Source organism: Lytechinus variegatus, chromosome 17 (genome assembly GCF_018143015.1).
Source record: "Lytechinus variegatus isolate NC3 chromosome 17, Lvar_3.0, whole genome shotgun sequence".
Taxonomy (NCBI): domain Eukaryota; kingdom Metazoa; phylum Echinodermata; class Echinoidea; order Temnopleuroida; family Toxopneustidae; genus Lytechinus; species Lytechinus variegatus.
The window spans coordinates 16823954-16888655 of record NC_054756.1 but is presented as its reverse complement, the minus strand read 5'-3'; the positions used below and the strand labels follow the sequence as shown (position 1 = coordinate 16888655).

Sequence of the window (64702 nt, the reverse complement as noted above, 5' to 3'; positions counted from 1 at the left end):
CACATATTTACAGTTTATTTTCACCATGGTTTTTAAATTAATATAAAAATAACTTCTGTTTAACTGTTTCCTCCGTAAGCTTTTTTCGTCTGTAACATATATGAAAATGTCAAAGATAAATGAAATAAAGCACAATATGATTAATAAAGAGAATAATGTCGTCCGCGTTACTTATTCCAGTCGAATGAACTTGTGACATCTCACATCTGGAGCCCGTTGCAGAAAGAGTTGCGTTTAAACGCAAACCAAAAAATCAATCGCAAGTCCAAAATGCGCGCTGTCGATTGGTTGAAAATCAAGTTGCGCATGATTTTTAGAGTTGCGATTGATTGCAACTCTTTCTGCAACGGGCCCCCGGGCACGTTTTTTCGAAATGTTTCCGTTTCAAATAATTGTCATTAGTCCTATCAAACATTTAACATCTTAACAATAAGCAATCAGTATATCTTATCTTGTTAACGAAGAAAAAAATGGATTTGTTCAATGAAGGCATAACACTTCCAGGAATCGGTGCCCGGATATCTTTAAATATTATATGTTATATTGACAATAATTGTTTCCTACTTTCACTTTTCTAGTCAGAAAGAGAAGTTACGAATAGTGAAATAGAGATGTAGAGAGAGCAAGAAAAAAGAAAAAATTAAGGGGGAAATGTGAATGGGAAATGGACAGGGAGAGAGAGTGTGTGTAAGCACGGTCAAGTGGTGAGGATAGAGAGGGGTTACCCAGGACAAATTTCCGATTGAATACCCATAATATCCAAATTGAATACCAATGGAATACCCATTGAATGTCCATTGAATACCAATTGAATACCCCTTGAATATCCAAATTGAATACCAACTGAATACCCATTGAATATCCAAATTGAATACCAATTGAATACCCATTGAATATCCAAATTGAATACCAATTGAATACCCATTGAATATCCAAATTGATACCATTTGAATACCACTTGAGTATCCAAATTGAATACCGGTCCCTTGAATATCGAAATTGAATACCAATTGAATACCTATTGAATATCCAAATTGAATACCAATGGAATACCCATTGAATATCCAAATTGATTACCAATGGTGATACCCTTGAATATCAAAATTGAATACCAGTTGAATACCATTGGTATCCAAATTGAAAACCAATGGAATACCCATTGAATACACATTGAATTTCCAAATTGAATACCAATTGAATACCCATTGAATATCCAAGTTGAATACCACGTGAATACCCGTAGAATATCCAAGTTGAAAACCACTTGAATACCCATTGAATATCCAAATTGAATACCAATTGGCATTGTGTTTCAATTTGGAGTTCATGGAAAGTGAAGGGATGGGTACCCATTGAATATACACAAGATATGATTACAAAGAAGGGGTGGAAGGAAATATATATATTAGAGAACAACAATGGGGACGAAGAGTATCATGCTCAACATGCTTATCAGGAATATTTAGATTCCTGAGAGGAAAATATTGATAGAGAGGTGACATGTCTGGAAAAAGAATGCGATCTATGCAGGAACAGATCTGTACAGCAAAACATTGCTTGTAAATTTTACACAACGCTTTCACAATCATATAATACAAATCAAACTTTGTTGTTTGGTATTTTAAACACTTGTTAAAACTGTAAGGTTCATAAAGTAAACAAAACGTTGAATCAAAATTTCAAACAGCGTTTTCTTTATAGGACAGAAAGACCCAGAGGAGACGGATAAACATGCTTAGGATTAGAAAAATGATCAGATATCAAGAAATAGAAGGAAGAGAGGGTGCACATAAGAAGGGAAGACAATTATGAATGAACGAACGGGCGACGACTGCCCTCTTATAAAAGGAGAATGATAACCTGTGGAGCTTGTGTTAAAGCAGAAAATGTAGAATAGTATCAACGAAATATTCAGAAAAAGTGAACAAACAGGAAGAAAATAATGAGTATTTGAATGAAGAGAACACCAGGACAATAATGTCATGGCGATCCTCATATTGCCCATGACTGTTGGCTAAGCGAACAAGACCTGTGATGCCATTTATGTACAGCAATCCCGATTGCAAATCTGAAAACATAACCTACCCCGAAACTTCGCACTTTTTGCTCATTCTAATAGGCAAACAGAGCATCCATGATGATGCCTTGAAACCTGTATATGGCCTCTCATTGTATAAAAACAACATCATTCTGATCTTGCGACAGACTAAATTAAGATAACAGAAAACAATAAATGAAATACGCATTTAAGTAATGGGAAAAGATGACATCGCATTTCTTGGTTGCCTTGCCAAATGGAGGATCTATACATTATAGATGCAGCAGTGATCTCAATTATACAAATACTCGGAACTTTCGTATCCTTCATTCAATCTTATGTAAAACCTCATTTGGGCGATTCCATACGTGCCGAACGGGACATTTTGTCAACAATTTCTAGTCTCTTAGCTGATTGCTTGAACAAGGAAAAATTATTTTTGGTCAATAATAAAGTAATAGTGGGTAGTCATGTGAAAAAGTGATTACTAACAAAAATATTTGATTATGGCTGAATTAAGGGCGAAAATGTTGTGTGTCGTACGGGAAATTTTGTCAACAATTTCTAGTCTCTTAGCTGATTGCTTGAACAAGGAAAAATTATTTTTGGTCAATAATAAAGTAATTGTGGGTAGTCATGTGAAAAGTGATTACCAACAAAAAATATTTGATTATGGCTGAATTAAGGGCGAAAATGTTGTGTGTCGTACGGGAAATTTTGTCAACAATTTCTAGTCTCTTAGCTGATTGCTTGAACAAGGAAAAATTATTTTTGGTCAATAATAAAGTAATTGTGGGTAGTCATGTGAAAAGTGATTACCAACAAAAAAATATTTGATTATGGCTGAATTAAGGGCGAAAATGTTGTGTGTCGTACGGGACTCAGAAATGTCCCGTACAACCGGAACATTTTCACCTCTAATCCACCCATGTACAGCATATTTTTGTTGGTTGTCAATTTTTCATATGTCTACCCAGTAGTACTCTATCTGTCTATTATTACCACAAAACAAATTGAAGTTCTTTGTTTGTTTGGACAATAGGGTTGAAAAATGTTGCAAAAATAGCTGATTTTCTAGCATCGAATCGACCATTTGTCTACTTCCTTGGTTTTTCTCTTTTGTTTCAAGTGTTTAATTCTCCTCTAAAGTACTGAGGGAAAATGGGGGTAAAACGGTCACTGAAAAATGAAAGTAGAAATAAAAAGAAAATAACTAATAAACAGTTTGGGCTGTGTCACCATTGTACCACCCAAAAATTATCCTGGCATTACCACTGGAAATAAAGAGAAAAAGACTTAATTCAGATTATTTTGATACAGATTTTTTTTAAAGTAAATTTAGTCTTTCTCCCTGATAATGTAACTTTAAGAGAGATTTCAACCTGGTGCCAAGTAACCTTCCCATCTCCCCAAGAATAGAAGAGCAATAATTTATATCAATCCAAAAGACAAACAAGCAATATCGTCATGATCGTTTTCAACAAAATTAATGTTTTAATCCATAAAATGCATTGTACAATGTTCTATATTTCCTTTCTCATTTTGGTTATACATTTATCATCTATCTCTATTTTATTACATCTTTTGACTCTATGTAATGTATTTTAATTTTGTTAGGATTATTTCCTCCCGCCAAAGATATTCGTTAATACCGCGTTCGTTTGTACTTGGGTACTAGATGTGTTTTTATGTTGAATTATGAAATAAATGAATTAAATAAAATGTGTGTGTGGGTGGATGTGTGATTAATTTGCCCCTAGTTGATCACGGGCGTCAATACATGCATTACGTTCTAATACGATATATATATATATATATATATATATATATATATATATATATATATATATATATATATATATATATATATATATATGTATATTGCTACTTTCAAAAAAAATATTACTGATACCACCATCGTCCTAACAAAAAGTTAGGCTTATCAAAAAAATAAGTCCACTCCAATTCAAAAGTTGATTTTGAATAAAAAGGAAAAAAATCCAACAAGCATAGCACTGAAAATTTAATCAAAATCGGACGTAAATAAGTTATGATATTTTAAAGTTTTGCTTAATCTTACGAAACAGTTGTATGCATATCCTGGTCAGTATGCAAATGAGCAGACTGATGACGTCATTAACTCACTATATTTGTATTTTATTATAAGAAATATAAAAATTAAAAGTTTCTCCTCATTGGCATGTGAAACAAATTGTATTCCTCCCTGAACGTGTGGATTGTGGAATGACCATTGTTTTAACAGTGTATGATTAAGTCAAGTTGGTACTTGTTGTCAAATCTGTAAAAAATGAAACATTGTATAATTCAAACAATAAAAACAAAAGAATTAGGAAGTGAGGGACATCATCGACTCTCTTATTGGCATATCAATGATTCGTGCATACAACTGTTTTGTGAAAAAGAAGGGAAACTTAGAAATGTCATAAATGTCTTCTTTTACATCCAATTTGATGATATTTTCGGCGCTATGCTTGTTTAATTTTTCTCTCTCATTCCCATTCAACAATTTTCTGGGGTGGACCTGACCTTTAATACAGCTTTGCCAAATGCGTTTTCTTTAGTCAATAGACTGGTTACAAGTGAATACACAAAAAGCATTCGACATATGATATCTCCTAGGGACATGGCGACATGAGCTGTCTTTCCGTCTCCATTCACAAACAGACGTCATAGGCTTTTTAGGTCAAGCGCATGCGATATGTAACAAACAAAAAATCGAAGCCCACGCGTTATTCACTTGTCTATTCTAAAGCAGAAGTGTGTGTTCATAACGGATCGGTTTTTTTATTGGTAATGGCTGATCAAGGGATGGCAACGACAGCCAAGCCCGGTCGCATAGGATTGTGGTGTGTGCCCAGATCGACCTCAACGTTACTGGCGAAATGTCTAAGTGCCATCGAGGGGATCGAAGTCCACTTGGATGTGTACTCGTATGCCTCGACGTTCAGGGGGTTGTATAAGACATCAACGGGAAAGGAGTTACCTTCTGATCTGATTGGCAACGAGTCGGTGTACGAGGAGGCCAATGACGTATGGGAGAAAAACGTTGGCAATAGAGACCTGATCCCGAGAAAGACTTCGTAAGTGCCTTGTAGGAATCTATCCATATAACTGATTTTTTGTTTATGTGTCAATCAAAATACAATATTTTGTATATGTATAGCCTATAGCTAGGCCCTATTATTAATTTAATAGAAAATTATTTTTAAAGCATACAGCAAACATGAACAGACAAAATTGGTAATTAATTAAACCTATGCTCTGGTGTAGGGCAACCTGTCAATGTCAAGTATAATATAAGTAGAGGGAGGTAAGTGTTTTTATACATAAATATGTATGTATGTGTATGCATGTGTATATATATATATATATATATATATATATATATATATATATATATATATATATATATATATATATATATATATATATATACACATACACATGCACCCATACATACACCTATAAACACATACATACATACATACATATTTATGTATACAAACACTCACCTTCCTCTTACATTATACTTGACATATGAAGAGCTCACTTGCAAAAGGGGTTAAGGTCCATTTTTCATCAATATAGTTTTTTGTCTCAATGTATAGATAATTAGTAGCTCTATAAGATGATACCAAAGAAAAAAAATGAAATTCTGATTAAAAAATGATCTAAAATGGCAAAGAAAATCACTTTTTTTTCAAGTTGCAAAAGGGGTTAGGTCCACACAATTTTTTGGAAAAGAACATTTTGAAAAATATGAAGACAGATAAATTTCTTTATACCCAATGTTATGTTCTCATGGTTAGGGTAAAAAATTAATTTCACATAAGAATATTTCAATAGGGGAGAATAAAAAAAAATTTTTCTTGGAGTGGACCTAACCCCTTTAGCAAACAAACTCTTCTGAAGAGCTCATTTGTCAAAGGGGTTAGATCCATTGTTCATAAATTTTATTGCTTTCTGTCTCAAAACCTCTAAATTTTAAGTCGCTCTGATGAAAACGAAGAAAATTTGAAATTCAAATAAAAACGTGAATAAAAGTGGCAAAGAAAAATCACAATTTTAATAACAATAGATTGGAGTCCTTTCAGTTTACTTGCAAAAGGGGTTAGGTCCACAATGATAATTTTCAATATAATATATGGGGAAAAATAAAGACAGGTAGAATTCTTGTATACCTAATTTTATGTTCACAAGATAGGGTAGTAGATCATGACAATTTAGTTTCTCATAAGAATATTGCAATAAGTGAGAATAAAAAACATGTTTTTTCTCGGAAGGATCCAAAATGGACCTAACCCCTTTTGCAACTAAACTCTTCATATATGGGAAAAAGACGGACAGAGAGGGAAAGGGGAATCGGGAGAGAATCAAAGGGAGAAAAAGAGGAAAGGGAATGGTCGTTTAATTATTGTGTCTTTTCAGCGTTGCCGCACCCAAGTGCACATGAATAGCATGATTGTCCAAGTGAAATAATTTGAATAATCCTGATTATTATTTTTTAATTCATTTTTCATTTACTAATCGTTTCGAGTAAAAAGCTATCTAGCGCCCATTCCACCGGATTGTGTAGACATAATAATGTACGTTATCTCTCTTAGAATAGACTTTCTTTAAACCGTAATAGGGTACTGTACTCCCCGCTCTACTCATGACATTGGCAAAAGATTGTTACACAACTTTATGGCGCAGTCACATTCCCTCCTTCGGCGGCCGTACGACGAGTCGAAAACAGCCAGCTACATACAGGTGGTTTGAACAAAAGGGTCTGTTGTTTTACTCACCGTTTGGCTGCCGTAGGGGAAATGTGACTGCAGCATACCTGCTAGAATTTATCCAAGTATTTTCAGAGCGTCAGGAAAGTCACGTTGAGAATTTCTTGTTGATGTTGGTTAATGTTTGTATTTTATTTGTTATTCATCATTAATTCACCCCTCACACACTTAATATTTACAGATATCAAACTATCAAAGAGGACCTAGAAAAAGCCAGTGCCAAGTATGTTCTCATCAAAGAAATGGGAGTTCTCCCCATTGACCCCAAATTCTACCCAGAAGGCTACAAATTCGCTTTTCTGATCCGGGATCCATCCCGAGTCTACGTTTCGGCTCGTAAATCGATGGGGGCGAAGTATGTCGAAACGGGAATGGTCCCGTCCGAGGCCGATTACGATCTCATCCGAGATGACCAGCTTGATAGTCAACCAATGAAATGGTTCGAAAGGGAGCATGCGCTGTGGAAGCATGTCAAAGCAAACATCGACCCGGATCCGATTATAATCGACACGTCGGATATCATGTCAAGACCGGGACCGACTATCAAAGCATTCTGCGATGCCGTTGGCCTTCCATACAGCGATGGTCTTCTGCAGATGAAGCCACTAACTGAAATGCCCAGTAACTTTGTGACTGCAGCAGAAAATCTATTCACTGATATGTCCGCATTTTATGAGAGAGCCTTCAAGAGTACACAGATTATTCCGCCGAAGGATGTTGGTCCTATACCGCGTGACCAACTTTCCGATGACGTCGGTCGTTGTGTGGACTACTCCATGCCTTTTTACCGTGAAATGTTTGAAAGTAGACTCCACATTCCATAATGACACTGTAAAGGCTCATAATTTGACGTATGATATTGTTATCGATCATTGAATCATTAAGCTTCTTTAGAACGACAACCTGTAACTGTCTTATCATTAATATGCGGCAATGAATGAGCCGAAAAGGGAAAGCAAGGCAAAGATGAAAATGCAAACTAGTAACTATATTATATTCGGAAAATGTTGATCAAGCATGAAGCATTTGATTAATTAACAGAGAAACGAAAAGTAGGTAGAGACGTTAATTCTTTATTTTTAAAACGGTTGGACACTAATCCATGAGTGTGTTTGTTTATTTGATGCAATAAAGGGGAAGTTCACTCTCCTGACCGACAAAATTATTGTACAAATAGCAAAACAAATTGAAAAAAATACTGGTTAAAAATTGAGGAAAATCAATCAAAGATTAAGAAAGTTATCGGAATTTGGAATTTCACGTTCCAATGGCAAGATCTTGGATCCGAGATCTTGCCATCTGGTCATCTCTCCCACAAGATGTAAACATGACGAGATCCAAGATCTTGCCATCTTATCATTTTCCCTAAGAGATGTAGATATAACGAGATCGTTATATGAACATCACGGGCCCGTTTCATAAAGGACTTGTAACTGTTATAAATTTTGACATTATGGCAACTACCATGGAAAGCTTGATTCTGATTGGCTGATGAGCCATGCTGCCATGGTAGTTGCCATTATGGCAAACTTAAAACAGTTGCAAGTCCTTCATGAAACGGGCCCCTGGATGGCACTTTTAGGCTTCCATGAAAGCTAACGGAGCTCCGTAACACAAAGGTTTACAATCAATCGCTAATTACCAATGACCAATCAAGATCATCGTTGCATGCGCAATCAATCAATGCTGTTCTTTCATATTTGGAATTCATCGCAAACCTTTGTATTATTACGGTCTTACGGAGCACATGGGACCGTAACACAAAGCTTAGCAATTATCGTAGAACTTTTCCCTACGATTAATTCCATTGTCTACAATGTACAATCAATCGTAAAAATCAAGCGTACGATTAATCGCTAGTGTGTTACAGGACCCGGATGTTCATTTCTCCTTTCGTCTACCGCAAGCGATCAGGTATTAAAACTTACTATCTGAACCAAAAATCCGATCTATTTATTCATCACTTTTTAATTATGGAATATTTCAAACACCATTACCATCATAGCAATTTTTCGTTCATACTTGGGCGAGAAATCGACGTTTTTGTTGAATGTATGAAAAGACGATTATTTGCCTGAAAATGCAGAAATAAAATGAAAGAAATAAAACTTCGAGTTAAATTTTCGATCTTTTATTTAGATCATCGATCTGCACTGTAAAAAATATTGGGTAAAGTTTTTACCACCACGTGGGTGTCCAACCAATTTTGGGCAGTATTTTACCCAATGCGGGAAGCATATTGTCCAGTAAGGTTTAAAAAAATTGGCAGCAATTACTTAAGAATGGTCAAAATTTTCATTACACTGGATAAATAAAATGCCCACTGAATGAAAAGAAATGCCCAATGTTGGTAGGACACATAATTGCCCCCATGGAGCACTTTTACCTAAGCAGAAACTAAATATGTAAAGAAAACAGGTTGTATAAACCTGTAAACGGGGTTTCAAAAGAAAATGATCACACTTTTACAAAGATATCTAGTGCTGAAACTTATTTCGTCATAATGGAGGCAGATCATTGACACATACATGAAAAAATTTAAAGAAATATGATTTCATGTAAAAACAAGAAAAAGCAGTGGGGATGTGACATCACAGCCCACCTAATGAAAATTCATGACAACGTGCCTATGACTGTTTTCACAAAATATTGCGAAAATTTAAAATACATTAACTTTGTTATCCGATTAAGATGAAATTTTCAGCATTTTTCTCTGTGAATTTTACGTTACTCTTTGAGATATGAATATCCTTTAGCCCAGAGCATCCTGATTTTTGGTGTACAATACTTTCCTGCATCAAACAATAGAGGGCGCGCTAATCCAAATAGTAATTTCTTGCAAGCCTAAAAATTGGAAACAGTGTTTCCACTCTTCCCGAAATTCGGGAAATTTCAGGAAATTTTGACTTTTTCCAGGATAGGTTCGGGGAGTGAAAATATTCCAGGAAATTTCGGGAAATCCAAAAATTACAAGTAAACAATTCAATGTAGAAACTATCAATATTCATGATATTCAGGTTACATTTTAATGTTTTTTTCACAGCCATACGTACATGTAGCTCAAAATTTTCGTGATACGATTGGCTCATTACCATTTATTTCGTATTATTTTATTTGTTTACTTTATCTCAATGATCCCTGAAACGAGAGTGGATTCAGATTAACATGTGATTTTTCTGCGCAAATCGTTTCTGATAGGCCTCAATATTTATTGTAATCTGCCATGCGTGAATGATTTGCTAAGCTGTTGGTCTCAAATTAAAGACGAGATTCCATCCTTACCACAAGTATCGAAATCATAGTAAAAACATGGTTAATAATTTAAGTTGTGAAATCTATGAAAAACGGGTTTCCTTTTCAGTGGAGACACTTTGATATTATATATCTCTTATATAGGCAGAGATTGCAGAGCCCACTCTTTCTTAGGTTAATTGGACTTCTTTTCTAGAAAAGAAAGGATAAAAAAGAAGTTAATACTAGCATATTTTTCCTTAAAACTGGGGATTTTGGAAAGTGTCAATTTATTTTTTTTACTCACATGGTATATAATCATATGAAGACCTATTTTAGACCATTTCAGAACGGATTTAGATTTTTTTATTATGCCCCCTCCCATTTCCCTGCCCTTTTGACTTCAAATAAGTTTGGATTTCAATTTCATGATCAAATACCTAAATGTGCCCTCATTTCTAGCCTGGCTTGTTAAAAGCTCTTTATTGAAGGAAATATTTTCATGTGTGGGTTCGTCTAATATAGTCGAAATTTGACATTTGGTTTCATCTCAAAATCTTGACTTTAAAAAGAACACAAATATTGTTTGATATTTATTCAAATAATTACTTTCATATTTTATTTGCACATATGCAACAAAAAACAATATAATCTGTGAATTCTTCAAACACCTGGGGCCCGTAACACAAAGCTTAGCAATGATCATAGAAACATATTTCTACAATTGATTCCACTGACTACAATACACAATCAATCGTAAAAATCAAGCATATGATACGATTAATCGCTAACCTTTGTGTTACGGGTCATTGAACATCTTTTTTCACAAACTTTCATAAATCTCGAACAAATTTCCATTAAACCTGAACACAATCCTTCTTTATATGGAGTTACATGACAAAGAGAGAGAAACACCGTTTTCAAAGTGTATTTTGATACAAAATACAAACGTTAGGAAATTTGGGATCTTACAGCCTACATGTATTTCCCTGCAATATCCAATATACTATAGAATCAATCTTCCAATTGGATCCGCTGTTGTATTGAGAGACCAAACATTACAATTTACATCATTGTTACAGTGCAAGAATGCCCTTAACACCGCACTTTCGCGCATCTTACATGTGCAAAAACGGCCATAGCATCATGCACAAATTGGGGCGTTTCTGCACCGCTGAGGTGAGCAAAAATGTTTGGCTCAGGGCATTCTTACACTGACACAACAACGTGTGACTGGATGTTTATTTTTTTTATAAAAAGCCTTGTCAACAGACGAGTTTGGACATTACATTTGCAGTAAAAGGTCACTTGAGACAATCCACCCCTCCTACAATGTACATTGTGGCATATTCATGAATATGAAGATGTTAGCAAAATTTGATGGTTTGTTCTCAAAAGCTTATATTCAAAATTAACTTTTTATACATTTTAGCTTAAAGTGCAGATTCAAATATATATGTTTCAGTATTGATATACTCAAAACTGGAAAGGGTAGTATTTAAGAGCATGTACTCAAAATAAAAAAAGACCTTTATTGACATGTACTCAAAAGGGAAAAGGGTGGGTGTTTTCCAAGCTCTTAGTTTGCAAATATCTGTTTTTGACATTTTTAAAGTAAACATACTTTTCAAATTGCAAAAAATAGGGGTATTTGGCAAAAAGTGTATCTGGAATGAAAAAAAGGGGTGTTGCTCAGGCCAAATTGTAATATTTACGTGCAAAACAGGACAGTATATAATAAACCAACAAGCTTTGAGGAACAAATTCTGACCGGCGCGTTCGAGAGATTGCATGATCTGTGACATTACAGAATAGTAAATTTTCCTTATTGGGTGTTTTGTTTCATCAGCATTGCTAGAATATCTTTGGTCACGTGTTGCTATTTGAACAAATACAGGATTTAACCCATGTAGGATATAATGGTAAATATTGCTGAAAATGTATAAGAAACACATCTAACAGTAATACATGTACATGTAGGGATACATTCCTGGGTAACAGAACAAACTCTTTCAATACCCTAGACCAAATTATGTATGAATCCTTGTTAGATCATAATTTGTCCTTGCATTTTGCATTGGTTAATATCACCATTTACAATTTGTGCCATTATAAGCAATAGACCAAAATTCTCCAGAACTTCTAAGTGTAATATCACATTTCCTTGCACAAGGATATCTATATTTTATGTGGAAAGTATGACAAGTATCAGTTCCAGATCGATTTTCAATTTATGCTTTAAACTGGATCTGAATTTTAATCAACCAATTCATTCAGTGACCATCATTAATCACTGATATAACAGATACATGTATAGCGCCTGGGTCAAAAAGGACTTAAAAAATATCATTACTTTGCAATTATGATAACTACCATTTAGTAACAGGGCTCAACAGCCAATCAGAATCAAGGACCATGGTATTTACCATCATAGTAACATCACCATGAATGTAAATCTCTATAAAACCAACTCATAACGTTGATAAAGTATATAACAGATACATGTATAGCGCCTGGGTCAAAAAGGACTTAAAAAATATCATTACTTTGCAATTATGATAACTACCATTTAGTAACAGGGCTCAACAGCCAATCAGAATCAAGGACCATGGTATTTACCATCATAGTAACATCACCATGAATGTAAATCTCTATAAAACCAACTCATAACGTTGATAAAGTCTCGTAATTAGATATTCAGCAATTCAGTATAATGTTAGTACAGAGTGAACACTCAACATTTTTAAACAGATCAATTCAACATTAGACTGACTCTTCACCTGCATAAACCAATTCTCATTTGAGTTGAAGAAGATGTGTACATTCCCATAAAAACAAAATCACTTCTGTACTAGCTCTTTCCAGTCCTCAATAAATTCTGGTATTAGCTACATTAGTTGTTCAGATATGACCAATTTCCCTGACAATCTCTCTCAGTACATCGGTCACGGTTTAAGCTCAATTACGCACTCTGATAACTATCCTGAGGAAACAAATGCCAAAAGTTTCACGATCTCTGCTGCGTTTCAATCTTTCCAACCTCACAGTTTGCTCATACGAGTGTCGCAGTCTGCTAAACATGACTTCATCTCCTAGCTTTTTGTCAAACCACCATTATCTAGCAACCTCTGCAGTCCATTTTCTTTATTTTATTGGCTGATGCAATCGCAAAGTATTCTCATCCCGAGTCTTGTTTGGCTTTTTTCTTGGCCTTCTTAGTCCTTTCGTATCGTATTGTATCACTTTCAAGTGAGGTAAGCTCTGCAAGTCTTTGGGTAAAGTCAGGGGTGGCCCCCGCTACAGGATCATGAAACTGGTACTGGCTCTCTGTTAAAATGAAATAAAATAATAATAGAAATTCAACACTGATTCCCTCTTGGTGGAACTAGGGTTTGGGGCAAGTGGAGCAGCTGCAGGAATGCACTGTGTCTACCTTCCATTTTTGAATATGAAATCCTTATTGACGGAGTGCATTAGGTAGCTGATAAATCAACTTTCAATTTTTCAAAAAAAGAATAACATTTCAAAAAAGATTCTATTTCAAAAAAGAATCTATTACCACAATATTTTGTTGGATGACATTCAGATGTAATTCACAATAAGCCTTTATCAAAGCTTTAGGAAGGCTTTAAGGGTATGCATGCATTGAAAAGAGATCACCAATAAATTATTCTGAAATATAACTAAGTAGACCTTCTACAAATCACTGCAACTTACAGCAGCTACAGGAAGCTTCTAAAATAGAATAAAAGCATTTTATTATGCAATGAGCAAGGTGCATTGCTATGTCCATGCATAAATCATATTTGTATTAAGGAGAACTTGAAGAACCCTACTTGGAAATTCCCATGTAAAACAGCTTACAAACTGAATTGGTCAGTAAGTTGGATAATCGCCCTTGTCAAACTATTTTCTTTTCAGACCAGGGGCCCGCGGCCGCTTCATAAACAGTTCCAACTATGGTAACTTTGCCATTATTGCAATTCCCAGAGTGACATGGCTCAGCAGCCAGTCACTATCAACGTTTCCATAGAAAAATGGTAAAGTTACAATGGTTACAAGTCTGTTTAAAACAGTTAAAGGGGAATCCAGCCTTGGACATAAAATGTTGTGTCGTGAAGGGGAAAAATAAATTAAACGGAATGGTGAAAGTTTGAAAAAAATTGGACAAGAAATAAGAAAGTTATAGCTGCTTTTAAATTCAGATCACTAATACTATGTAGATTTCAAATTGGCAACTCAGTAAGTAAATTATGACAAGGGGCAAGGACAACTTTCTCATAGGTCATGTACTTTATTATCAGGGATTTGTGGTTTTCTCTTAAGTACCCATTCCCTTGGGGCAGTAATCTAAATATAACCCAGGTAGTATATTGTTTTACGTCCTCATGAAAGAAAAATATAATTTGAAATAAAACTTTTGGGAAAAATGACATTTTAGCCAAAATATGTATTGGAGTACATGGAGGAATAGTCCTTGCATTACATCACTATGACATCCCATATGCGGCCAATTTGAAGTCTCCATGGGTATAAGGATTACCAATATTTACAACTTTTAAAAATTCATAACTTTCTTGATGTTTGTCCAATATTGTTCAAACTTTCACCTATCAACTTGTCTGATTTTTCTTTTCCTTATAAAAACATTTTTTTATTTGGGTTGGATTCCCCTTTAAGACTATGTTCGCATCGATTCTGCAGATTTATATTATCAAAGGACTAACTCTGTTTTGGAGACTTTGAATCAGACTTGTTTGAGGCAAGGTTCGAACCTCGGTCAACAGAACAGAGTAAACTCGTAATTGCGCATTGTCTTACCACTCACGCCACACCAGTGGAGCTGACCAAACATTGGATTTTACGCAATGCGGTTGTCCATGAATATTCATGAGGCAGAATCTGACTAATACTGAGTCTGCAAAATCAACATTCATTTAGTCTTAACCGTTTGAAACAGGCCCTTGATTGAGGAAAGCATCTGTCTCTCCCTCGCCTTCCAGTCAGATCTCTCTGGTCCCAAGAGATATGGACCACAGACTGATTCACCTTTTAATACTTACGTTTGTATCTATCACTCTGCCCTGCCAAGAAAGATGCCCTCGTTCTCGTCTTCATGTTGCTCATTCTTCCCTGACCTCCCATGGTGCTTCCATTGAGCCCTCCGCTACTTTCCCTGTTCCCGAAACCAATGCTCTGACCCCGTAGCGCCCCTGGAACCCCGGAGGTGGACATCGATGCGGGGGGCCCCGAGTTTGTGATGGATAACGAAGCCATGGGATCAACGGGAGGTGGGGCGTGGCCGTGGCGGTAGGCAGTGAGATGAACGTTGGGTTGGTCTCTCATGAAGGAGTTCTTCGACGTGGGGCGGAACCCATTCCTCCTGAGGTTGTTCAGATCGAATTGTGGTCCACTTTCACTAACCACTGCAAGAGTAAAGGAGGCGTATTATCAGCAAATCATATGAAGAAAATAGCCTTTTTAAAAGAAAATTTGAGTACAAGTAGGTGACCAAAGAAAAGGGATACATGTATACTAGTCTAAATCTAAACAACCAACACACTGAAAATCAAAATCAAAAGTAGAGTTTCCAAAATTTGAATTCTTGGATTTTTGTTTGTACATGTATCGTTTCACTGTACATGGCACATAAAAATATATCAATCGGATGAGCTCATGTCATATCCGCAACTTTATCTTTTCCATTTACACATTTTCTTTTCATCCTTGTGCATTAACAACAAAAATATTTATCAATTGTAACAAATAATGCAATGCTAATTTATGTAGAAAGAGAGGGATCCAAAGTCCCATGTTAACCCAGCAAGTAAATGTAATTAACAATTGATTTTCAATAGTAACTGGTGCATATTGGTCAATGTCATCAATCGTACAAACATATGACTTATGATCATCGGTTAAGATTTTTGTTACCGGCCACTAGTTGTTCTTTGTTGTGTCATTATATCTTCCTATAAAATGAAAAAATTTTATGCATCATCATCAGCTCCACCAATGAAACATGCAATTCGCATAAATGCATGAAAGGTGTACTGGTAATTAATGCATTAATTAAACAATCTTCAACAGATTCATGTCCTGAATTAGTCTGCAGACTGTGCAGACCCAACTCAAATCATGAATCAAGAGGTGGATCTTGAGACAAGTCTAGCAAATGCTACCTGTCACACCGCAATGCAGAACTCCATTCAGCCACCGTAGTCTTAAAGCTTCAGACCACTTTGTGTTTCAACAATCTGAGGAACTTTGTGGAAGAGCACTCATAGATTCATTACCATTCTAATTAGTTACCAAATGTACTAGTAAACAAAGAGTCTTCAAGAAGGTATCAAATTCATTAGTAAACCAGGAATAGCAAAACACCCTTGAAGAATAGAAAGGAAATATTGATATTATGTCTCCATCCAAGGAAAGCAATCACACTGATAGCATTAGCCATGGGACTATACATTAAAAATTGATTATTATATTGAGTAGGAACACACAACCGAAGGAAATCAACAACCACAAACAGCATTGGAAAAGTCACTTTACAACATCATTGGGATTTTGAAGATCAAAGAAGATTATTTTCCTATAAATGATGCATGTAAATTGTTGGTTTTTATTTTTTTTTACTATGAACTTTAAACCTGCTATAAAGGTGACAGATCACAAGAGAAAAAAAAGTACAAAGGACAGCAACAAATTGTAAAACAATTTTTAAAAACCCTACAAAGTGCTAGTCTAAGAAGTTAAAACTACAGATTAGATTACAATAACATTTATGTATATTATCATGAGCGAAATTTAATTGGTTGAAAATGGATTAAAAACAAAAAGAAAACTTGTATGACACCTTTAATATCTGTTGTCACTGAAAGATCATAGTTTGCCATTAATATTAACTTCTCAACACATCAGCAAAACATACAGTAGGTCGATTGGTACATGTATCACTGGTCAACATTTGTCAGATTTAACTTTATTAAAGGGGAAGTTCACCCTATAAAAGTTTGTTGTAAAATTAGCAGAAGAAAGTGGTGAAAGATTGAGGAAAATCGATGAAAGGTTAAGAAATTTATTAGAATTTTAAGTTTTGGATTGACGTCAAACAAGCATTTGCCCCATGTTATACGTATGTACATGGATATAAAATGTATAAATTTCAAATTAAGTGATGTCTCATATTTGTTTTCGTTTAAGGAACGGGTGCAAAATGATATGTTTATTGATAAATTACAATAAAAAATATTTTCATTTTTTGAGAAAATCACATTTCATTATTTTTTTCACCATACGATAATCATAAGTAGCCATGAGCACTGCTCGCATACGGCGTTAAAGAGCATGAAATTAAAACTAATAATTTCTTTTATTCTTTAAAGGATTTTTCTCAAAGTAACCTTCGGCAGTATTTTCAATAATTTTTGAGATATTTTTAAAAATAAACTTTTTGTCAGGGTGAACTTCCCCTTTAAACACCCTTCATAGTCAATTTCTGTACCCCATGACACTGCCACTATTAAACACTACAAACTGCATCTTAATATTATAGCAATGTTCAAACTCTAACATCTAATTTTAAGGGGAAAATAAGGTTGAACTCTTTTTAGACTTAATACCTTCATTGTTAAATTTTTCTGGGTAATAAGACAGAAGGCTTTCTCTTCTATACCTCAGGGCTACTGGGATAAGATCAATTTCCATGAATGCAAAAGGAGGTAAAAATTGATAAAATAAGTGGTAAATGTTATTTTGCATTAAAGTTCATCTATGAAAACTCAACATTGATTTCAAAAACAAATATCCCTTTTTCAAATAAATGCAACTTTAGAGAAGCATCTGGCTTCTAAATAGCAGTTAGCATTCCACACAAAGGAAAAACAAATTGCTGGAGTATTGCTGCACTCATTTTAATGTACCGGTAGCTACCCTTTGGATGAAAAGTTTATTGGAATCACAGAATATAAAGGTACATGTAATGTATGTAACTAGGCATTAAGAAAAATGTAAGAGGAAGATACTTTTTTTTAGTTTGCAAAGCTAACTTTCACATTGCAACATTTGCAAACATTCATGGCTCAAAGTTACCCCCCCCCACCAAACTTGAAATCAAGGACTCACCTCTTGAATCTAACCTAGGAGGCGGGGGCTGCTCGGTGTTGATCCTCTTCTCTCGTTCCCTCTCAAGCTTCCTCTCAAAATGCTTGAGATCCTCGCTGGACATCTGACGGCCGAGGTCCGAGCTCTGACCGCTAGAGCTGACCACCGGTGAGTTGCCTTGCACTCCATCTTGGTTGGAGAAATTTGTGGAGTTACTAGAGCTGGTGGAAAAATAATACATATAAATTTTTTTGTAAACAAAATGAAATCTTTGAGGAATGAATAATCGCGCACTGAATCAAGGAGGGTGGTCAGGGGTCTGTTTCATATTAGTGTTGCAAGTGTTATGGTAACTTTGCAATCATGCCAACTGTCATGGCAACGGCACTCAGCAGCCAATCACAATCAAGGTTCCCAAGGCAATTGACATAAACAGCAAAGATATGTTATAGTTAGTTAGCCTTTATGAAATGGGGAGTAGATCTGACAATTTGCCAAGCATCAAATTAAGAAGACATTCTCTACTTGTTACTTGGATTGAATGACATTCTAAATATAGTGTAAAAACTTATTTGCATCCATGTGGAATATATAATACATGTAATTGCACAAGAGATAATTAATTTTATTTGTAAAAGGGTGAAAAATAATGATAAACAATCCCAACAAGAATTCAAAAATATTTTTTCTGAAACCTTATACTTATAATATACACAGAATTAAAACTAAAATTTCGAAAAATATTTTAGAATATATCAATTGAAAACAGTCCATAAACACACAAAATTCAAAGTCCAACGTTTTTATATAGAAAAAAATCATAAACTTGTGGCAACATAAAAATATTCAGGAATTCAACTCTTCCACAAATCAAACAAAAATGAAAAAAAAACTGTTTGTAAACAATTTTTTTTTAAATCATTAAATTTCACAAAAACCAGCAGAATTGAAAGCAATATTGAAATTAAAATCATATCAAACTGAAAACAAAAAGTACTCAATACATGTACAAATACAAAGTTTCAACTCAGAAAGAAATAATAAAATAATTATCAATGTAATGCCATAATGAAGCTCAGGTTTTTCTCTTTTTTTACATTTACAGGATAAAAATTTGATTAAGTTGAGCAATGCAAGCATGGAGTGGTACTGACTGAAATCATGCCATTCTTGAATAGAATAAGACAATATGAAGATGTTCAAGAAACAAAATATTAGAGAATATATTAATTGCAAACACAGGCGGTTTGATAAATGAGTACATTTTGTTTTTCAAAATTGAAATAAAATCTTTCATAGGGCTTTCCGGGGGGGGGGGGGGGTATTATTTTGAGGCCTTTAAAGGAGGTAGGGTAATGAGGCATTAATTCATACTTCAATTTCAGGGGCTTTCTTTTCACTGACAACGCATAGTTAATAAGTAAAATACAGGGGTCTTTTTCCCGCTTCTTCTGTTCATTCAAAATTTCTTTAATTTTTTTATAGTAAAATAAACAAACAAAAAAAATTTATAAGGGACCCTATCACCACTCAAGTTAATTTTTTTGTAACTTGTAACTTTAGGCTAAAGCCCCATGCATGCCTCCCAAAGGATGATTATTCCACAAATTCTGTAGGTCTGAGTGCAGCGTGTAAATCTTGTATTACAAACCTCCGGTTTCCCTTGGTCCATCTTTTATCTTTACTGAGGGACTCCCTGTACTGGTTGTCAAGAACATCCAGATACCATTTCTGATTTAGAATTGGAAGTTTAAGGCTCATGGCTGCTAGCGGACTCGGCATCCTTCCGACAAGCCCATCGACATGCATGCACAGAATTGAAGAGGAATGCTTCCCGACTCATGAAAGACCGTCACTCCAGAATGGTCTTGCAGTTGGAAGGATTTTGGAGAGTCAAACTGTCAAGTTCCAGTAGGAAATTAGAAGTTTAATTCCTTCTATAAATACTTGTTGGCTAGATTCCTTCCTTTTTGATTATAGCAAAATGAACAAGAATGCACAGAAATAAAGAGAGCAATTCGATTCCTGAACTTGTAACTTCAGAATAGTCCTGAATTCAGAAAGAATTTGGCAGGTAAAGGTTCTAGGAGGGAGTTTAGGACTTGATGGCAAAATTCATTCCTTTCATAAGATGAGCAAGAGAATCATCAATCAGACTTCTAAAATAAAATGGGGATTCAGTGAAAACAAATAAAAATCTGACATAAAACTTTGTCCGTTTCCATTGAAATCCTACATTTCTTGTTGACCCTCCAAACTCTTCAAAGTGAATTCACACCTACATGTAATATCCTTCAAAGATGTTTCTTAGCAAGTTTTTAATCAACCTCACAGGAACATGCTGATTGAATGCCACTTTTGCAACAAACCCACAGTCCGTCTTTCGAAGGATCTTTCACAGGTTCTTTCAAGCTTCTAGAATATCCGGACAAATTTACAAGAAAGGCAGTGGATTCCTAATGCTACTGATTCAACTCTATATGCAGCAATATTCAGTTTTGTTGAAGTATTTGATCTTCAGCAGTGGTATTTGGTCTAGATGTTCTTGAGCTGGAGGGAGGCTAACTTTGCATTCAATCGCCCAATCATGCCAATGGAAGCATCTTAAATTAATAAGTGAAGTTCAATATGGGCCTTTATACATGGCAAATCAGCTTTTAGATTCACAAGGCAATTTTGGTCTATTACTGAACAATTTTCTATTTACTGTGGACCATGGTAAAATGGCAACGGCTATAGCTGTTCTATTTAATGACGGCTGGTAATGAATCAGAAAGGTGCATTCGATATCCGATGAGATAAATTACTGTACAATATTCCCAATATGAGATAGCATTCTTGTTTATTAGAAAGCATCCAAGTTTCAACAAAATGCAATCAATCTCTGTATCAATGCCTAGAATGTACCGTAACTGCTCCAATCACTAAGGACATACTACATGTACAACTTCAGTACAACTGATCATCTCTTTCTAGGCATGAAACAGGTTTCAGAACGAGAAAATCATGATATCGTACATCCATTAGAAATACACCCATCTGCACTCTCACTCGCTAGCTCTATCCATGTAGATGATAATCCTGTGTTATGTCAGAAATAGACAGGCTTCCATTCACAATGGTCTTGATCAATAAACAGACAACGGTGTTTTGCTAACGGAGAAAGAAACAGTGTTACAGACACACCAACACTGTATCCAAGTATTCAGGAAGCAGCTGAAATGTGCGAGGAAACAAACAACATCGCTCATGTGATGCCAGCCGCTCATATCCCTGACATATCACAAGATGGTCTGCTAATGAGTTGCTCATCGCACCATCCTTGGAAACATACACTCCTTTGCTCTCAAACTCTGTGTCCTTGATTATGTTGTTTGCTCCCTTACCCCAACCCTCTGGCCTTTTTCCAGCTTCCGTCCTCCTCTGCAGCATTCGTATCAATAGATTATTCTCTTTCCGCGCCACTTGTCTGGTAAGGGAAGCCACTGATATGCTTTTCAATTATTCATGCTACACAGATCTCCAAATAGGAAAGGCATACAAACGGATGGAAGGATGTACTGACAATTGATGAAGAGATAGATCATGAATATTCATTAGCTTCATTGGCAACATGTGGTAACCAAAGGTGGACTGTTCCATTCGGCCAATAGGGGTGGATGGTCAAGCTCTTTACCCAAATTGAGTTTACATACAACATGTTGGTTGACTTGGCTATTTTGTTTTTGTTTTTTTTACTCTTGTTTTTTTTATTAAGAATAATTTATATAAAGGATATAACATATGTAACCAATCAACACAAAATTGCAAATAAATCAAGAGAATTACCACAGGGGAGAGTGGGGGTACATGTAAATAAGGCCACCAGTTAGTTTTTTAGCTTACTGCTCGAGAATGGTAGGGTCAAATGGATTACTGTTTTTGTAGTATTTGAGACAGTTCCATCGCACAGATTTCAAGCATAGAGAATAGTCTGCAGGCACAGACCCCGATTGAAACTGTGATCAACAAGTGGGTCTCCACTCAAAGACTAGCATATACAAAATTTGCAGTTTCAATTGAGAGGGCCTTCAGTACACAAGGCATGAGTAGGCTGCACATTCAGACCCTTAACTCTAGTGAAGGGTTTGCACAGCAGACTACATGTACATAGAGAAAGTCTCACAACCCAGAGCACATGACCAGGAGCACAATGAACTCAGCACCTCAAAATCAAAACTATGAAAGTAAGGTTGCATTGCCACTTAAAGGACAAGTCCACCCCAACAAAAACTTGATTATAATAAAAAGAGAAAAATTCAACAAGCATAACACTGAAAATTTTATCAAAATCGGATGTAAAATAAAAAGTTATGGCATTTCAAAGTTTCGCTTATTTTCAACAAAATAGTTATATGAACGAGCCAGTTACATCCAAATGAGAGAGTTGATGACATCACTCACTCACTATTTCTTTTGTATTTTATTATATGAAATATGAAATATTTTGATTTTCTCATCATTGTCATGTGAAATGAAGTTTCATTCCTCCCTGAACACGTTAGAATTCCATTATTTTAACATTTTGTGCTTCAGGCAAGGAGGTCCTAATCGTCAAATTCGTAAAAATTGAAATATTGTATAATTCAAACAATAAAAAACAAAAGAAATAGTGAGTGAGTGACATCATCAACTCTCTCATTTGGATGTAACTGGCTCGTTCATATAACTATTTTGTTGAAAATTAGCGAAACTTTGAAATGTCATAACTTTCTTATTTTACATCCGATTTTGATGAAATTTTCAGCATTGTGCTTGTCTGATTTTTCTCTGTTGATTCAAATCAACCTTTTTCTGAGGTGGACTTGACCTTTAAGAGAGACAAGTACTGTACCTACCCAGTAATGTGTATTAACTTTTATCTTAGTACTTTACTTGTTTAAAGGATTATTGTTCATGCCATAACTGTAGTAAATTTCACGAAAAATAAATAACAAAGTTATTGAATTGAATGTTTATCAATATTTTGTGAACAGTTATGAACATCGTCATGAATATTCATGAGGTGGGCTGATGATGCCACATCGTCACTTTCCTTTTATTTATGTTATTACATGTTATTGAATTGAAAATTTGTCAATATTTTGTGAAAACAGTTATGCACATAGTCATGAATATTCACTAGGTGGGCTGATGATGCCACATCGTCACTTTCCTTTTATTTATGTTATTACATGAAATCATAACTGTTTCATTTTTGCATACATGTGTATTAAGTCACTATTTAAGTGATGTGTCTCCATTATGATGGAATAAGATGCAGCAATAAATAATAAATGCACTTAATCAGTTGACAATCCAATCACTTTTAGTTCTTGGTAGAAAAAATTTGAATACCTAATTTCATATAATAAAATACAAAAGAACAATAGGGGATATTACATAATCAGCCCACCTAATGAATATTTTTTTTTGTCCTCATCAGAGGTATTTATTACATTAAAATCAATAATCAGACACATACAATAAATACAATTACTTTCATACTTCACGATCTTTTGATTTCATTATACGTTTTTTCTGATATTTTTTTTATATTGTTACTCTTTTACATTGAAATCAATAACCACCTAATGAATATAAAGACATGCCTAGAACTGTTTCACCAGAATAATGCAAATCTTTAAAATCTGTTTAACAATTTTGATCGAATTTTCAGCATTTTGCTCTGTGAATTTACCGTATACATGTACATTCGTAATTCCAAAGCTTCGTTATTCCGAAGGTTCGTTATTCTGAAGGTTCGCATTTCTGAAGGTTCATAATTCCGAAGTTTCGTAAGTTCGAAAATGAAATGAAGTTCGTAATTCCGAAGGTTCGTTAGTTCGAAAACAAAGTGAGGTTCGTAATTCTGAAGGTTCGTTAATCCAAAAACAAATGAGGTTTGTTAGTCCAAAAACTTAATGATTAACAAACCTTATTCCGTTTTCGGACTAACGAACCTTCGGAACAACAAACTTTATTTCATTTTCGGATTAAGGAACCTTCGGAACAACGAACCTTATTTTGTTTTCGGACTAACCAACCTTCGGAACATCCAACCTTATTTTGTTTTCGGATTATCGAGCCTTTGGAATAACGCCACAAATGTTCAGATTGACGAAACCTTTTACGTTTTCGGATTAACGAACATCGAAGTATAGGCAATTTACGTGTTTCGGAATTACGAACCTTCGCAATTACAAAGTGTAACCGAATTTACTCTACATGTATATAAATATCTCCAGCCTGGACCATCCTTAAAGGACAAGTCCACCCCAACAAAATTGGATTTGAATAAAAAAAGAAAAATCCAACAAGCATAACACTGAAAATTTCATCAAAATCAGATGTTAGATAAGAAAGTTATGACATTTTAAAGTTTTGCTTAATTTTACAAAACAGTTATATGCATATATCCAAGTGGGTATGCAAATGAGGAGACCAATGATGTCATCCACTCACTATTTCTTTTGTATTTAGGTATATTAAATAAGGAATAACAATTATTCCTTGAACAAGTGGAATGGGCTATATGATGTTTGTCCGTATAAATAATATTGTATAATTTAAACATTAAAAACAAAAGAAATAGTGAGTGACATCATCAACGGTCTCATTTAAAACTTAAAAAATGTCATAACTTGCGTATTTTATATCTGATTTTGATCAAAATTTCAGCATTTTGCTAGTTTGATTTTTCTATATTCATTCAAATCAAAATTTTTCTGGGATAGACTTGAGGAAATTGTATATTGATGAGAAGTGAGCCAATTATCACATCCTTAGTCCTCACAGCCCAATCCAGACATGTACCAGCAGTGCACCATCTCCCTCTTGCACAAAAATTGTATCTATGGTAACTTATCAACTTTTAAAGCCCATTTTCAATTTTGGCAAACCCATTTTGAGTGAATATCACTACTAAATTCATACGAAAGTGTATTCAATACACCAAGATTAGAGTTAGAATGGATGAATTATGTTCTGTTTCATCAAGGAGTAACCGACTCCTTGGTTTCATTTGATAAATTTTGATATTCTACATGAGCCATGATTTTGAACCGGTGCCCATAGAATCAACATGGAATTCTAAAAAGAACTGACAGTTTGCTATATATAAAAAGTTGAGTTTATCTGAACTGAATTCTAAACATTTCGATCAATTTTCATCTGATGCACAGGCCATGTACAGTGTAGGCCTGTAGTACAGTACTTAATATGCATATAGCAGGAGAAAGGGATTAACACTTTTTGTAAGAGGCATCCACTATAATAGACTCAACATGATCTACTTCAAGGCTTAAGACCACTTAAACATAATAAAGATGAGATAAGAGGATTTAACTTGAAGGGCTCAAAGGGCTTCTATCTTGTCAATCAATCAACTGAAGAGCCAAAATACATGTATACAGTAATGAGTATGTGCCAAGAACCTCTACATTTCCTTGATGTAGTAAAATGCAGCTCTGAGACTGGTATTCTAACATGCAAAAACAAATCACGAAGTCTCATTTGAATACAAAAATATTTTTACTTGGGACGTACAAGTCATATTGTTGTTGAGCCTACACATGTAGGCCTACTGTGTACATATACATTAGGCAATTAAGACCTCTGGCTTGGATATATTCCTATTCCTCCACTAGTCAGCATACTATAAAATGATGCATCTAATGATATAAGTTCATGAATAAACATTTAATAGGAACAAAAAGCTGCTCGCGTACAGATTTCTAAAGCAATATCATCCATTACCATTTCTTGTTGTTATGTTAATTTTATACTTGATTGGATTCTTTCTTAAGGTACAGTACATGTGTCTCTCAATTTTAAGCTTTATAAAAAAAAACCTTGAGAAGGTAAACTTTTAGATAAAAGTGATTGGCATGCATTATACAATAAATCATATTACTTCCTACATGTTCTAACAGCATGTTCATTAATTACAAACCAAGAACACACTTACCCAATGGTTAGAGCTGGCATACCAGTAACCACCCGACGGCCTCCCTCCATGGTGTAGTATACCTTGTGGGGCGAGTTACCCGCGCTGAGGGTATCCCGGTGACGATAGGTCATACGAAACATGATACAGGGTCAGGAGGGTACTACTAGCCAAGTTCAAACAGTATCACCCAACAGGTAAACACAGGGTTGATAAGACCATGGATGCAGAGTACCGACAACAATCTCAGTGCTGTCTGGACACAGTGTTAGAGTCTCCTATTATGTTGGCAATCAAAGTTTGAGGTGTGTGGATTGCCCTGACTGATCATGGGGCATGTTTGTAGTAAAATGCCAGGTTTTTATGATTAAAATATGTTTAGCAATCAAACATTGTAGGTTCACTCCTGACAGTACTACCTACAGTGTATGGCATCTTCATGATGAAAGTCATTTCTTACTTTATGAATATCTACAAAGTCAAAGATGGGCAGAAAAGTTGACCCAGCTCACCTCACCAATAACATGGTCAATTTTTCTTTGAGGAAGTTCTCAACCATAGCACAATATGCTGCTCCATGAAGATACTCAGAAAAAATGCAAAGACAGCTACTAGGATAGCATGCATGGGTACACCGGCTGCATTTACACCAATCGATCCCGCATTATAAATACATCCAGATCAAGGTGTACAAATTCAAAGTGTTTGGTTTTGAATTCTAAGGTGAAAAGTACACTAGCGAAGATAATCTCTGATCAAAGAATTCTGAATGATGATGATGATGATGCTAATTGTGGGTCACTTCATCCAAGCCACAACTTTGTCTCGAAAAAAATTGTCCAACTGTGCTTCAAGGTCTGATGTAGGGGTAGAAGTTGTATGCTGTCAAGTCATTCCAGCGATCAATGCTATATTGCACTTGCAGGGATATGAATATTGCACTATCATAACATGAAGGCAAGCAGAAAGTCAATCGATGCTTTATTTGTAGAAATACATCAACAAACTTGACTCCAATCATGAAAAGGCAGCAAGATGTCAATTTCGTCAAATAAAATGTGACATATTGCACACTATTAAGGGATGAATATGTCGGTACATTGAACATGTACGAGTCATTCGCTGTCTTCTTTCATGAATTATACACAACTTTACATGCGATGACCCATGTAGATCCTGTATGCTTCAGCAAATTTGTCTGCTGTTTGCTATCAATGCGTGAAGATAGGATTATGTGCGATAAGAATGAGCTTAAGAAGCAGAACAATCGTTTGATCATATTCAATCAACCAGCGCCAGATGGTGAATGACTTCTGTGTGCTACGATACCAAAGCAAAGATGTACAGTAATCCAAAAACAGCAGTCCTCACAGGCCTTGCAGACATATCAATGTCAAGTCTGCATTCTCCAAGCCACCTGATGCCACTTCTTCCAAAAAACTAAGCATGTCTAGGGTTTTCATGCTCTTAGGTTTCAACTCTCGTGACCTAATACAGTCGCCTCACTACATTCCCTGCTCATACGTACCACGCCACAGGCAAAGACCGGTACCCCTTCCCATGTTATGTACAGAGTTTAACGGCCTATTATTCTATTAACCCTCTATTCCTTCTAGCTCTCCCTATACCTATTGTCTATCAATGGACGAGATTCAACTCAAGGGGGCAAACTCTGCCCCCCTGGGTCATGCCTTGGTGGGCACTTACAAAGGATCATGGGCTTTTCTATTGGTGATGGGTTGTCAAACTCTTGAATCCCAATTCTTCTAATGAACACACCTCAAATCCATTTGTTAGCATGTTAATAGTACATGTATTGCATTCTGAACAAAGTACAAAAAATCTTTTTTGTGTGTTTTTGTCAGTGTTACTTTTGCTCCCTCTATTGATGGTGGGCTATGCAAATTCAAGAACAAAATTAGGCCTTACTTCATCTCTGATTGTTAATCAATTTCAGCTTTGCTGACTATTTCCAAAACTCTTCAGAGCTACCAATGAATATTATTCATAGAGAAATCAAACTAGCCTAACAATGAAAATTTCATCGAATTCGGATGTACATGTATAAAAACAAAAGTTATTAATTTGCACATTGAGGAATGGCATCATATACTTTATCATTTCTGCATGCAAATACAAAAAAAAAAAAAAATATAGAATTTTATTTCTTCCAAAAAATAATAATAATGATGATGTCATGCATGATGATAACAATAACAAATAATGTCAACTTTCCTTATTTTTTCTCTTCAGTGTATTTGTACAAGCACCTGTTGGCTGTAAAAGCTACATATATGTAGCTATCACTGGTCTCAATAATTCATTTGAATTATTCTCATAACATTATTACAGACACTGCATATAGATCATTACGTACATGTAAGACAAGTGCTTCAGAAAACTTGCATATATAAAATCAATAAAATTGGATACAAAATGGGAAGGCCTCAGGAAACATCTTAAATGCTATCTACAATTGTGTGGAGAAAATAAACCTAAAAAAAAGTTTTGTTGATTGTATCACTTTAAGCAGGAGGAATCTTTTAAATTAGTCCATGTTGGAACGTTTCACAGAAGTGTGAATCTATTTGCATAGCTCACAGAAATATCACCTGCTGTAAGTACTTGTATTGTAAAGACCTAACGAAACTAAAGATAATGAATATCAGGGGAATGACAACAAATTTTTATTATTTTAGATATGAATGATGATGCCTGATGATATTCTTAATACTGTCCTTGAAAAAGACATTGATTTGTTTAAAAATGTGACAAATTAATCTATTGAAAGGCAACTGCTACATGCAAAACTAAATCAACAATCTGTTATTTATGGCTATTTCCACCCACTTATCACTCTGATTTTCCTCTGCACCTGCTGTTACAATATCCGAAGGATGCCACAAAAAGAGATAATTTTACACTGTCTCCTTGGAGAAGAAGTGTTTTCATTAGCCGTGCGCATCCAAGCAGCCTTGCCATTAGAATTGGCAGTACCTAGAGAGCTTGGGTGTACATGTTGGGTGAATGATCTGCACATAGCCACACGGAAATCTCCTCAAAAATGGCCAAAGCAAGGAAATTGATGAATGAAAATGAATGGATGGATGAATGAATGGATGGATGGATGAATTTTATGAATGAAATATCAGTGATTGCACTGGTATAAAAATCGACTCCATCTTCACTGTAGTTCAAACTTGTTTTCAGTAACTTTGAAATTGATTACATAATAAATCCTGCTTTTGTAATGCTACGAATTCGAGATAATAATACGGATAATACACTTTGTCCTTTTACAGTCACACATACAGGTATGATTGCATTTCTAACCTACATGTTACTTGTATGTCAATGACATTTCATGTATAATAGAGGCCGTTCTCACTATGCTTTTTAAAACTAGCTTACTGGAAACCGATTAAGGAAACCAGTTTTCAAAATCACTTCACATAAAGCGATCTTGTTGCTATGGAAATGCTTTCTCATAAAATTCGAAACCGCAGCGTAGGCATTCTACTTTTGCCGTGTGGAATAGCACTCTCACAATGTGCGAAGATCGCTTTCCGAAGAACGGATGTGTCCTCACTTACGCTACCAGTTTAATGAGGCAAAGCAATCTTGAAAATTACATCGCGAGGTGGTTTTCTGAACCGGTTTGGAAGATCGCTTCCAAGACCGCTTTGACCATTCTCACTACGCGTTAAACTAGTTTCCAGTAAACTAGTTTTAGGAACGTAGTGAGAATGGTGTCATAGATGCAATGTACATGTACTAGCAATTTGTATTTCTACAACCAATTTGTTAATGAAGCATACATGTAGGTTTTACGAAGAATATTTCTGCATGATTTTTTCCATTGAAGAGTTCATGATAAGGAAAATACTCATTAAACCAAAATTCAGTAAAGTATCCCTTACTTTGTCAGGGCTTAAGTAGAGCAGTTGGAGCAAGGAATTGCAAATGAAATTCAAACATTTGGTAAAGCTTAATGATATTGAATATCTATGCATACATGCGTATGTTGGACTCAGAGTTTCTGTCTCTATGAAGACAGCATTGAGTCTCCTATTCTGATGGGCCATCTCTAATTTCTTAGAGACAGAAATCATTGTATGCATTTAAATACAATATGCACATTAAAGAGCGCTCACAGCAGTGGAGCGAGCTAAGGTTGATTCTGTAAATGCATTCCGTGTGACGGTGTAAGAAGGGCCATCTGCACCAGCCCGAGTTTTCAAATTAGCGCGCTATTTCTGATCAGAATTCTCCAGATCTGAACAATCTTGAGATTATTTGTAATGGAGACACAATTATCGCGCTAGTTCGTAGGATTAATCTCGAGATTGCAATCCCACGTCAATTTGGATTATTTGCAAAATAGCATGCTATTTTATGAATTATCCTGCTAGTTTGCAGGTGCAGATGCACTCAGGATTATTTATTCACTGTGTCCGACCATAAAGCATCGATGCCTCGCTCGAGCAGAAATCGCACTTCTTGCGAGGGTGGAGACGGGTTTCTTGAATCGCGATATTAATCACGAAGGCCGATTGGGCTAAAATCTTGAGACTGAGCAAACTCAGGCTGGTGCAGCACTGCACAGTGACCCTTGCATCCATGGATGTCATGTGTATATATACAACGTATGCCTCGGCCAAGTTCAAATTATTTGCCATACTGCCTAGGGTAAATTTATCACAACCGGGATGAACTTACTTGTTACAGTTGTACTCTGCACTTTTGGACGAGGCCACGATCGGTAAAACAGTCGCACTCCTCTCCAGCTTCGGGTTCTCAATCTGAGCCTTGGTACGACGATCCCGAGCACCGATAGACGAGTAGTTGCGGGTGATCCTAATATTGCTCTCCCCAACAGTCACCACGTAACCCTTGAAAGCCCCACGGGTGACAACACTACTACCACTGTTGCCGGAGTGGTGCCGGAGGTTGGTGTGGTGCCTGCCGCTCATGGTTGCCACCATGGTGTAGAGATGACTGCAACAAGTGGCACCTAGTCAAAACTGCGGTTGCAATTCGGGCGATACAGCACTGAAGCGATACAGCACTGAAGCGACTCAAACCATCATTGATCAATATCTATAGGATATTAGAAAACAACCTACATTGGATTGCCACACTGAACATATTGATTTCTATAGGAAAAAAAAATAACCAACTGGTAAATTCAGTCTGTACAAAAATAAACACAATGAGCACTTTTTCCAAAAGAAAATTTTCCCAAGACAAAGAACATTCCAATGACAATGTCATTTACACAAGAATTGTGCTATTTTAGTGTATACGCTGTGAACAACACCCTTCCATGACAATTCCAAGCTGAAAATAAGTTCAATTATTTCTAAATCCAAAGATCTCAAGTATAAATCAATATTGACATCTGAGATGCAACTGATATTCAGCACATATACATGTACATGTACATGTATGTGCTGCATCAACAGATGGGAATAAGATATGACAAAACATTTCTACTGAATACTCCACTCATTCAGTCACATTTGTAAACACTAATATCACAATTGTGATATTGTGAGAACAAAGTTCCAATAGAACAGATCAAAAATCAATTCTGATATTGCACATGAATCAAAGTGCAAATTGAAGCCACTTGAATGAGTTAATACAATAAATTTGGCTTTTCGAACTGGTATCTAGACTAGATCTGGAGTCTCCATAAATCATTATTTCCATTTTGCCATTTACAAAAATAAATGAAAATCTATCAGCTACGACTACTTGTATTAAGAGTTTCTACTTCTTCTGGTCATTGTAAATAATGAAATAATGGGGGATTTTTTTTTTTTTGGGGGGGGGGTTGATTTTGTTTTTACTTTTGTCTGGGGCTACTTACCAGCCCAAATTTTCTATCTAATGCAATTTACATTGGACCCTGTCTAAATTTCAGGGATGGGGAGGGGGATTGTATTTTTCCAGGGCCTTTGTCTTTGGGGTGGAGCATTTGAGGGGTATTTTTGCTAATCAGTATACCGGTTTGTTTTCCCTTGAGTGAAATGTGCATGATTATGAAAAATTTTGCAACCATGCGCCACAACAGCAGTAAGCAAGGAAATATCTGATTTATATGAAAAACATCCATGCTCAGGACTATATTTTTGGGAAAAATATTGGAGACATTAGTGATACAGGCATGTTCAATAACGGACCCATTGAAGCTTTCAGTTCAGAATCTCCAGGGTGAGAGATGAGAATTTTCATATTTTCTTAAATTCACTTTTTTATTGATTCACTGTATTAAAAGCAGTCACTTTAAATGTACATTATGTAAGTTCGAAAATTAATATTTTTAACATTTGGCCAATAAGTAATTGATGAATACAATATCTTTAAACATCTTCTAAATAGTACTTCCTACTCGGTACTTACTCGGGTTGGTGACCTACTGTATGTCGTTAATATTGTATACTGTACTCTATAAGCACCCTCACATACCATGCTAACGGTTAGGCCATACCACTGCAAATGATTACAGATCTCAAATCTTGCCTCTCTTTGGAATGGGAACAAACAGAGAACTAATTCGCAAATCAACACGGGGAAGTATCTATTCTTGAGCCGCTCTCATTGTGTACCTACTGACCAGTTAAGCTGAACGGCTTCCATTCAAACAAAAAACACCTTCAAAGACAACATGTGGTTAAATAAAAGGAGCTGGAATCATCCATGAATGGACATTATCATGCATGAGAGACAGGTACTGAATAGATGAATGAAGCCATAAAAGGGAACTTGGAGGGGGGCACAAAAGCCCACAAAGCTACCTAAACAACAAGTGGTTAGCTGGTGTTGTATAGGACATATTGATTTTGATGCACTGGAGTCAACTGAAGGTTTGTTTTATCAAAAGATTCACAAAGCAAGGTTGCTTCTCTCAGACATTAACCAATATCATGAGTTAATTGACCCCTCAATTAGTGATTTCATGACCCCTTCTATTCGGCACATTTTTTTTTCAGAATACAAAGGGTTTTTTTTTAGTCTGTGCTGGGATTCTACCTAATGCACTAGCCAGGTCACACCAGCATTCCCTCATTTTCTTTAACCCCTTGCACCCCTAGGTTCTTCCCTATTCCTGTTATGATCATATCATTGTAAATACAAGTCCATCAACTGCCACTTTCTATTTACAGTCCCATGACCAATTCATCTTCAAGATTCTATTTTGTATCCCGTTCTCTCTCTCTGCTCCAATTTCACCCCCACATTCCCAACTCCCATACATATAAAGAACATCCAGAGATCCTACATGTATCTTTTAATACGCTCTCTCTTTAATACATGCCAACTTTTTAAATAACAAATCATGTACTGAAACACAGAAAATCTTATTTGTGGCAATCACACAACGAAAGAAAAAAAATCTTACTAAATCTGATAAAACCTTCATGGTTTATGGGAGGTATGCTACCAGTACATGTATATTGTTTCCTCTCCATGAAAGAAACAACAATGAGTCCAAACCATTGTGTATTCATGCAATCTATCTATTGATTATATCTTATTAATAGCAGGGTCTGACCTTGGGCTTGTCTTTTTTTTCAGTACTTGACAGACTTGTCAAAATTCATTTTGATTTCTAACATTCTTATACAGTCCAGCACTGTCCCCATGGTTTGCAACAATATCATGATTCAATTTTAGGGGGGAGGGGGTTAGTTGCGTGTAATTTGTTATTGATAGCTTGTCTTGAAATATACCTTTTGAAATTAATGTACAGAAAAAAATGAGCCAAAACATTTGTAATTTATAAATGTTGAACAAAATTGTTTTGAGAGGAAAGGTACTTGTTTTGCTACTTGTCAGATATGATCTAGGCCTATAAAGACTAGCACTCCTCTCAAGAATGTTGCATTATGGTTTTGAGTATTTGAGGACTTGAGGATAAAAGAATGCTAAGTTAAAGGGGTGGTCAAGGCTGAAAGAATTTATAGCTTAATAAATAGAGAAGAATTCACTGGGCAAAATGCTGAAAATTTCCTCCAAATCGGACAACTAATAGCAAATTTATTGAATTTTAAAGTTTAGTAATATTTTGTAAAAACAATCGTCATGAATATTCATACGGTGGGCTGATGATGTCACGTCTCCACTTGTACTTTTGTATTTTATTATATGAAATTAGGTTTATTCAAATTTTTTCCTCCAAGAACTAGAAAGATTGGATTGACAACTGATTTAGTGCATTAGATATTTATTGCTGCAACTTATTTCATTATAAGGGAGACATATTATTCACACAAGTATGAAATCATGAAAAAAATGTAATAACACAAGAAAACGGAAAGTGGAGATGTGACATCATCAGCTCGCCTAATGAATATTCATGATGACTGTTTTCACAAAATATTGCTAAAGTTTAAAACTTCAATAACTTTATTATTTGTTATCTGATTTTGATGAAATTTTCAGCGTTTTGCTCAGTGAATTCTACTCTGTGTATTAAATTATAAATATTTTCAGCCTGGACCACCCCTTTGATATTGTCTTTTATTTTATTATCTTGTCATAGTGCAGGTTCTAGACCTGAAAATGAATCTCTACCATTCTCTACAGAAGTGAATCTAAAGGGAGGGTACAAAATACCAAACAGATCACCAGGGGGCTTGTACATGTAGAAAGATAACAATCAAATGCAACTGAACTTTCAACCAATTAGAATGATGCATTTTGTACAAGAGTCAGTAGCATTGTAAAAACAACTCTTGCAGCAAATGGGGTCCTGATCTACTACAGATAGTGTATAACAATGTTGTTTTGCATTGGGAGATGCCAATTTAGCATGTCAAAAGGGAGTACTAAAAAACGAAAAAGGAAATTCATAAAAGTACATTTTATACTGATGTGCTATTACGTACATACATGTACTGTACAAGTAAAGTAAACCAACATTAAAACAGTCTGTCTTTTCAAAGTTGAAGTGCAGCGCATAGTCCACCCCAACAAAAAGCTGATTTGAATCAAAAGAGAAGACCCAAACAAGCATAACACTAAAAATTTCATCAAAATTGGATGTGACATACGTGTATGACATAAAGTTTTGCCTAATTTCACAATATATGCATGCACATCCTGGTCGTATTCAAATGAGCGGATTAATGACATCACTAACTCACTATTTCTTTTGTATTTTATTATACAAAATATGAAATGATTTTATTTTCTCCTCATCGTCGAGTGAAATAAGGTTTTATTCTTCCCTGAACATGAGGAATTCGTAATGCTTTTGTGGTTTAGTCAAGTTGGGCAATATCGTAAAATCTGTACAAAAATGAAATATTGTATTCAAAGTTTCAAACAATAAAAAGCAAAAGAACTAGTGAGAGAGGGTCATCACTGACTGTCTCATTTGCATGTCACTGAGTTGTGCATAAAGTGCATATCTACTTTTTGAAAAATAAGAGAAACTTTGAATAAAAGCCACTGAACCAGGTTGGCCAGTTAGGTAAATACCTTTCAAACAATCAACAGTTTGTGATAATCTGCCTTTCACAATCTCAAACAAATTGCCTTTGAAATTAAAGCAATGCAGATCCATTTATATATCACAAATTTATACCCCAAAATATGGAAAATTAATCATAAGCGTAATAACATTCAGACATCCAAATGGTATGCGCCTTGAAACCCAAGAAAACAACAACAATGAGACTACAAGTTTTGACATCAATAGTTAGCAAACAAAATCAACAAATATCATAATATACAAACAAATAAATTTGAACAAACTAAAAAAAATTCAAGAGTAACCAAGAAAAAAAATAACTCACAAGAAATGAACAGGAAACACTGAGTGGTAACAGCAAAAAGCTGCAAAGTCAACTGGGCTCTTTCACAAAAAAGGTTTAATGAATCACTAATTGCCAGTAATCCTAAACAAATCAGAATCATTAAACAATTCTAATTGATCATAAACCTTTGCGCTCCAGTGCTGTTAACAACACATATGAATTTGATAGAACTTATTTATTACAACAACAGGTGCATGCATGATTTACCCAGGATGTGTCCTGCGATGTTCAAAGAAACTGGTCCACGTCAAATCAGGTTCAATGATATCGGGTTGACTACCAAAACCTAATTTCTCTTCATTAGAAGAGGAATAAAATGGGAAGGAATCTTTCAAATCACACACTTTTTCCCATACACAGTAAAAGTCAAAGTGAAAAAAACAATCAGGGAGGGAGTGAATCACTCTTACTACTGGAAAGATGCAATGGGCAACTTGGTGAGCTTGAGCAACTATTCTTGGCCATGACGTGAGTTTTATACTAGCAAGTAAGGACATAGATGCAGTTGAATCCCCACCCCCTCACCAACTTACATTATTTAGTAAAAAAGACCTAATGAACTGGAAGCTAATAATAATTAATCAGCAAAACAATTTCCTTTTCTTGGGAGCTGTTACAAAGTGTGACTTAAAGTTGAACTTCTTATAGACTATAGTTTTCCAATAATGTAGACCTAGTGTCAATAATATAGACCTAGAGAAGAGCTTTAATCAACACTGTAAAAATCACTCACTGGCTGATAATTATTCTGTAATGTGTGATTTGAGAGAAGTTCTGATCATTTTTTTTTTCAATATTGGATGATAAATCAATTCAAATAGATTTTGTTGACTTCTCAGTTCTCTCATCACAGTATGTTCTTAATTTTTTCTTTTATATAACCTTTTTTAAAAGTCTTTTCACTGCTTTTAGGCTTTACAATTGTGGCGATGTCTTGTTTGAAAGGAGAAAACTAGTAAGAAAATCAGACAGATCACGACTGAAGGTTTTGAAGAATAAAGGGAAAGGAACAGGGCAGTTGGGGCCGTTTAAAAATGACATCAATGAAGATTGGGCTTTAGCCCTCACATAAAAAGTTAAGCTACATGTTGGCTAGATCTTAATTTAACTTTGTGAACAGACATGCTCATTGTCGAATCATTGCCAATTAAAGTGTTAAGTTATGAATATGATGCAGCTGCTGCCTGCATGCTGCACTGCAGTTAATGACTTTCTCAACTCAAAGAGTCTAACATAAGTTGCATTGCAATGACAGAAACATTTATGGTTTTGAAACACTTTATTACACAGTTTATTAATATTACTTTTAAAAATTTGACTCAATTTTTTTTGGCATAAAAATAGAACAGCTTCAATCAAGTTCAATATGCACTGTAGTGTAGGGCCCACATGCACATTTCGCCACCACCCCCAACCCCCAGTCCTGCCTGGTCCCAAGACCCAGGACATACATGCAGGTCAAGGTCTTACTTACTGGTTTGCGCCTTTTGTTGGTTAAAATGCAGCCGTTTTCTTCGTTGAGCAGCAAGGATGAGGTGCGATGCAGAAGAAGCAACGCCCAATGGCAATGCCGTGCTGCGATTGCTAGGCCAATGCCGTGGAGGTGTCCCAGATGCCAACGGACCGTTCCCCGAACTGTAGGGGTTGGTGTCCGTGACCGGGTGGACAGTGAGCGTGACCACACTTGGAGTTGCGACAGCAGAATCCCAAGCTGTTTGGTCAGATGATTGCTGGGAATCTTTTGATAAAGCAAAATTAGTCGATGACCACCAATCTCCTTGCATTATTATTCAATCGAGAGCACAGTTTAGATGAAGAACAACAGTAAACGAGCAGACGACACCATCAATTAATTGACAGCGTTTCCAATTTTAGATTTCTAGGCAAGGACTTGCTATTTGGATTAGCGCGCCCTCTAGCGTTTAATGCAGGAAAGTACAGTAGACCGAAAATCAGTTTAAAGGGACGCTCCGGGCTAAAAATAAAGTAAAATTCACAGAGAAATGCTGAAACATTCATCAAAATTGGATAAAAAATTTATTCAATTTTAAATTTTAACAATATTTTGTGAAAACGGTCATATGTACGTTGTCATGATGCATTAGGTAGGCTGATGATGTCACATCCCCTCTTTCATTTTTCTTATGTTTTTACATGAAATCATAATTGTTTAATTTGTTCATACATGTGTAAATGATCTTCCTCCATCATGACGAAATAAGATGTAGATAGATATCTAATGCACTTAATTAGTTTTCAATTCAATTGCTTTAGTTAATGGTAGAATTTCGTTTAATAAAGTCATAATTTCATATAGTAAGATAAAAAAAGAAGAAGAAAAGGAGCAAGTGGGGATATGACATCATCAGCCCACATAATGAATATTAATGAAACATGCCTGATCTGTTTCATCGAAATAATGCAAATCTTTAAGATTCAATAACTTGTTACCCGATTTTGATCATATTTTCAGCATTTTGCTTTGTGAATTTTACTCTAATTATTGTGATGTAAATATCTTCAGCATGAAGTGTCCCTTTAATTTCGGTCAGGGCTAAAAAAATACATAAAAAAACCCTCCTCTGAAACAGCGGATTTCCATTTTAGCAGAAAATGTACCAGTCCTCTGATAATGCCCCCTTTCCTAATAACCCATAAAGATTTTGGCTTACGATATAAGTGATAGAATAAAATGAAGAAACGTCCAATTAAGACCAATTAAACAGTGCCTGTCTAGTTATAGACTAGCTTAAAGGACAAGTCCACCCCAACAAAAACTTGATTTGAATAAAAAGAGCCTTCAACAAGCATAACACTGGAAGTTTCATAAAAATCGGATGTAAAATAAGAAAGTTATGACATTTTTAAAGTTTCGCTTCATTTTACAAACAGTTATATGCACATCTCGGTCGGTATGCAAATGAGGGAACTGATGATATCACTCACTCACTGTTTCTTTTGTATTTTATGATATGAAATATGAAATATTTTGATTTTCTCATGATTTTCATGTGAAATGAAGTTTCATTCCTCCCTGAACACGTGGAATTCCACTTTTAACATTTTCTGCTTCAGGCAAGGAGGTCTTAATCATCGAATTCGTAAAAATTGAAATATTGTAGAATTCAAACAGTAAAAAACAAAAGAAATAGTGAGTGAGTGACATCATCGACTCTCTCATTTGGCTCGTTCATATAACCATTTTGTTAAAATAAGCGAAACTTTGAAATGTCATAACTTTCTTATTTTACATCCGATTTTGATGAAATTTTCAGCATTGTGCTAGTCTGATTTTTCTCTATTGATTCAAATCAACATTTTTCTGAGGTGGACTTGACCTTTAACTATACTGAGAAAGAAGAAGATTCGAGACATCATCGAGGCACTTGCACCCCCCCCCCAAAAAAAAAGGATTCCATGACAAAGAATGACGACATGAGCGAACGGTGAATATTTTACCTTTTTCATTCATTTTCTAATATATAATTTTTTTGGGGGGTGGGGGCGGAGTACCTTCCAAACTGCCTGCATATATAAGCTACCCCAGTTACCACCATTTTCTGAGCATGATAATGATTATGATAAGGATGTTGATAAAGATGTTGGTGAAGGTGATGACGATGGTGGTGATGATGATGGTTGTGGTGGTTATGATGATGACGATCAGTGGCGGCAAAGCACGGGCCCAGGAACGGGATGCTAATGACTTATTAGCACTTTTTTTTAAAATCCATGAACAGGAAAGGTATATTAAACAATAAGTGTGAGCCATAAAGAAAAGCGGAATGAAAGTTGTGAACTGTGGTCCTATTTTCTGAATATTATGTCAATTAATATAAAAATTCAATGTTAGTGTAAACAAATTAACATTTTGCTCGCTCGTTACCGTCAGGAGAGGGAGCCAAACACTTTTGGTCATGAAATTCCCACGCAAATGTCGTAATTCTGCGAGGATTGTGTAAACACAAGGACAGAGGTTTCAAACCGTGCCTCAAATTACGATTATCCCAAGATTTTCAAGGCTTCTCATTACACCCTATCATAGGTGAGACAGACTCAGGCAATATGTACTGCTTACAGTGGCTGTTACCTGTCCTTTTAATGCCGATTCCGAAGCCGAATGTGATTGCTCCTTTACTACATCACCACACGATGTTTTTTGTGTTGTATTTGACTGGATTTTTCCTGGAACGAAAACCATGCACGATTTGCAGCGTTGTGTTCCTCGTCGCAATATCACTCATCTGCTATAGTTGCTATGGAAACTGTGTATTCTTTTGCTGTGGGAGTTCGTGTGATGAAACGTGATGATATCAAATTTCTGGTGATTTTGAACAGGTCTTTTATACACTGTCACTGCACTGAAATCATCTGAACAGACATGACACTCAGTGAGTCAGTTTACGCCCGGAGTTCGGAACATCTGTCAAACAACTGTTGGGTGAATATTTGAGAGAGGCCAAAAGCTGAAAATGAGACACAGACGGATAACCATCATTTTGAATCATTGACATGAATCATCACCATGAATCGGATTCAGGGACAAGAATGCAGCGCTATTGTCTGTGATTATCTATAAACGTTAATCACTTCTTTATTCGAGACGGCTTAAACTTCTTCATTGACCCTGATTACTCTCTTGATTAATTATCATCAATCCACGATCAACTTGTTGTCCGGGGTGTGGTAAATGGTTCTTCAGCATAGATTTAAATTTTCCTGTGATGACCCTGATGTCTTTCACTGGAAGTACTGTCATTTTCAGTTCCATTGAGATTAAAATTTGGCCGGAAATTTGAAATAACCAAGTTACTAATCTTGCATTTGATCGAATGAATACCTTCCCTTCCCATCGACCATCAGAAACTGGACATGCTTCAATGTTACCACTTGACAGTGTTACATTACTTTTAAAATAATGATCAAACCAGCTACAGTTCTGCAAATCTCCCAGAATTCTGTGGTCATGTCAGCATTGTAGCCAAAATTAAGTAGATTCTAGATCTAGATTTAGTTCAGGAATTATTTGTCCACTGTAATAATGCCCAGTTAAACCTGAATTGTGATTGCCCTACATGTATATGATGCCATGTGCGCCAGTATGACCTGAACTCGGACAGCAGCAGAGCTGCTCGCAGTGCTCGGGAATGCAATGGTGAACCCGTCAACAGTGCAGCCAAAAAGGATTTATTGCATATAACATTTCTATGTATAGTCTCCATGTGAAACATGATAACAATCTTAAAATGGCAGTTCTAGAGTTTGGCATGTTTTGTTGTTAAGGGCAATGCTACAATAAAAGCCACCTGAAAATATATTTTTGTTTTTTATTGAAGAAAGCTGTGATAAATGTACAATTAGATATGACTGGCCACTCGTCCAAATGAACTTTTCTTACTATTCAATTCTGAAATGTACATGTACATATTCATTAAGATATTCAATCTTTTATTACATGTATGTTTCATTTCAAGTTTCTTTCTTGATGAAATGAAAATCTGAGATGAAATTATGTTAATGACAAAATTAATTCTATCAGACTTATCAGTGCCTTTCTACAATCATTTGTCATTTCAAAGATTGCATCAGTACATCATGTTGTAAGTGTTGTCACTTGTGAGTAGATTATTTTACACACATGAAGTCAAAAGTGCCATCTTTTGAAAAACATGAATGAAATCTGTGTTTACTTTATTGTCATGTTGGTACTTAACATCATTCTCTAAAGGTAAATATAATGGTGATTGTTTTCCTGTGGCTTTTCTACATACCACATTATCATTAGAAGATGAACTTTAATTAGAAATCTGTGAAAAGCAGTTCTATTATTAACTTTCTCAAAACGTAGCGTGATGATGGGACTCCATTCGACAACAATACTGCAAGCCAAAACATAATTAGCAATGAATAATCAGTCTAATTACGAAGTAGAACTTTTTTGTAGTTCTACTTTTGGAGAATACAAAGGTCATGTCTTAGACTTCATAATGACTAGGAATGCAAAGAAACTAGAAATTATTTGCACAGTAATTGAGGAACAAAATAAGAAATTAACAAATAGGCTAGCAGTTGCCATAAAAAGTTCTTGTGGGTGAAGTCAGGAAAAAAATGAATGTTATGTTTACAAAAATGGTCAGGCTTTTCCTTAGAAAAAAAATATCTTGCCAAGGAAAAGGAAGGGCTCTTCACTCTAACATTTTCATAAGATAGCACACATGTACACATATAAATGAGGTACATGTGCTACCGACATGTGCCACAGGCCAGGATACAGACTGACACCACGTACATTTCTGTGCAACTTTGAGCCTAAAGGAAGGGACATACCTACAATCCCTTGTGAGTTTGCTAGAGGTGTTCCACTTGTTTTATATTGGAACTCTATAAAGAACTGGTCCATTGACTCTGAATACATGTAAAATTAATCTGAACACATCTTTTTCTTACGTTATGTTTGTACTCGCAATTATTCTGCAATTTTGCACTCTGCACATTGTTTTGATTTTGATACACTGATTTCAAACCGTTGCATACATGTAGCTTATGTGTTTCAAATAGATGGATTATAATGGTGAAACAATTGTGTGTTATTATCGACATTTGTACGTAAACATATTTAATAACCCCATTGCACACAACATCTGTAATTGTATCTGACCTGATTTGTTTCAGTATCACATCAGGAAATTACATTTACATATACATTTTTAGCATAAATTTTCATAACCTTTGTTTTTATCGACCCAGGTGAAGTAAATGGTTACCTGGCAGGAATTCATTGGTTGAAATGCGTATGCACTGCAAATGCATGTATTTACAGTTGTAAAGCTAAAGTGGGGGTAATAGTACTTATCCAAGTCCTTTCGAAGTGCAAAGAGACATTAATCATAATGTGAAATGCAATGAGAAAACAACTGTATATTAATATTATTGATTACATGTACATGTATTATTGATTACATGTATTATTATTATTATACCATTTCCAATATCTGTATATGATGTTATTACCTTTGTTACAAATTCAAATCATCATGCTATCATGATTATTGTATGTGTGTGTGTATTTTCAATTTGAATAAATTGATGAAAGATGCCAATTGTTAGATGATTCAGTAATATTTATACTTGCATGTGTTAATTTCAGCATCTTTTGCAATATTGTTGTATCTGTTGATTTCCCTGGATTGATCTTGTTGGGTTACGTGTATATTCCTCGATTTTTGAAGAAGTGCTAAGGATTGGTCAGAATTACCAATGAGCCCTCCTTGGGGTGCTGCATGTATTATTTTCCATATAGGCAGCACCCCCTGGAATTCTGGAAGGTGTGAAAAATTGAGAAATGTAAACAAAATGACTTTTTTTGTTGGGGGGTTGAAATTATCAGGATTAAAATGACCTCAATTTTTTTAATACTTTTTTTTTTGCTTTTAAAATTTCTTGAGACCAAAATGACCTCGACTTTGAAATAAAAACCCCTTTTGTGTGTGTGTGTGTCCGACCGTCTAAAGTGGTCAAAATCAACCAATTTATTCGTTAAAATCTACCAGTTTTAGGTTGATATTGCTTATTTTTATTAGTCGGACACATATACACCAACATGGATCTGTTTCAGGAAGAGTTAAGAGGTAGCTTGGCCGTTATGGCAACTCATATGAAACCCTTGTTACCATGGCAGTTGCATTAATGGCAAAGTTACAAAAGTTGTAAGTCCTTTATGGAACAGACACCTGATTGGCTACTCTCGCTAATCCTTTTGAGAGTAATAAAGTAAATGAAGAGGGGGGAGAGAGAGAGAGAAGCTCAATGTATACAGAGAAAACGAAGAGAGTAGGAGATAGGGAAGAAAGCAGAGACAAATCCATGTGAGAGAACGCAGAAATATTTTAATTGTAGCAAAGGGATGGCAATCCGATGATGTCTAGAGTCAAGACAGATAGAGGGGGGGGGAGGATAAAGAGAACAATTATTTAGTGCATCAAATTGACCTACATGACAATATTCAGACTCTTGTTGCTTTCCCAAGGTGCTACTTTTTATTATATTTATTAACTATTCGAGCTATTCTTCAATGGTATGTACTTGAAAGAATAGAATCTTGAAAAAAAAATTACCCGTTATTTCGTTATATCAGTAATAGGCGGACTGTAACAGACTGGCCCCATCACCCCCTCCCTGACGTTCAAAAAAAAAAACACCGGAAAAGGTAGAAAGAAAAAAGGAAAGAAAGGAGAGGGAAACGAAGAACATAAAGAAAAGAAACGTAAAACGGAAGGAAAGAAGAACATCTGAAAAGAAAAGATCCCGAAGTTCACGAAATGGGTGAGAAAGGGAAAATAAATTGAGGGATGGTAAAATAGAACAGGAATTCTTGGCGGGTAAGGCAAAGAAAAGATAAACTTATATCTTTCCCTCCTCCACCCCTCCCCCCCCCCCCCGCTCTCTCTTCCTTCTACCTATCTCTCTCACTCTTTCTTTCTAGGTGACATGATGTTTTTATCTACAATAAAAGAGTTTTGTCCACATTTCCATAGCATGTTTTTATATGTTACATACCTCACTTGATGATAACAATGACAAGATTTCTAGATTCAAGATACATTTATTCCACTGAAAAAAGACAATACATACGATAGCGCTGACAAGTGGAACGCATCTGGCAGTCTCGCCTGCATTACGCGATTCGATATAGCAGCGTGCTGACTTTGAAAACACCTCTTAATTATTCACAAAAAACATTCATAATAAAATTCTACGTCCATTGAGCCAAATTAACTTTTGACCATGATCACGTGACCTAAGATGTGTGCGAAACAGTCATTCATATTTTGTCTATATTTTATTAATTAGATCCATAAACTCTTACATGTATGTTTATCCCGGGATGTTTATGTTTCATCAACTACATGCTTTTCTAAGTTAAGATGCCAATTCACCAAATAACCCCAACACGGCCAGAGATTATTGACTTTAAATGACCTTTGATATTGGTCATGTGACTTGAAACGCGCACAAGATATTCAGGAATACATGGTCATGATGGTTGCTCTTACGTCCAAGTTTCATGAACTAGATCCATAAAATCTTAATGTTATGATGACAATCGCACAAATACCCTCCAAAGTGGTCAAAGTTCTTTGGCCTTGATCATGTGACTTGAAAACTCAGGCAAGAAATTTAGTGATACACAATTATCCTTCTAATTTTCATGAACTAGGTCCATATACTTTTCAATTATAACGACATTTCAAAAACTTAACCTTGGTTAAGATTTAGATATTGATTCCTCCAACATGGTCTACGTTCATTGATCTTAAATGATATTTGATATTGCTCATGTGACCTGAAACTCAGGCAGGAAATTCAGCAATACTTGATTATCCTTACGTCAAAGAATCATGAACTAGGTCCACATACATACTTTCTAGATTATGATGACTTTTCAAATTCTTAATCTTGGTTAAAATTTCAACGATTTCCCCCGAATTTTGAGTACTCCAAAGCCCTTTTGAGTCAAATAATTATCAAATATACACAAACAGACATTATTACATATTTAAGCAATAAATGAACTCACACAATAATAATACATCACATTTCTGTCGAGTAAATAAGAATGAAGTGACATCCATTTAGTATTAAACTTGTTAAACATGTTAAACAAACCTGATATAGAACTACTAAATCTCTCATCTTCATAATATTGAATCATTTTTTCTTTGCACTATGTAAACCCCGTTTTTATTTTAATATTTAGGTTTTGAAGAAATAAATGTTGTTTGATACATACCAAACCATGCAATGCGTCATTTCTTTCCTCATCAAAACCAAATATAATCTTTTTCAAACTAAACTTTAACGTGTGCCTGAGAACATTCATTTATCACATTTTCTGTTTCCTTCCAAATTTCTTCACTTAATTAACATTCATAAAAAAAATGGACAATATCTTACAGCTCCTTATTACAAAATGAGCATTTCTCATTTCTAATAATCTTCATCTTTAGTCAGAAATAATATTCTATTGATTATCCAATAGTGAAAACATATAAACCAATATCTGAAGTAAAACAAAATATCATGATAATGGTATTTTTCCATCTTTATATTATCAGGAGGGTCATCTAAATATCGATCCCATTTTGAATTTATTAAAGAAACACATTTTGTTGTTCCAAGCAAAGTTTTATAGCTACACTGACATCCTTTTTTGGTCATCTACTAATATTTTAAATTGTGAGGGTATCAAAGGATTTTCTACATTCTTTTCACAATTTTCAACATTTTTCTCGATATCGACAATTTATTGTTTGACTCTTAGAAAGGTAAGACAAATAATTTATTAAAGAACTACAGTTTTGTTCACCTTCATCATGAGTAAATAAATGCCCTCATCACCAATCAGGTTATTGATAAATCGTAAGCCAATAATTTCTTCCCGCTGGAATCAACAAAATGGATCTTTCCATTTCAATGTTGACGACGCCCCCGCCAACGCCGCCAATAGTCTCTCTCTCCAATGAAGGCGCGACAAAAATCACCCGAAGAGTTTACTAGTCATAAGAGCTGGTGATATACATTTATAATTCGTGGAGATTTTTTTTTAATAAAGCCTTCTTTAGGTTTCGAAAAGTAATTTCAACAATACTCTAGCATCATCGACATCACAATATTACAAAAGCGAACTAGTTATTTAAATGCCTTTTCCCCATTAGAAAATATATGGCATTTTCCTGGCCGGTATATTTTAGGATTCAAATTTATATCTCACTGTCTCTCTCGGTAGTGATTTTGTTATCATTTGAATAACAGTTTGAGAATTTATTTTACATTTTAGCAAGTGGATATCAGACAGCTACCACATTCACTGCAAACAACAAATACTGATATGTTCAGCCCATTCCAAGATGAGAAGATCTTTTAATAAACAAGCCAAAAATCCATTCGTTTTGATCAGGCATGCGATCGAATCCAAAAATTTGATGTAAAATCAGTAAATTTATCCAATAAAACACGTCTTTGGTATGCACAGTAAAAATAAAAATAAACAACGCTGCTTACTTTATGAACCTTACAGTAATTGTTTAAACAAGCGTTTTATTCTTAAGCAACAAAGTTTAATTTTCAATATCTAATCTTCAATAAATTAAACATGATTGTTTAAACGGTTAACCAAATACTGTAAGGTTCATATATAGTAAACAACGTTGTTTAGCGTTTTTAGTGTGTATGTAATCCTACAACCGTTTTCGGGAACATGCATTAATGTGATCTAGTAATGAAATGGAATATTGACATGCTTTTGAGGGGAAGGGGGTCTACCAAAGCTAAAGATGTACAATATTTCAGTCCCAAATGTATTAGATAGAATCCCGATTTCCCTTTTAGATCGGTGCACATCATTTTCTGAAATGGCTACACACAATCCATATTTAAATGTTATGGGATTTAGCATTTGTTTACGAATTGCAGGTGATGAGGGGAAAAAAGGAGTGGACCGACGGCAGAGTCCTGTGGTACGTCTATTGCAATGGGTCTATATAAGTTTTGAATTATAATTGTCGGCATAAAACGTATAATAGTAGCTATCAATGTGAATAAATTCCAAACCATCCAAATACGAATTCAAAATAATGTAAGTACATGTGTTTCCAAACCAAAATAAGCGAATGATGATGCATTCACTCAAACGCACTCTTATCGAGATTGTTATAGATGCATAAATCTAAGTCACATAAACATAAAGTAATGCAATGAAAATTAATCTTAATAATGAATTAATCTGATTTTATTCAAGATTGATTTAACTTAATATCTTCAAAGTAATTTCTCATTTTTTTCTGAAAATCAAGGCATGTATACATCATATCTCCCTCTTGTAGAATTGTAGCGATTACACTTTTTTCACCTAAGAATGCTAATTAGATTATCCTAAAAATTGACCAATGTAAAGCTAGCCAGGTACAGCATTAAAACCAATTTATAGGTGATTGACAATAAAAAACATCGACATGAGTGCACTAAAAAAACATTATGGTTGATTCAGTTTTAAAACGCGTTTATCATTCAATAGTATGTTTTACACCAAGTAGTTCGAACCTCATGGATGGGATTATGTTAAAGGTGACTGGATGCATTCTGATGTATTGTGCGTTGATTGGTCGAGGGAGAACCACAGTCACTTGGGAATCCATATCGAAGTTTGCATCGAATACCTGGGAACAAAATTAAGCAAGTTCATTTAATCCATAATGTGTAGTCCTGAGATTTGCAGGGAAACGAGGGATTTAAAATCAAATCCTATTTTCAAACAGACTTCTTCGCCCCTAATACTACTTTAAACGCGATGTCAATGAAAGAGATTTCCTTTTTAGTTTTCTCATCTCATCGAAATTCATTCTTCGGACCCATAAAGGCACTTCAAGCACACGATCTTTGGCGTCCTCACATTTTGGTGAAATCCCATTAGGGCTACTTGCAGTAGTGTGACGAGCCAAACATTTTGAGCGGGACAGACATGGCGTCGAGGGCAACATTTCTAAAAAGCTGCCAACGAGCGAGCAAAAATTTTACCTTTTTAATACAAATGTCTAATTTGGTGGCAATTCTTTTTATATACGATCAGGTATTTCACCCCTTTCCTTTTAACTGACGCTAGATATCGACTTGTTTTGTCCGTCTAGCACTCCGATTTCTTGACCTGTCTTGTTGCTCAGTTCGGATTGATATAGACATTACGCAATTGTCCTTTCTAAAGCTAGGGTTACACCGGAACCAAATCAGCTGTAGCATCCATCCCACGGGTGTTTTTAGGTGTATTTTGTCCTTCCTCTGCGAATCAGAGAAGAGACCATCCGTATCAGGCCATATTCGGGCACAATCGGTCCGAATGTATTCGGGCTAATTCGGTTCTGGTGCAACCTTAACTTTAAACGACGTAGGTTTGTGCTGGATCTGAGTTGTCATTTCAAAAGAAATCCAGTTTTCCACATCCCAGGAAAAGGGATATATCCAACTCATTCAGTATTAATTGTAATTTCCGCGGCCAACGGATGTATATGGTTTTGACCAATCAGATAACAAGAAAACAAATAAGTACACTTGGGTCCTGTTGCATAAAATGGAAACTGTCTCATTGTTTTAAAACCAGATTTCTTCATTGTGTTGAGTGGTAGTGGCAGAATTTGGTATGCAATAGTTTTTGTTTTTATTCGCCAGACTTTTATTTTGGAAAAAAAATTATGCGACAGACCTCTTGTATTATTATAATGAAATTCTTTTCAGCCCTTTTCACCCCTTTATTGTATTACCGTTATACCTCCTTTAATTCATGGCGAATTTGTTTAATATTTCATGCGTTAAGAATGACATTCAAAGAAATTCAAAGAAATTCCAAACTGGCTTAATATATTTTCCGTTTACAATGACATTAAAAGTATTGTAAAAGTATTTCTTTAATTCATCTACACATAATTCAGCGTTTGACTGCTAACCTCAACAAAGCAGTTTTCAACTGCATATTAAGAAAGCAACCATTTTGATCACGAAATTTGTACGCTCCTTTGCACCAACCTTTCGATAACCACATTCCATGACGAAAATCCATGATACATCATCCAACGAATAGGAAATGGAAAGAGACGTAACCCAATATGGATAGTAAGGCGCTCCTTGGGTGATAATACCAGTAACGGAAGAAGGTTCTCCAAGATCTATCTATGTATATGGAAAACAAAATAAATTTAAGTTCCAGAACCAACGTCCATCATCATGTTTGTGAAGGGACCACCTTTTTCAGCCATATACAACAAAGCACGGACCGCGAGTACGAATTCGAAAAAAAAAAATGTACAGTTATTTTAAGATTTTACTAATATCGATCTCATTTCAGTGACAGTCCAAGTGTAATAAAAAAATCGCGGTTTGCGCTTACATCATCCTACTTACTATTGCAAAAAGTGGTTTACCTTCCAATTTTCAATCAGAATCTAAAAAATATTTTCAGCTCGCGCTTCGCGCTTGCATTATTTGATTGGTGAGATAAATATTGTGTTCATGAGTCACAACAAAAATAGCTCATATAACCCTTTTCAGGGCTGCATTAATAGCTCACCTTCACGCTCGCATCAATAGGTTATAGGCACATACCCTCACACCCACACTCACACATACACCCTCACCCACACACACACACACACACATATATACATGTATATATGCATATATATATTCATATATTTATTTATGTATACACATCCTTTTCATGGTTACAAAAATGTGCTTAGCATATTAAGTTTGCAGGTCGAGAAATTAAAATTTTGGTGGTTCTTCTGCCCCCCCCCCTTGGAAAAAATTTGCCCCTTCAATCAACAATTAATCAGTAGGACTAGCAGTGATATCCCTGGAAAAAAAATAAAACATAAATTAGGTTTGTAAACACATTGACAGAGAAACACTGTGGTGAATGTATGATGCTGAGAACGCCTATATGACGGTCGACCAGTCTCTGATTATTGCCTCTGTGTGACGTCACAATATGGATCCAACTTGCGCACGTGTATTATGAAACACGCACATTGGTGTAGACCGATAGACATGGTTTACAGATGAAAGTATTTAAGGTCGAGCCCAGCGCTTTTATAAAAAGGCATTTCGTAACGATGCATCGCGATGAGGTAAGAAATCGGTTTGAAATAGTTAGCTTTCGTCGGGTAATCATGAAACCATATACGTATTTGCATAAAAGTAAACAAAATATTGATGTTTACCGATTGTGTCTATTAATTGATTCAGGTTATTCAAGGGAATTTGAGTGCAAACTTCGTCGTTGCATATGTAAAATCAGATATTTACCTTGACCCAAATATCAGAATCGTGACTAGCGTCAGAAGCTTCATTACACTGGCCAGAATGATTTATTTCATCACTATGATCGAGTCTCCCCATTGTAGCCTTTGACATGAATCCACTACAAGATACCTCATAAGAAGTAGTGATACTAGAGTCTGGTATGGAGCCATCTTTAATCCCAAGAGGTTCACCATGGAGTGGAGATGTACATCCTGGTGCTTGATTCACAACAGCTGCTTAGATTAAACACATTCATTTAATTGGTATTGTATACAGAAAAAAAGACAATTATTGATTAAGAGGAAAAGTCAAACCTGGGGCCCGTAACACAAAGCTTAGCAATGATCGTAGAACATTTTCTACGATTGATTCCATAGACTACAATCATGACAATGTACAATCAATCGTACGATAAAGCACTAACCTTTGTGTTACGGGACCCTGGGCTCCGTAACACAAAGGTTTAAGATGAATCGCAAATATGAAAGAACCGCACTGATTGGTCCCTTATCAGTATTTCAAACCTAATGCGCGTGTAACATTGATATTGATTGGTCAGTTCATTTCGCGATTGATCGCTAATCTTTGTGTTACGAAGCCCTGGGTCCCGTAACACAAAGGTTAGCAATTAATCGTAGAACATTTTCTACGATTGATTCCATAGACTACAATCATGACAATGTACAATCAATCGTACGATAAAGCACTAACCTTTGTGTTACGGGACCCTGGGCTCCGTAACACAAAAGTTTAAGATGAATCGCAAATATGAAAGAACCGCACTGATTGGTCCCTTATCAGTATTTCAAACCTAATGCGCGTGTAACATTGATATTGATTGGTCAGTTCATTTCGCGATTGATCGCTAATCTTTGTGTTACGAAGCCCTGGGTCCCGTAACACAAAGGTTAGCAATTAATCGTACGCTTGATTGCTAGGATTGATTGTACATTGTAGGAAATGGAATTAATCGTAGAAATATGTTCTACGATTGCTAAGCTTTGAGTTACGGGCCCCATGTCACTATCGCAGCCGCCACTCGACTGGAAGCATGTGTCAGTAGGCCTGCGCCTGACCTCTTGGTCACCGGGGCAATGTGAACCATTTTTAAAGAAGGTGCTGTTTTGTTTAAGAAAAGGTTTGACAAGCCCCCAAAAGCTTTTCGTTATAACTCTCAAAATATCGATAAAAAAAACTAACAAACAAAAAATCACCCGAGTACCCCTACGTCCTATGGTAGTCACAGCTAAACGTCCAGTGCCGCGTCTGCAAGGCACAACTTCGATGTGCAATTGAGATGGTACACGGCATGGCTCAAAAAGTTTTTTCCAATGGAACTCGGACAAATCACTAAGAATTCTGAAGGGATCTCACTGATCTTTCTAAAGGCGACCGCACACCTTACGATTGATCTGCCACCCGATTTTGGAGGGAAAAAAGCGTAGTAGAATTTGATGCTAATATTGAGACATGGAATATCTTACTGTGTAATGTTCTCAATCATCATACGAACTTACCTCTGTTCAAATCTGTGAGTATGCTATCATCCTTCTTAGAATAAAAGCGAATTTAATATCTAGTCGTAATGACGTCATAGCAGTCGTACAGTTGGCTACGATTTGAAAGTAATTTTGCCTTTACTCCAAAATAAAGGCTTGCAACCTTTCAAATGGTTATATCAGTATTCTTTCAATTAATTTTAGCCTCAAATAAAATGATATGTTCTATTCACATTTTCAGAAAATTAGCAAAGTGTGATTTGTTCCAAAATCGGATCGCGAACAGTCGTGATGTGAGCGGCGGCCTTTACACGCATCTCCTGTTAGGAGTTCCTGAACCATACTTCAATTCAAATACAATTCAAATTAAAATTATTGTTTGTTTTGTAAACGTTTTCATTCGGATAATTTAAAGGTCATCATTTTGCACAATATACATAGAAAATATTGAAATATATGTTGCAAAAAGGTTTGTTTTTAATTCTTACAAAAGAAAAGTTGCTTACCAAATTTATTCGTCTTATTTGAGACTTCTGTTTTGGAAGTATATGATATAATCAGAAGGTAATAAAAATGGTTAAAGTGTTGTGATTTGAAAGAACTATGAAAGCGTAGTCAGTCAATTTGGTTGTGTGTGTATAATGCAACTGACCGTGGGATCGCATACATCATAGACTAGTTCGTTGTTACTTCATGGACAATTTTTGTCAAATGACCTTTCATTTCTTTCATTATGACAGGCAGATTTCAAAGCAAGATATTACACAAGCTTGCCTTACATAGCAGGGTGAAGAAATTGAATAGACCAGGTGACTGAACAGCACATAAATGAACAATCTATGAAGGTATTTGTTGCATTTCTACTTTGAATGCAATATCATGAATATAGCACGTTGTACAATGTACTTTGCAAACTGTGAAATACCAGTCGTTCGTGGACGCATTGTTGTATCTTTTAGGGATGTAAATGAAATAAACAATTCAAAAGAATATATGAAGAATTGAGATATCTAAGTTGGTGCTTATCTCATTATATTTAAACCATAATGTCACTTTAGTACCAATGACCTTCCTCTGATCATGCGCAGAGTGGAATTACGAACTGGCTTATGTGTAGGTATCCTTGGTATCATAGCTTTTCATTGTTCCAGTATGTAATTGGCATTGTGTTTTTTTAGCTTGCCTTAACTTAATATTATACATACCAATATCTTCATTTAGGGGTCCATATCCATTAAGCTCAAACCTGACATGTCTGAGAAAAGGGGAGGTGAGTTCCGAGGATAGATAAATCCTAATCACACGGCAAAGTATTGGCCTTTCGAAGATAGATAGTTGGAGCGGGTTGTCAATCACTTGAAAAACCTAAATGTGAAAAACAATATTTTTTGCGTATTTTGTCATATAGACCGGGAGCCCATGGTGTCTGACACTCTAAAGTGTCTAAATAATTTATTCGTGCACTAAAAATTTGGGGGTGAATCTTTTCTCAGCGAAGTCGCTGCTAATAAAAAAAAAGTTGAGTAATTTTATGTTGCGTTACAACCTGAAATTTCGCAAATATGGACTACACGTCCTATTTTGTCAAATGTACATGTAAAAAGAGAACTACCCACTCTTCGAGTAAAAATATCACGCAGATTGGTGAAAGGAAGGGAAAGGTGAAAGGAGAGGAGGAATGAAATATAAAAAAATATAAGAAAAGTAAATGAAACAAGGGGCTTATATTCCGTTTTAGGTAAATATTTGCACGTATTATTCTGCTCGCGGCGCGATTCCGGTGTAATTATTCTGCTTCAGCATGTTCAGCGAGATGTAGTTAGGCCCGTGTAATCTGTCGCTTCTTTCTCGCACACTATGCATGCTATGAGTCGATTGCTCTTGAGCGATAATTTTCGTTTTCTGGGCCTGCTATATTATGTTTACGTATATTAATTCCAAGACTTTACGGAAATACCTGAGTCGGGCCACGCCAAAACACCACGAAAATTATATGAATGATGGTCTTTTTCTCTTAACTGACTTTATTATTCTACGTTGTATATAAGAAATTATGTGAAAAACTTGGAAACAAAGATAAGTGATGACTAAATGTACAATAAAGCAACAAATAAGATTTAACGGTAATATCCTTGTCAACTTATATCTAGCTGAGGTTTGCATCATTACCCTCTGTAATAAACTAATTTCATTTTATTGAAATCGATATCAGCAATAACAATATTCAATATAAAAACTATACCACCATGACGAGCTAACATGCATATCGTTCAAAAATGAGTAATTAAGAATGGGCTAGATGTACCTTTTCAATGCCTGAATTCACATCCACATATTCTGTCCATGCTTTTCCGTCATCGCTGGACCAGATCTTGAATGAATCGTCAATTCCTTGTGTAATGACACCAGTAATAAGGTAACTCGAATTAAAATGGACTTGAATCCAAGGTGTGGAGTCTTCCTTGCAGGGAGTCCATGCCATAGGAGTGTTCAATCTTCCACGGAAAGGTTCGCGCCCAAAGTAGAAGGTGGAGCTTGTAATAGCAGAGTCTGGAACCTTGCCATTTTCAAGACCCACTGGGCCTCCAGACGCTTTGCAGAACAGGCTCCCTGTTTGGCACACCGTGATGAAAAAGTGTTTTAGTTATAAAGAAAAAGGACAGCCTAGATGTTTGAGGCTTAAATCATTTTCTTGGATTATTATAATTTGTTAGGCAGTAGGGGGGGGGGGCACGGTGAACAGATCACTTGCCCCTCGTAATGATCGTTGGCCCCTAAAAGTATAGTAAAATCTATCACAAGCATCCAACTCAAGCTGTAAGGTGCTCCAAAACAGCGTTTTCACTCTTTGAATTTTGAAAATTTTCGCATGCAGTCACTGTTGGCTACCAAAAATATTTGTCTCTGACATAATCTTATACATCATATTACATCCAAACTTTCGCTCGTAGTCGCAGTGGCTGTTGATTGAGATTAAATTTGTTCAAAAGGATGGCATTCGAAAATTAGTAAATATTAAACACTTGCAGCTGCACGCTCGAGTCAGTTGTTTAAATAAATAGGCCTACCCAACCTTTTCATGGTTCGAAAAAAGTACTTATGACGTCCAGCAATCATGTAAGGATATTAAACATGCGCTCTCACATTATTTTTTAGGTATAAAATATCATCTTCACGAGTCCATGCAAACAGTGCCTTTGCCCCCCCCCCCCCATGAAAAGAAAATGTTCCTTTGCCCCCAATTGACCCCTCTAGTTTAAAAATCCCGGTGCCGCCACTTTTGTTAGGGTTAGGGGATTGGCTCTTTTGGAGCGGACAAGGGGCGTAACTTTCTATTAAAAAAATACAAATAGCTAAAATCGAACTAGCTGGTTAAGCTTGGATGTGATTTATGGACTTCCTCACGACCCGAACATGAAATAACTTAATTCTAATTCCTTGCTTCTGAAATAAGCTTTTAAGTTTTGCTCAAATGTCTGCCATGTCTGCTGAGTTTTACATGTATACAACTTTTACTATGTGGCATGCAGAAGCGATGTGCTTGTTTTATTTATAATTATTCAGAGTGCTCTCTCGGGTAAAAGGGCAAACTTCAGCTGTAGCTATTGCCAAGGGCATGGGGGGTATGTGGAACAGTCTACCTGTAGTGTTATATGTGAATGAGCACTTCCATATACTTTACCGTCCTGCGTTCTGTCTTTCATTCTCCCATCTTTGCCAGTTGATTGGTCGACCTACCTTTTCTGTTTCTGTTTGTGGTAAATCCCGTAGGAACTCGGCAGGACAGCGTTTTTTGCTGGTAAACGCCAAGCTGGTATAATATAACCAATTACCTTTGAAATATTTTACGTCTAGGTTAATCAGTCATAGTGACTGACGCAATAGACGACATATATCACTCTTGGGCCTTTTTATCAAAGTGGAGACAATGGCAGAGTTTGGATTCGAACTCACAACCTTGCGATTATGAGTCCAATGTTCTAACCACTGGACCAAAACCCGTTTCTAGTTTCGGTACCGGTACTAGGCCTATACTTACCCGAACAGCAGACAACTCCGATGGAGAGTTCAATCTTGTAATTCCGTGTCTCATTATACCAGCAATCACTGATGTCTGAAGCAGTATCAGGACAATCTACACTGGCGGATTGGGTGAGGTCATCCGTAATATATGACGTGTTGAAGTGATTTCCAGTCAATGTCGAGTATACACCTAACACAATCAGTATTAACATTCAGTTACTAACAATGGACGTACAGGGTGTCAACACTATGGCAATATTACAAAGTGTTAACGCCCTCTAAGTTCTATGGTCACTTCTGTATTTAATTGTCACCTTTCGCAAACCTCAGGGACGTAAAAGTTAGGGTGCCCTGACACAAAAGTTAACGATTAATCATACACTTGATTTATAAGATTGATTGATTGTACTCAATCTCAGTACCCACTCAGAAAGATATCCAGATTTTAGGGACCAAATAGTTAAGACTGTTCTTTTTAATTCTTACGTAATATTTCCAGGCAGGCGTGAACCAACATGGCAGATTGACCAATACATGAAAGTATAATAGATTTTTATATAAGTTAAAGTTAAATATATTTACTGTTCCTTAATTTATCAATCTGACAAAAGCCTTTATACGCACTAAGGCCTATATACGCTTGGTCGCGCCTGGTATCCACTCATCAATGGAAGTGGGGCCCCCCGGGCCGCCTATCAAGCTCTGGGAGGAACCAAATGTGGCTCTGGAAAGTCGTCTTAAATCGGATATGTTGCTGTTACCATAGCCTACTAGCAACCAGAATTTTGCACACGAAACGCATATTGAATGTTTCCGTTGTAGATGCGAAACGATAAAAAAAATCTCATGTCACACAATAATTTGCATTGCAGGACAGAGTTTTACGACCATAACGCCCCAAAAGTCTCTTCTAAAATCAACTACCGTCGTAAATAAGCGTTTGCGTTCTCGAACGGAAGGTCGGGAATGACTATGTAGTAGGCCTATGCCGAACACGATGAGTAATGGCGATACTAATACATGTACCTCAGTCACTTTTGCTCTACGGCGGCCATACAGCGAGTCGATAACAGCCGCTTTAATATCATTTCTACCAGCTATAGGCGGTTTCAATCAAAGTGAATAAAATTGTTGTTTTCGACTCGCTGTACGGACGCCGTAGAGCAAATTTGACTGAGATATTAGTATCGCCATTACGATCGTGTTTGGCATAGACCTACTCAGTGGCGTACCGTGGGTCACGGCATTGGGGGGGGGGGGGGGCACCAGCAAAAATTTCGGGTCACTTAGGGAGCACGCGAAGCGCGGTCACTTGTCAGGTGTACTGACCTAATAGAGACGTTTGAAGGACATGCAGTGCCATCAAACGGATATGTATCTCACTGGTTAAATAATGCGAGCGCGAAGCGCGAGCTGAAAAATTTTGATATTGACGGCTAAAAATTGACATTATAAGCGAATTGTTTTGTAATCATGATACTTAACTGTCTCGCTAAACAAACAATGCGAGCGCGAAGCGCGAGCTAAAGTTTTTGTATATATTGACCCTAAACAAGGAAATTTAAAGGATTATATTTTAGAATCCGTTAAGAGTATAATTATCTCACCATAGTCATCTAATGCTATTGCCATCCTTTGCTGATTTTGTTAGAATTACATCTAAACACAATCATGAAGCACCTTTTGTAGTCATGTAATCATGAATATCATACGCATCTTACTAATCAAATACTGCAAGCGCAAAAGTGCGAGCTGAAAATTTAGGATAGACCTGAAGAGGTGCATTCTAAGGGTTGTTTGTAGGAATTCTCTAAGACCCTACGTATTTGACTAACCAAATGATGCGAGCGCGAAGCGCGAGCCGAAATTTTTGTATATATTGACCACAAACATGGATATTTTATGGACTATATTAAGTCAGAGTATACATATCTCCCCATAGTCATCTAATGCGAGTGCCGAGCGCTTGCTGATTTTGTTAGAATTACATCTAAACACATGGAGCACTTTTCGAATTCATTGTAATCATGGTTATTATACGCATCTCACTAATGAAATATACTGCGAGCGCGAAGCGCGAGCTGAAAATCTAGGAAACTCAGACATGAAGAGGAGCATTCCAAGGCTTGTTTGTAGGAATTCACTAAGACCCCACGTATTTCACTAACCAAATGATGTGAGCGCGAACCGCGAGTTGAAATATTTTGATATTCAGATCAGAAAAATTGACATTTTAAGGACTGATTTTAGGAGTTCATGAAGAGCAAAAATCTCACCAATCCAGTAATGTGAACGTTAGCACGGACAGGAAAATTTTATATTAAGACCTTAAAATAGGGCAATAACTTTCAGTAGTCCTGAAAATTCACTACTTTAAACAATAATAACTCTAATTGCGAGGAAATATATTACTTTCTTGTATATTGATTTGAAAACGGGAGGCTTTAGTACAGTAGGTTTATATATCTCGTTAAAAAGTCTATGCGAGCACCAGGAACAATGAAGACACAAGCAAATAATGTTTCATAAAGTTGTGAAAAAATGCTTCGTATGTTATATAATATAATATAACACTATGATAAACAACAATTTATTCTTCCCCCCACTACGTTTCTCTTCCCTTTTCCCTCTGTTTCTCCTATTCCCCGGGGTTTTTTTTGGCCAGCCGATGGGGGGGGGGGGCACGTGCCCCCCATGCCCCCCGTAGTTACGCCACTGGACCTACTGCATAGTCATTATTTCTTTCTCAACCGTGTATGACAATTAAAAACAGAAGTGACCATAGAACGTACAGGGCGTTAACACTTTGTAATATTGCCATGGTGTTGAGAGCAAACGCGTCAAAGGTATAATGTTGTAGTCACATTTCCCCTACGGCTGCCGTACGGCGAGTCGAAAACAGCCGATTTATCTGACCCATATGTAGTTGATATGACTGTTTTCGACCCGCCGCACGGCGACTGTAGGGGAAGTGACTGCACCATAAGATAGTATACGCCAAAGTATACTGGTATACTTGTATACCAATCAATCCATTGCACGAAGCAGTTAGGCAATCGGTTGAACACACACAGTAAAAACGCTGTTTAAGATTTTATACAACGCTGTTTACTATATGAACCTTACAGTAGATGTTTAACAGTTTAAACAATCATGTCTAATTTATTCAAGATTAGATATTGAAAATTAAACTTTGTTGTATAAGATTCAAACACTTGTTTAAACTGTTTAAACAATTAATGTAAGGTTCATATAGTAAACAGCGATGTATAATAATTTTAAACAGCGTTTTTACTGTGCAGCCTTAACGAGAGTGAATTTGTCGCATAATGGACCAATGAAGACATGCATTATTTGGTTTATACAACGTATCATCTAGATCACATTATTCAGCACAAAGGAAGAAAAAAAGCAAATGGAATTTGAATATCTTTGTCTTTTTCCAGCAACTTATTTTCTCTAATATCATGATTTTTCTATCCATGAATTGTTTTCATTCTTTCGTGAAGCGCTTTGATTAGTGAATTTAGGTGCGCACAGTCAACTTTTACCGTGTGCATGTACATGTGATCGGCTTTTAGTTCAGAACCAAATGATGCAGAATCGGCTTTTGGGTTTATCTTGCATCGCGTTTACACGCTGTTACAGCTCGCGTGGCAAAAACCTGAAATGATACGAGGACCAACGAAATACGTCATACTAAAGACAACGCTGGATCCGTGCGCTCTGAAGTACGTCATAACAACCAGTTAGAACTCATTCATGTCTTTGAAACGTTATCCATAGAATATATATTTTTTACACATTATATGGGCCTTGAAGCAGTCAACGATACAATTTGATATCGCAAATATAACTGATTCGTTCTTAGCTGCAGTTAGATGTGTTTTCTATGGAAGCTTAAAAGTGCCACCGAGATGTTGAGATAATTATCTCGGGAAGTCGACAACTTGATAGCAAAGGATAAGATGACGAGATCCCAGATCTCATCATGTCGACATCTTTAAGAAGAGATGATGAGATGACAAGATCCCGGATCTCATCATGTTGACATCTTGTAGAAGAGATGATAAGATGACAAGATCCCGGATCTCATCATGTCAACATCTTTTGGACGAGATGATGAGATGACAAGATCCCAGATCTCATCATGTTGACATCTTTTAGAAGAGATGTTGAGATGACAAGATCCCGGATCTCATCATGTCAACATCTGTTAGAAGAGATGATGAGATGACAAGATCTCGGATCTCATCATGTTGACATCTTTTAGAAGAGATGTTGAGATGACAAGATCCCGGGATCTCGTCATGTCGTCATCTTTTAGTAGAGATGATGAGATAACAAGATCTCGGATCTCGTCATGTCGACATCTTTCAGAAGAAATGGTCAGATGACAAGATCTTCGATCCATGATCATGTCATCTAATCATCTCTTCTACAAGATGTCGACATGACGAGATCCGAGATCTTGTCATCTCATCATCTCTACTAAAAGATGACGACATGACGAGATCCCGGGATCTTGTCATCTCAACATCTCTTCTAAAAGATGTCAACATGATGAGATCCGAGATCTTGTCATCTCATCATCTCTTCTAACAGATGTTGACATGATGAGTTCCGGGATCTTGTCATCTCATCATCTCTTCTAAAAGATGTTGACATGATGAGATCCGGGATCTTGTCATCTTATCATCTCTTCTACAAGATGTCGACATGACGAGATCCGAGATCTTGTCATCTCATCATCTCTACTAAAAGATGACGACATGACGAGATCCCGGGATCTTGTCATCTCATCATCTCTTCTAAAAGATGTTGACATGATGAGATCCGGGATCTTGTCATCTCATCATCTCTTCTAAAAGATGTTGACATGATGAGATCCGGGATCTTGTCATCTCATCATCTCTTCTACAAGATGTCAACATGATGAGATAATTATCTCAACATCTCGGTGGCACTTTTAAGCTTCCATAGTTTTCCTCTATCTTCATCACCAAGCCTAAGAGTTTCCATAACTTCGCTTGATTGTGTTATCCATTATCATTCTCGTTTTTCGTATCTGACGAATGTCATGGTACTATTATTGCGCATAATTTAGTTACTCACAAGGAATTTTCTGCTGTAATTATCCCCTACTCGTTTATATAAACAAATTTCCAGAAATCCGTTCTGCGATTTCTTCACGCATATTGGCAAACAGTTTGCTTGTTCATGAAACAAAAATAACTATCTATATAAAATAATTATCAATATTAGTTTCCTTAGCGATATTTTGACCATGTGTCAAATCAAATGTTTCAAATAAATAGTCATCCACTATTTTTTTTTCAGAGCATTTGTGATTCCTTTGTCGATCTTATTTCTTTTCATCGTTGTATATTGCGACACGTCGTTAAACTAAGTGTTTTGTGTTTAACGATATATGAAGGCGGTCCCATGTCTGCGCACCTAGAAAATGAATAAAGATAAACAAAACAATATCTTGTGTATTTCACACAAAATGTCATTTGGTAGTGTTTCTTATATTCCTATGAGTAAGGGTGCAAAATTTCTCATAAAACTTTGAGAAAAATTATCTTTTGGATGAAGACCCCAGCCATTCATTTTCAGAACGTACCATTGTTCCATAACTGAACAGCCATTACATACACGCAAATGTGGAATTTTCACAAAGTCTGAATTTGAGGCCGTCACGTGAATTTTAGTCCTATTTTAATGAATATGTATCTATTAAGTTCGTATTTCATTTTTTTAAGAATTGCACAGATACACATATGCGCAGACAAGGGGTTCTGTCCAGACTTGGAGGACCTTACCATACCTTTAAAGCCCAGATAATGACAAACGAGCCGGGACGCATTAGAGTTCCATCCAGCTAGATGTATCAGCATGTATGTGTTAGAAATTCCAAAGTTAGAAAATGGAGAAAATGCTACTATTCCATCGTGACTACTTTCTCCTCCTACGAGTTTCAGTGATTGAATGAAGGGATCTATAATAAAAAATAAATTATAGAAATGAGCCCATTGCAAATAATACCTTAGAATAGAAGCTGCATGTTATGTTTATAGTACATTCAATTCATGGTGCGGGGACATCACGGTGCCGATATTTAGCCAATGTCATTTATTTGGCATTTACATATCATATTTATCGTGGAATCCCCAAGAAACATGTTCCATTTCCCTTTTCTTATACCATGGATTAGATGATCAAAATGTTTCTTTGCTCATATCGTATTTGTGTGTATGTGAGTGATTTTAATTTTCAGGAGGCGGCTAGATTTTATGGTTTTAGTTTTTGTACAAAGTTTTGTTGTTTCACGCAACCGCTATAGGTGGTACATTAAAGGTCAAGTCCACAACAACAACAAATCTTGATTTGAGTAAATAGAGAAAATTCAAAGTAGCATGCTGAAAAATTGATCAAAATCGGATGTAAAATAAGAAAGTTATGACATTTTAAAGTTTCTCTTATTAGTCACAACTCAGTGACATGCAAATGAGACAGTCGATGATGTCCCTTACTCACAATTTCTTTTTTTTTATTGTTTGAATTAAACGATATTTCATTATTGCGAATTTGACAATAGGGACCAGCGTGACAGAACCACATAGTATTAAAAATTGCTAATTCCAAATATTCGGGGAGGAACTAATGATTGTTTCATTTGAAAATGAGGAGAAAATTATTGGATTCTTCTCATTTTATTCAAACAAACTTTTTGTTTGGGTGGATTTATTTCCTTTACCCACTAACATCTACTTGTTTTGTGTTTTTTCTTTAAACGAAAGCATTCCCGGGTTATGACTTTCAGGATATCAAATCCTAACATGCTACTATCACCAATTACCGTCAGCCAAGTAATGAATACATCCTAAAATCTGCACTATCTGACATGTTAAAGAGTGATATACTCAGTCTCGGCGGTCAATGAACATGCTCCACGTTACCCTTACCCCTTACATTATGCCCCTTACTTCGTTTCCATTACATGCAAAATGTGTTGATGAATACTTTCGGAATAATTGGCTTACTATGTTCACAAGTCTGACCACTGTAGCGTCCTGGACAGACACAGCTGAACCCTTTATCGGATTCCGCACAGGTGGCTCCATGGAGACAGGGGTTAGATGAACATACTGAAAGTCCCAAAACTATGCATGGCAAGAGAAAATAGTAATAATAGTAATAATGACAGTCAGTTGTTATAAATGGGCTACACTCTAAAAACAAGAAATGTTAACTTAACATTTAAAAGGTTGGAGGAGTGTCAACATTTTCTAAATGTTGCATTTACCACTTTAAACAGTTAAATGGTTCTACCCAACACTTAAAATGTTTGATTCAGCTTTATACAAGGTTGGATGTAACATTTGGAAATGGTTGTCACTCCTCCAACCTTTCGTCTGACCAAGATACTCCTAACCCTTTCCAGGGGTTAGCTGGGTTTGGGTGTAATCATGGTAATGGTCATCAGCCATGCCCAAAATATTGGATCAGGCAACGCTACTACATGCTAAGTACATTACGTTTTCTGATGAATTTTGATCGAGAGTAATAAGGGATGCTGTTCTCATGCAAATATTCACTACATGAGTAAAACTGTCATAAGCGGTACAGTTGTAATTGATTATTTTCTCAATCGGGAAGAACATACGAGGTGTGTGGATAAGGTTGCGGAAGTTTGTCGTCTTCAGTTCTAGAAGAAAGATTTGATTCATTTTGTTTTGTAAAGCAGAAAACTTTTTAATGATTATACATTTAGAAGAACGAATGGATATCAAAGTTAACCAACCGAATACCAAGTGGAAAAATAGCAACCAAAAAAAATCCTAAATCAAAGGGTCTAGTCACCATTCTTTTACCGACTTCCTGTAAAACAACTTAAAAATTTTTAAGATTGTTGTCGTTAATTTCCATTATGTGCATAATTCTTCTCCGAAGTACCTCGTTTAATTTAAGGCAAAGTTACATCCTTGTACGATTTTTACGTCCCTCCACTTCTATTACCTAACGCAAAACTTTCTAAATTCTGAGGGAAGATATATTTTTTCAACCTTTCCATTAGTTATGGAACATCCTTTCTTAAGACATAAAAAAAATGTGTAACCTCTGAAAAAAGAATCTTCTTAATTTCTTTTAAAATTTCTTGAAAAGCACCTTGGTTACTCTGCAGAGAGGAATGGGCGCGATATGAGTCCAATATATTACAATGAATATTATTGTTATTATCATTATTATTATTACTATTATCTTTATTATTATTATTGAGCTTGTTATTATTAGTATTATCTTTCAAACTTTTTATAGATATTATACACATGAGTTATATGTATATCACGCAATCG

The 64702-nt window shown here is 35.8% G+C and overlaps 3 protein-coding genes across 9 annotated transcripts; 1 reads left to right on the top strand and 2 right to left on the bottom strand.

Moving 5' to 3' along the window:
- The first annotated feature begins 4667 nt into the window (after nt 1-4667).
- On the top strand, nt 4668-8033 carry LOC121430847. Its single transcript, XM_041628272.1, has 2 exons — nt 4668-5139; nt 7019-8033. The coding sequence occupies exons 1-2, from the start codon at nt 4751-4753 to the stop codon at nt 7659-7661; spliced, it is 1032 nt and encodes a 343-aa protein (XP_041484206.1). The 5' UTR covers nt 4668-4750; the 3' UTR covers nt 7662-8033.
- A 3799-nt stretch (nt 8034-11832) lies between these two features.
- LOC121430692 lies at nt 11833-37855 on the bottom strand. 7 transcript variants are annotated; one of them, XM_041628037.1, is made up of 6 exons: nt 37445-37855; nt 30860-31240; nt 18196-18395; nt 17694-17756; nt 15132-15494; nt 11833-13395 (listed from the first exon to the last, which is right to left on the bottom strand). In XM_041628037.1, exons 2-6 carry the CDS (start codon nt 31123-31125, stop codon nt 13247-13249), a joined length of 1041 nt encoding a protein of 346 aa, XP_041483971.1. In that variant the 5' UTR covers nt 31126-31240; nt 37445-37855; the 3' UTR covers nt 11833-13246. The 7 variants fall into 7 exon arrangements, with proteins under 7 accessions (XP_041483971.1, XP_041483970.1, XP_041483973.1 ...); XM_041628036.1 differs by lacking the exon at nt 37445-37855 and adding an exon at nt 32549-32778; XM_041628039.1 differs by lacking the exon at nt 37445-37855 and adding an exon at nt 32549-32777 and having other exon boundaries at nt 17694-17753.
- Nucleotides 37856-48012: 10157 nt separating this feature from the next.
- Nucleotides 48013-53676, bottom strand: LOC121431460 (lactadherin-like). Its single transcript, XM_041629043.1, has 4 exons — nt 53525-53676; nt 50824-51053; nt 49543-49686; nt 48013-48185 (listed from the first exon to the last, which is right to left on the bottom strand). Exons 2-4 carry the CDS (start codon nt 50929-50931, stop codon nt 48033-48035), a joined length of 405 nt encoding a protein of 134 aa, XP_041484977.1. The 5' UTR covers nt 50932-51053; nt 53525-53676; the 3' UTR covers nt 48013-48032.
- Between the last annotated feature and the right edge of the window lie 11026 nt (nt 53677-64702).

What these genes read in the sequence shown, in the direction of transcription:
- LOC121430847 (XM_041628272.1), top strand. Translation starts at nt 4,751, where the DNA reads ATGCGATATGTAACAAACAAAAAATCGAAGCCCACGCGTTATTCACTT. An exon ending in CTGATCCCGAGAAAGACTTC is followed by an intron (nt 5,140 to 7,018) that starts GTAAGTGCCTTG and finishes TAATATTTACAG; the next exon opens with ATATCAAACTATCAAAGAGG.
- LOC121430692 (XM_041628037.1), bottom strand. Translation starts at nt 31,125, where the DNA reads ATGGTGGCAACCATGAGCGGCAGGCACCACACCAACCTCCGGCACCAC. An exon ending in GCAGAGTACAACTGTAACAA is followed by an intron (nt 18,396 to 30,859) that starts GTAAGTTCATCC and finishes TTTTTCCACCAG; the next exon opens with CTCTAGTAACTCCACAAATT. An exon ending in AGAAAAATTTAACAATGAAG is followed by an intron (nt 15,495 to 17,693) that starts GTATTAAGTCTA and finishes TTACTCTTGCAG; the next exon opens with TGGTTAGTGAAAGTGGACCA.
- LOC121431460 (XM_041629043.1), bottom strand. Translation starts at nt 50,931, where the DNA reads ATGTCAAAGGCTACAATGGGGAGACTCGATCATAGTGATGAAATAAAT. An exon ending in ATTCTGATATTTGGGTCAAG is followed by an intron (nt 49,687 to 50,823) that starts GTAAATATCTGA and finishes CCATATACATAG; the next exon opens with ATAGATCTTGGAGAACCTTC. An exon ending in TGGAATGTGGTTATCGAAAG is followed by an intron (nt 48,186 to 49,542) that starts GTTGGTGCAAAG and finishes TTTTGTTCCCAG; the next exon opens with GTATTCGATGCAAACTTCGA.